Raw genomic sequence first — 72,089 nt, forward strand, 5'->3', positions numbered from 1 at the left:
CCGCGCGCTGTGTGCTCTCGCCAGCGGAGATGCACGCTGCTTGCTCATTTAGGTCGAATGCAGTGCTCGTCCAAGTGCACTCCTTCCTTGTTAACGCGTCCTCTTTGGCTGGTTTTCACCTTCAGCAGTGCTAGTGCGCTCTACTATCCCGTTTGCGTGATTAAAAATTGCGACAGCGCGCTTGTATCGAGTCAGCGGGGCCTTCAGTTCTCAGATTAAAAGCTGCAGCTATTTCAACCTCAAAATAAACGTGCTCCTTCGTCTTCCCAGTGTCTTCCGCCTCTAAAAAAGCGGAACGAGCAGCGCTGTGCAGCGCATAGTAAGCCTCTCAACACGTGGCTACGCCTGCCGTAATATGAATTTGGCGGTCGAAATATGCTGTGGACACAAAACGCATGTGCACAAATTTGCTTGCTTCGCTAGCGTTGGGGTGTAGGCGCCGGCCGCTGTCGTCTGCTGCAAAGTGTTATCTTCCTGAAGTCATTACAAAGCCTTGAGAGGCATTTTCATAATTCTTGCTCTTGTTTACACGCTCTCCTATGTTCCGTTCATGCAGCGCGCTAGTCGTATTTACGGGGCTTTTATTTGGAGACGACGACCGTTTCTTCACCATAACACTGCTTCTGAATACATATCCGCCCGCCCGCTGGGTATTAAGCACATTGCCTTACTTTTATTTCTTCGTATTTTGTCTTCTCCTTCACTGCGCGTGAAGCTGCTCGTAAATTTTGCAACGATCCTCTAAAATTCGCATCCATCGACGCACGCGCACTGTTGTAAGCTAGCTAGCTTCCGTGATATTACTACTCATTGTTTTGGCCTCTTACAAGATGACAGGGGCCGCCCAGTCGCATGAACCACTAAGCGACTGGCGACACAGCGGCGCGTTTTCACCGTTGCTCTGCTGCCGACGCCTCGTCGTTCGGTCTGGGGGAGTGCAGTGATGCTATTACAATTCTGGTAACGCATCGTATTTCTATAGACCGTTTTCGCCGCGAGGAGGAAAATAGCCTCGAAGCGGCGCGCGCGGAGCCGCTCCTCCTCTCCCCTTTCTCGCTGGTATGCGCGGGCGGCAAAGTGGCCATAGCATTTGCATTGAGAACTTGCCTTTCGTGCTGTTTTTTGCGCGATAAAACAGCTTTTGCTTGATTTTCACGCAAACTGTGACCATGAATCGTGAGCCGAGGTCATCAGGATACCATTGCGCTGTTGTTGGCTGCTCCAACAACTATCTTAAGCGAAAAAAACTAGGCGCAGAGCCATGTGCACAGCATCAACAGCTGCGGCATCAGTGCGGGTGCGATCTGTTTCAACTGCATCGTTTTCCGTCCGATGAAGACGAGCGACGGCGTTGGCTGGCTAGCGTCAACAGAAAGGATTTCGTGCCATCGACCGCCTCTCGTGTGTGCTCGAAACACTTTGTTGGTGGACAACGTACTGCCATGAACTCCATACCTATGCTCAAGCTGGACTATGAACGGAAGGTTTATAACGTCACCACTTCTTGTGCAACACACCCATGCTTCGTGAAGAACTTTGACTGACTGTGAGGCTTGCACTGGGCATTTCAGCAATGTCAATTGCTCATCTACTGTATGCATGAGCACCGTCCCAACCCAACCACTCTGCAAATACGAGTACGGCTGCATGCTCCTGAATGATTTCACCTCCTTGAGGTCGCACGCTTTCTTCTCAAGGAGGTAAAAAATAATGTGTGGCATCTGCACGCGTGGCCACTTCTTTATGTCGTCACTCCAGTCAGTGACAACAGTTGGATGGCTGTACAGCTTGTCACCTGCAGACAAATATCAAGGGCACATAATCAGAGCAATGGATGGAAGTAGCGAAGAGAAATAGAAAAAAAAATACACTTCAAAATTCTCGTTGCATGCTATATCACCTAACTACATGCCGAGGAAGTAATGTAACAGCAAGGTTATTACCGCAAACAATGGGCCTTGGCAAAACAAGAGTGTGCTAACTGCCCCAGTGAAGATACCAAAGCCTAGAAAACTCGTGTGAAAAAGCGTAACTTGGAGAGGACTGCAAGCGCTCTAAGTGCTCGCCAAAACACAATAGAAGAAAGGGAGGCGCGGCGAATTTCTACTGCCGCGTAGCTAGTAGCCGCGCAACCTGTGATCTAACTTCACTTGTTCAGCGTGAGTTATTTACTGCCGAAACACTCCTCTTTCATCAAGTGAAAAGAGAACGCTACGTACGAGAAAAAAAAAAAAAAACGAGGCAGAGAGAACGGTCATTGATCGTTCAGTGGCCAAATCCCCAAACTAGCGACGGTGACATACGCGACGCCAACAAGTGTAGACGTTGCTTTCGCTCGGTGTCTACACGCTCTAGCTGAGTAAACAATCTCGTACCGATCACTAGATCTGCTCGTTCGTATTTATCTCATTGATAACCCGCTGAAACACAGAGCGCACAGATGATCGAGCGCTTTATTTTAGCACGACACGTATCTCGCCGAGAAGTGCACTGTAGCACGTGTTCGAAATCGTGAATTGTATACCGGTCAGCTTTCACGAAACGAGTTCAGTATCGGTACTGATCAAACAATAAAAATCGCATGTACACACCAAGCGTACTCAAGCAAAGTGAAGTCCCGCTAACGTAAACATTCATGAAATAGCTGCGTTATCCTGGCTGGCAATCGTAGTCTATCGAACTCAATTAAATAGCATAAAAGAAGCTTGGCGCTGTCTGTGTCACTTCCTCGACAGCCGTTGTAGATAGTGCGACAATTGTAGTGCATTAGTTCACAAACTCAACAAAATCCGCTTACCTATGTCAATCATCGGAACGCCGGTAAGAGTGCCACTGCCTCCGGCCCCGTCATCTGCCGAAGTTCCGACCATCGCTCCACGAAACGGCGGCAGTACTGCTAGAAAATGCTTTGCCGTAATCCAGGAGCTTTTCTAACGCAAACACACACATAACCAGAACAGAAACGTCTATATGCGGCACCGCCGTCCTGCACTGTGGGTATATAACAAATGTGTGCGCGCATACCAGCATGGCGCTAGGGACAAAAACAGAACATAGACGGCGCTAGATTTTCAAAATGGCGACCTCCTAAATAAAATGGTCTATAGGACACGGCATAGTTGTGCGCCAAACTTCATAGCAATGTAGACTTGCAAAAAGGGACTTTCTCGATTCCCCTTCTTGCGATAATTAACAGAATATCGCCACACTCGCTTTCCTTGACCTTTTGGAATGAATGGATGGACGGACGGGTCGTCCCCTTTGAAACGGGGTGGTTATAGTCATCACCATCATCATTTCTTTTTTGTCCTCAGATAACGATTCAACTTTAACGACTTTATTTTAGACACGGGTTACCTTGCGTCCCCTTCCTGCTATTTAGCCACCAATCTTCCAGAGGTCTCTTGCTAACCTCTTCCGCCCATTCATTCAGGCTACCTTTGTTACATCTAAACCTCTGGGATTCAGCTAGAGTGACCATGACAGTGCCCCTGAGTTAAAAACAGACAAAAGTATAAACTGGGTATGTTGCTGGGCGAGTTGGTTATTCGTTGTCAGAGAAAGAACACTATAGCAGACGACTGACCAGGAAGAGGACACACACGCATGCATGCCCAAACACAGAGGCCAGACAGTCAAGCATGAGTCGGGCCTGCCTATCGCCCTTTCTCCACGAACGTGCGATGCGCACAATAGCCGCGCCTCCAGCTGGAGCCACTGTTCACAAATATGTGTAGTGGTTACTGTAAGCTGTTCATATACAAGGTGGCACAATAGAAGACTCTGGAAGGCACACACAGAGATCATCCAGCCAAGCCTGAGTTCCACAAGGGTCAACCATTCTTGACAAAAGATGAAGAGCCCAAAAAAAGCAATATGGTAAGGTCCGCCCCTATGGTATGCAGTGCCTAGGCCAAGTAATCCTACCCCTTAGAAAAGAACCACTGCAGGACAAGGCCAACAGGCAGACACCAGAAAATAGGAAAGTGAGTGCTCTTTGTTCCCCAACTTGGGCTGCATACATTAGACAAGGCCTCAAGGATGGGTCACTGTTCACAAGTATGTGAAGTATTCACAGTGAGCTGTACAGAGGGCCACAAAATAAGACCTGGGAATGCACACAAGCATAGAGACCAACCAGTCAATCAGAGTTGCACTGGGGTAAAAAAAAAAAAAAAAAAGTTTGCATTCCGGATACCAAATTCCAAAGAGAAAAGAGCAGTAATGCTGAGAAGTGATACCAAAGAACACAACCTTAATTAAGAATTAGGAATGAATTAAAAAAAGAAAACATTCTGGTGATGTGCGGGTGCGATTTCATTTCAAATAGGAATCTTATACTCTAGGTAGATATGTGAGTTTTCCAGGGCTCTCATTAGGTTCCGAGGAAGCTGACTTCAACTTCCCTGTCATGGTGTGTGTAGAAGTTTGATTCCAGGATTGTTACCTTCAAGTTATTAAATTCGTGACCGGGAATATAATAACATGCCCCGATAAGCGGAGATTAGGGAGTAACTTGACGTGTGCGCGATGCTTATTCTTATTCTGAAGCGTGTCCCTGTTTGCCCCATATACTGCAGCTGACATGCTGAACACTCAAGGAGATATAGCACATTTGAGCTGTCGATATTAAGAAGTTCGCAGGGGTCAAGTGGATGCAGCTAGCACAGAACCGGGTTAAGTGGAGAAATATGGGAGAGGCCTTCTCCCTGCAGTGGGTATAGTCAGGCTGATGATGATGATGATGATGATGAGCGTTCGCAATTGACGTTGCCCTTTATTTTTATGGAAAAGTCTGAGGGTGTGCGGTGGTTGATGTGCTCATTTGGGCGCAGACCTGACAAAGAGGCTTATTGCAAGGCGAACAGCCCGCGGCCTTAGGAATGCTGATTTTTCACTTTGCTCGCGTACATTGCAGCATTCACTCTGCTCGAGTACATTGTAGCGTTTGGCTAGTATGTGCGAGACATTGGGAACAGAGACAGAATGTGTTAGGACAAGGTTCGTGCGGTTAGATTTCTGGGTAGCTCCATTAGAGCCACGAAGAATCTCTTCGCGGTTGCGTTTCACTGCTCTATCTATACCATCGTCAATTGTTCGTGTAGGGTATTTTTGACGCAACAGTGCGCCTTTGAGTTTTGCACAGTTGGACCTTAAGTCATCTTTTCTTGAACAGATGCGCCTAAAACTGTGTGCCTGGCTGTAGGGGACCGCATTCTTACAGTGTCTTGTGTGGCTGCTCCCAGAGTGTAAATACTGCTGGGAATCCGTGGGCTTCCGGTAGAGCTTGATAACGGGCCTATTTTGAGAGACCCGGACCGTAACAACAAGGAAATTCACCGCCGAGCGCGAATAATGGTGCGAAAATTTGATTGAAGGAATGAGCATCGTTGAAGGCTTGAATGAATTTTAGGAGAGATGTTTCATCGTAGGGCCAAATTAAGAAAATATCGTCGATGAAACGTTTATAGTAGATCGGTTTGTTAGTAGTTTTAGCAAGAAAATCCTCCTCTAAGATACTCATGAAAATATTAGCATAATTAGGCACAATTCCTGTACCCATGGATGTGCCACTAATTTGTATGTAGTGAGCGCCGTTGAATTCGAAATTGTTCAGTTGAAGAGTCAGTGTTCAGTTAATTTGCCCTGTTGGTTGAAGCGTCAGTGTGCGGTATATTTGTGTAGAGTGACACAACATCCAGGGTTACAAAGAAGGAATTATTGGGTATAAGCAGATGTGAAATGTCAGAGAGGAAGTGGGTAGTGTTCTCAATTTAAGACTGAAATGTATGCGGAATTTTGCTTATGATGCTATCGACATACTGGTAGAGGTTTACCGTGGCGGTGCCTATGCCGAAAACAATTGGGCGTCCTGGGTTTCGTTTTTTTATGAATTTTTTGGTAGCAAAAAAAAAAAAAAAAAAAAAAGAGACCTTCCTGCGACAGGATTAAGCGGGAGAAGGGAGCGGGCGGTGCGCTCGTCGATGTTTTTTGTCTTTCTGAAGTCCGTCGAGGGTTTTCTTGATAGTTTCTTTGAAATATTCAGTCGGGTCGTAGAACGTGCTGTCCGACAGTTGCCTCTCGGCTTCCGCTTCATAATCGGCCCGATTCATGATGACAGTGGCACCACCTTTATCAGCTGATTTAATTATGTCATGGCGCCTAGACAGACTCTCTATAGCTTTCCTTTCGCTGAGGGAGAGGTTATGGCGGATTGTTTTTTGACGTTTATACTCCTGCAGTACGTCATGTTGTACTTCTTTAATGTACATGTCAAGGTGCTTGTCACGTAGGGGGGATGGGGTCCAACCTGTGTTGCTAGGCAAGGTGGGGGCATTTTCGCCCCTTGAAAGGGGGGGGGGGGGGGGTCATGGAAATACTCCCGTAATCTCGTGTTGCTCGCAAAGTTATCTAAATCTTTAAACAATTGAAAATCGTTGTATCCTCCTGTTGTTGGGCAGAAACTAAGGCCCCTAGAGAGGGCACTCACCTCTGTGTTGCTAAGTGCGGCACTAGAAATATTTACTATCTGATTATTGGAGCATTGATACTGTGTTGCAGAGAGAGGTAAGGGAAGTGCGAGAGATGTGAATTCCGAAAGGGTAGAGACTGCGACCCCATCACGTAAAAACTTTTGTTTTTAGTTCAAATAGAGCAGTTTTCTTCTCTAATTGATATCTGGTCAGAGAATCGGACTCATCTGGGCTAAGTTTGGGGATGAAATTATTTTCTGCGTTAAGTAGGGTCTTAGCGCTGCACTGGTAATTGTCAATAGTTATGCGAATAAATTTTAAAGATGCGCTATGAAGTATCGCGTGCAATTCACTCCGGTGTTCAGGTGACAATTCCGGTATGGCGGGTTTCAGATCTATTGTTGGGCCCATAGGTATCACAGAAGAATTCAAATAGTGGCGTAAGAAGGCACACGCATTTCATGACGGATGCGCTTGCCGGACAATTTTCTAGCATGCAGAAAGTCTCTAGATAAAAAAGAATTACTTTTATCGGAATAAGTATCAATAATGCCGGCGAGTCAATCCTGGATGCGTTTGGAACACTATTGTGCATCCCTATTTCTGAGGTGGTAACGACGAGGAGTGGGCTTTGGTTGCTGCGAAGCTGGAGGTCCCAGTGGTGGGAACTCCTTGTTGGAAAGCAGGGGCGGTGGAGGCGGTGTGGAGCCGTCTTATCTGTTGGCACGTCTGCATTTGGCGGGATGGGTGTGGACTGGAGTCGGCAGTGGGCTTTTCCACCAGCCTGGTCTGATGATGCGCACTCGTTCCGCGATGTGGGGGAGCCACTCTTCACAGCTTGCTTAGAGGAAGTATTCAGAGAGTTGGAATGGGATCAGTTAGGAATTAGGGTAGATGGAGAATACCTCAGTAATCTGCGATTTGCTGATGACATTGCCTCGCTAAGTAACTCAGGAGATGAACTGCAAAGAATGATTGGTGACCTAGACAGGAAAAGTAGAAAGGTAGGCTTGGAAATCAATGTGCAGAAGACTAAGGTAATGTTCAACAGCCTCTGGAAGGAACAGCAGTTTACGTTGGGTAGGGAAGCAGTGCAAGTAGTAGGCGAATATGTCAACTTAGGACAAGTAGTAACCGCAGATCCGGACCATGAAAAGGAAATAAGAAGAAGAATAAGATTGGGATGGAGCGCATTTGGAAAGCACTCGCAGATTATGACTAGCAGCTTACCGGTATCGCTCAACAGGAAAGTGCACAGCAATTGCATCTTACCTGTACTCATCTATGGGGCTGAAACATGGAGGCTTACTAAAAGGGTTCTGCTTAAGTTGAGGACAACACAGAGGGCTATGGAACGAAAAATGGTAGGGGTAACATTAAGAGATAGGAAGCGTGCAGAGAGCGTCAGAGAAATAACTCAAGTTACCGACATTCTAGTGGAAATTAAGAAGAAGAAATGGGCATGGGCAGGACACATAGTGTGACGAGAGGATAACCGATGGTCGCTTAGGGTAACAAACTGGATTCCAAGGGAAGGAAGCGTCAGAAAGTTAGGTGGGCGGATGAGGTTAAGAAGTTCGCAGGGGTCAAGTGGATGCAGCTAGCATGAACCGGGTTAAGTGGAGAAATATGGGAGAGGCCTTCGCCCTGCAGTGGGTATAGTCAGCCTGATGATGATGATATCTGCATGCACTTGACCCCTGCGAACTTCTTAACCTCATCCGCCCACCTAATTCTCTGCCGCCCCCTGTTACGCTTATATATATATATATATATATATATATATATATATATATATATATATATATATATATAATATGTGTGTGTGTGTGTGGTTTGGTTTGTGGGGATTATCGTCCCAAAGCAACTCGCCGAGGCCGGGATTCGATCCCGCGTCCTTGGGAACAGTAGTCGAGCGCCGTATCCACTGCGCCACCCTGGCGGGGTGTGTATGTATGTATATATATATATATATGTGTGTGTATATATATATATATATATATATATATATATATATATATATATATATATATATATATATATATATATAGTATGCGCACCAAACTAAGACGCCATTGTAAGATGTCATGCATTACTTTGGCCGCATTTTTTAATTGAACAAAGCATTTAAGGTTCGGCTTGAAGGATCTGGCTGCTTTCGGAGGCACTAAGCAGCGCAGTAAGCGTTGGCACGCATTTTCGTATTCTTTGCTTTCATCCATGCTATTGGTATCTAGTGACCCTTGAGGCTGTGACCTTTTCGTCTTTCATTCAAGGCCGATTCACGCTAGGGACCGTTGGTCCGGGGATCGTGTCTTGCGTGTTCACACGATCACTGCTATGTGAGACACGCTGTTGGCCGGGTCCTGCCTCGTTCAGAATCAGGCGCACTGTAATTGCGCGCTTGCCTGCTGCTTTGTCCAGCGCACTACAATAGATTATTGTACTCCTACTGCGGCCCCCACCAGTATCAGGGTGTGTGAGGCACCTAGGAACACAACTGCCTGTTATTGTGCCATCATCCTGCCTGGGTCCAGGCTCCCCTGGTGGTGGTGGTAGTGGTTGATTTTTTTTTAAATAATCAAAAAAGAAGGAAAAGAGTATTGCCGGCCGCGGCAACTGCTATCTAAAAAACTGAAGCACTTGAGCTGCGCCCGGCGGGAAGGAAAAAGGGATAGGGAGAGGATAGCGAGGGGAAGTAGAGAGGGGAGCGATAGGAAGAAAGGACAGGGGGAGCTTTGTACATTATTTACAAAGTAAAGACGGTCAACGAGTTCGCATCGCTCGCGCGCAAGTGTCCGAGCACTGTCCACAAATGCCTGCGCGCAAGCGGCCCCTGCAATTGTTTACAAAATATATACACATATATATGTAATACCATTGATGTATATACATAGTCGCGCGCACGTAGCGTCTTGTCGCAGACAGATCGCGCGCGCGACACAATGCACCAGCTGCCGGGGTGGGGCGCCCGGCAGCATACGTCCAAGGTAGCACACACGGAGCGTTCAGGTCACGCACGCACTATCTGGCGAAGAGCAAACGAGGCTTCAAGCCCGCCCGCTCGATGAACGCACAGAGGCTCACCATTGCCCTGTCACGGGTGCGCGCACTGCCTCGCGGCCACAGGAGCGTCTCGATGCTGTCCGGGATGATTCCGAGCGCCCTATAAGCCGCGAGGATCACGCGACGTGGCTCTGCGGATGCGGTACAGCGAAGCAGCATGTGCTCCAATGTCTCCACTGCACTGCAATCACCACACACGTCGCTCGACGATAGTCCGTGGCGCACCCGTCTTACCCCGGACCACACGCAGCCGACGCGCACTCGGATGAGCATTGCACGCTGTAGGCGCGACAATGAGCGCGCGCCGACAGCAGGGATGCGCTCTCCTCGCGCGATGCGTGGGTCCGGGTGTTGCTGACGGAGGTGGTCATAGATTACCGCGCGCACGTCCTCCAAAGCGAGAAATTCGTGGCTGGGAGGGAGTTGATGTGCGGCGGTGGCGAGTTCATCGGCTTGCTCATTGCCGTGTATGCCGCAGTGGCCGGGCACCCACTGCGCGCGAATGCTGCACTTTCGCTCTGCGAGGTGCTCGAGGCGCTCGCGCATAGCGCACAGCAGCGGTGTGCCACGGCCGGGAGTCTGCAGGCGGCTGAGGGAGGCGCGGGAGTCACGCAGCAGTGCACACCTGGGAGGTGGCGGAGCAATGGTGAGCAATAGGTCAAGGCCCAGGCGAAGGCCCAGTAGTTCCGCCGTGGTCGAAGAGCCCAGGTGTGTCACTCTTTGCTGGCGGTGCAACTGCAGGGCAGGGATAGTGGCCGCTGCGGCGAGCGAGCAGCTTTCTCTCGCCACGGAGCCGTCATTGAAAACAAGCAGGTGGTCGCTTAGTTGCTCGTGTATGACGGCTCTAGCTAGCTGTTGCACCGCACAGAGTGGTGTGCTGCGTTTTCCCGCGATGCCGATGATCTGGCGTTTTAACCATAGTCGTGTTTCATATTGGTGTATATTTTCTTGTTAGTGTTGAACATGTCTTATCGTAATTTGCTTCTCACTTGTGTTTAGTATGTTACTTTTGATGAATTCATATTTTATTGCATTGCATTGTATTCTTTTCGCCCCTCCTGCTAGGGCCCAGTTAGGGCCTGCAGTATTTGATAAATAAAATAAAAATAAATAATCTCGCGCTGTACCTCCGTCGTGAGGGGCCAGGGGGAGCAGAGGCCGTAGGGGGGCGTGGCACGCGTCAGCTGGTCATACTCCTGCAGCGCCGCACCCATTCTAGAGCGTGGGAAATTCCGAAGGCGCCGCAGGAGTTCGCCGCCGTCTGGTGCGCGGTGAAGGCGGTCGATGTGGTGCAGCGCTCGCTGTGTGGCCTGTAGCTGCAGTGGCCACGCGCCTGCCTCGGCGAGTGTCGCTTCGCATTGAGAGTTACCCGGCAGGCCAAGGCAGGTTCGCAGCGCTTTGCGATGCTGCACCTCCAGTGCTCTCCACAATGGTTTGCGCACCGTCACGAGTGGCAGTGCGTAGAGAATCGCCGCCACGGCTGCTGCGTTGTAGAGGCGCAGCGCAGCCTTCTGGGAAATCCCCTGGCCCCGGGCGGTGAGCTTGTGCACGGCGGCGGTGGTCCTCTTCATCTGCTGGCATGCCCTGGTCGCCGCTGGACGGAAGGAAAGGCGCTGGTCGATATCTAGGCCCAGGTACCGCACGGAGCTTTTCCACGGCAGCGGCATCCCAGCCAACGTTAGCGGTGAAAGGCGGGCGTCCCTGCGAGCGCCGCAGGCCATGGCCGCGGACTTGCCAGGGCAGAGCGCCAGACCGAGATCCCGCAACCGGGCGTCTATCGCGCAAAGGGCCCCCTGAAGGCACTCTCTGACGCGGGGAGCCTTGCCCAGGCTCCCCTGCCTTTTGTAGTAATGTAGACAGCTTGTGAGACTGAGTATAGTTGATTGTTCCGGATAGGGATGGGAAGGGGGGAAGTTGTCAGAAGGAATAAGAAAAGCCTGAGGTGCACACTGACAAAATTAGTTTTCCTTATTGTCCGCGCGCATTTCGGGCTTTATTTATCCCTTCTGGTGAACTTTCACTTCCGCCACCCCTATCCGGAACAATCAATTATACTCTCACAAGCTGGCTGTACCACTGGGAGAGGCAGGCGCGCCTGGGCTTAGTAATGGGCCTTTTGCCAGTAGGGCACCCCTCTTGTGGCCGCCAGGCAAAGTACGATTGACGGCACGGGTTACCGAGAATTTGCGCAAAAAATCGTTCCACGTTTTTCTAAACAGTTGTTGAGAGCAGGACTGGTCTCGTCTCCCCTACGCAAGGACGTGTGAGTCTTCTGTGAACATACCTTGACACACTAACAACCCCTCCCTCCCCCCTCCTCCCTGCGCCCTGTTAAACGGTTCAACCAGATGAACCATGACAAGGACAACAGGAAACTGGAGACCCTGGCCGATTCTCTGTTGAGGCAAGCTGGGGGAGGCGTGGATAATACGTCTTTTACAAAGGCCTATGAGATGCTAGCACTGCACGCAATTATTGTGCAGCATTTCGTTGTGAGAATAAAGCGAGGGACATCGTTTCCTAGAAGAGCACGAGCAGCGAAGCCCTCCCCCTACTTTCTCATTGCATCCTGGCGAAAATGGCGGCCGAGGAGGCTTCCGGCATGTGACTTGAAAAAGGTCCATTGTGTTCCTAGTAGGGGTAGAGTTATCTATTGTATTGCGCCGGGGCAAACCAGCACACAAGAGCACAATTATAGTGCGCCTGATCCGGAACGGGGCAGGACCGGGCCGACAGCGTGTCTCGCATAGCAGTGACGTGTGAACACGTAATACGCGGTTCGCAGACCGACGGTCCTTCGTGTAGATCGGCCTTAACACTCATTCTGCATATATAACTATGTGCAGCCACCCACTGTGTGTTAAGTAATAACGAGCAGATTGCTTTACTTTTATTTCTGCATGGTTGTCCTGCGTTACTGAGCGTGATGCTGTCCAGGCCCCGTCGGCAAGTTTAGTCAGCGGTGCACTCACGTCGCATTTAAATTCGATCACATCGAGAGTAGCACAGAAAGGGAAAAAGTTGCAGGCGTTATTCGCTCTAAGCCGGCCGATCTGTCGCCCTGCACAGAACTTTTCTCGCTGAACAGCCGCTGCCCAACACTTTGGACACTCTCTGACCGCAGTAAACTTGCCGTGTGCCGCTTCCTTGCGCACCACATCGCGAAGCTTCAGTGGTTTGAGCGATAAGAATTACCGGAGCACTACTGCATTCATCATAGCCTGAACTATAACTGAAGGTTCTGATGCATCTTCGTAACGTCACGGCGTCCACCTGGTATTGCGTAAGGTGCACTAGAAGCCTTGCGTTTCGGGTCCATCGAATCGCGTCAGTCGAGATCGAACCCGCGGGTTCCTTGCGTTTCGCGACTGAGCCACCACGCACGGCGGAACTATCAGTGAGCATAATTAGCACCAGAAAATGCACAATGATCTTCCAAGCATTTATGAGGCGGCAGACATGACCCACAGAGAGAGAAACAAAAATAAGCGTACACACGGGCGTCGAACGTGCGCCGTCCAGCCGAAGCCATGCGGCTGCCGTGCCGCTCCGTGCGCATATATAGCGCATCCGGCATTTCTCCGCGATCTTTGTTTCCATAGGTTTTCTCACCTCTAAAATAAGATATTTTTGCCGCACAAAGCCGCATGCTCCGGATCAGATCGAAAGCTAAAGTCTGAGCAAATGTTATTACAAAATTCGCGGAGTGTTTTATAAATATTTGAATATTTTATTATTTCTGAACGTTATCTGATTCCTCGCCTTTTAGAAATGTTCAAACTTCGCACAGCTCGGAAGTAAATTTTTCCAGAAAAATATTTTAGGCTTTAAAAACGCACAATCGGATAGGTTTTCATTTTTTTTTTTTATGTAATGGGAGGTGGTGGAGCGCAACGGCGTGGTGCATTTTGCTTGGACTGACCGATATATAAGATCGCCTGTGCGTTTTGAAACAGTTATATTCCGAGCGAGAGACTACATCTTTATTGCAACTTTTGCAAGAGAGAGCGAAAGAGAGAAACGCGAGCGAACTTGTGCCTCTGGCGCCTTTGTCGCGCACACGGTTTCCCAGGGATGGTCGTCTTCCATGAAACCGTACGGCTCGGGTTTCGTTCGGCCGCGCATTGCGGGCCCGGGGGAACCGAGTGCCAGTATCTCGGAAGCGGTCGGCTCGCAAGTGCGAGGGATACACTGCTGCTGGAGCGGCCATGCGTCGGTCAACGTACACATCCCCCTTCGTCATTCGACTGGGTCGCCGTATCGGTTGGGTGGACGACGTTCACGTTAGGGTCTTGGCGGAGCTTTATTTTGACTTGCCCTGCCTGGTTATTCGTCTTGCTGGGCCGCAGCTGTTCGGAGTGGGGTGTAGCGGCCGTGCATCGGTTACCGTACAAAACGCGAAGTCGGCGTGGACTGTGTGCGATGTCGCGTGCTTCCGATCGGGTGCTTTAGGCGACGTTTTTGATGCCGTGCGACAGCCTCTTGTTCTGGCGCAGTGACTTGGTGAATTCCGTCCACGCGGATGTCCGGCGCCGAGAACCAGTCATCTCCGAGCAAATTTCAGCCATTTCCTTTCATTACCAAGAGATGTAGCACGTAGTCATTTGACTTGAATCGCACATCAACTTATGCCGATTTGAGAGTCCGAAATTCCCGACCAAGTGCGCAAGGCAAGGGGTTAGTTCTTTCGTGAGTTTTGCGGCGTCCATTGGTAATTCTTGAAGGTGTGTATATAGCCTCGCTGATTTGAGAACATGCGGCAACTTCGAATTTCAGAGGCCTTCCCTCGACTTTCACGTCGACAAGGAATATTAGACGGGGTTTTCTCTTCTCACTGCTTGCAGCTCGTAGTCGCTACTCATCGATTGAGCGTGTGGGTTCCTTGCATGGTATGCTAGGCGTGACTTTCCTGGTTTTCTTTTTCCGGAATATGCTCGCGTTCTCGATGTGACCCTCCTTGGAACAAAAGCGGCATTTCGCCGTGCTAATTAAACTTCCAGGTTTGTCAGCCGTCACAGCGAAACCAGAGTCGTTGCTGCGGTGAATTATTGCATTCTTTTTCGATTCGAGATGTCTTTTGCGGAGCTCGTCGCTCCCTTGAGTCCCCGCTACTCCTTCGACTCATTTCCCGCGCTGACAGAGCCAGGTCGAAAGTACATTGCTAAGTCTCTGTCCGCAAACAGCCTCTGCTGGAGGTGTTCGTCGCGGATGTCGCAGACCAATGTTGCGAAGTATGACTTCTTGCGTGGGACAGCTGGTGGGATTGGTTAGAACGGATGTGTATCCTTCTGAGTCGATGATGTTGCAGGTGTTGTTGCCAGCACTCTGAGGTGGGAGTCGGCTGTCAAACTTTTTTAACACAAAAAAGAAGTACAGAAAGACGTCACATCGTCAAAGCAGTATAGCGGAATGACAGTAAAAATGGGGCCGGGTGCTCTTACAAGTCCAGTCCTTCACATCCTGCCCTCTTCGACCATGCAATAAGCGTAGCCTTTTCTTTTTTTTTAGCGCTGGCATCGGGAAGAGTCGAAGAGGCGGATAGGTCCAACCTTGTTGCGGGGGGGGGGGGGGGGGGGGGATTCTTTTGTGTTTATCTTTCCCACGCGAACCCAGATCGGAGTGCACAGCAGTCTTAGCTCTCCAGGACTGCCCGTCCGGTGGCAACAACTCGTTCAGGTGACGGCGCCGGGCCCAGACGAGTGAAGGGGGGAATGGGATCTACCGCTTCCACCGCGGCGGCACGCATCGTCCGACCTTGGATATCCGTCTCGGATGGCGTTGGGGTTGTGTTGACGGAGAACGCAACCCCGACGAATGGTGTGGCCGCCGCGGCCACACGTGCAGGCCGCTGGCGCCACGACGTCGCCTCGCTGCGGCGGCATGGACGGCACCGCTTGCTGGGCACGGTCGGGTTACTAGGTGGGACTCCCGCGGCAAACAACGGGATACACGATCTCTACAGGGCGTATATACCGGCTGCAAAGCTCAAATGATCTTGGGCCCCGACCATGTGACCGCACTTCTCTCCCCAGCATTCTCCGCCTGCCCGCAGCGGCGGCAGTTGCACACCCGAGGAGAGGCCAACGCTCCGTGTAGAACCGCTTGCTTTCTATGCCTTTGTTCTCACAGCGCGGCGATCTACTTCCTTTGGCCCCTTCGACGCCAGCAGCGACTCTCAAACATGCATACAGCACCTGAGCGATGTTTGCAGCCGACATTTTGATGCCTCGTTTACACTTGAGCATTCGGCGGAGCGACCGAGCGAAATCCGCTGCCGCAGACACGCTCCTTCGTTCGCACTTCTGAGCCAACAATCGCCGCCTTTAACGCTTTGACTGCGAGCTCCCGTTAACCCTAACCAGACCGCTCGACTGCGCTGGTCGCCCGGCAAAAAAAGGGCCTCGGATAAAAAGGAAAAACTAAAAGGTAACAACGCACCTCAAATACATTAAAAGCTAAAGAAAAGTAATCAATTTGTAGAAGAAAAAAGCGATACTCCTAACGTGGTTCGAACTGACTACCTCGGCCACATTTATAATGAAAGTTCACGTTTTAAGTTGTACAGGCCATAGCTGAAGCCCTAAAAATTACTTCTTGACCATCGGGGCATGCTGCCTGCTCTCAGGATTTGCAACTAATGCTCTGGATGCCTATGCTCACTATATTGTGCACTGGTATAATTTTAACATGTGGAGTTTCACAGCGCTGGCAAATTTAGGAGCGCCGGCTCTTCGGTCATGCTCTGCTACAACACGGAGCTGTAGCACAAACCTTCAAGGAAAAAAGGGCGACGAAGTTTCACAGCCGTCAAACGCAGCAGCGACGACACTATTTTGCTGGCCGCTTCATGGTATGACAATACTGCACTAATGGTTCCGGTTTCTCGGCATTCCTTGCAGATTCTCGTTTGTGCGCATGCGCTTTGCTACCCGCTAAATTACTATCACGTGATTTGTGTCTCTATTATCCCAAACACACTTTGATTTGCATATAGTCGTAAACCACAACATCCACATAATGGGAAAGACTCCCCCGCTTTAACCAAGCGTATTGGCTAGATTTACATCTCATCCTGCACGTCTAATATCGAAGCCCGAGTTACAGCGCCTTCCAGTTCGACCATGTCATGTGGTATCATGACGTCGCACAACCCGACAACCAGTCACCCGCGCGATGTCAGTGTTATGCCCTTGAGTTTCCGCTCGCAGCGCCAACGCTGGATTTTCTGGAGAACGGGGCCGTTATTGTTGATGGTAAGAAAATATATCTCCTGGACAGTGTATACCGAGGGGCCCCGAAGCATTCCTTCCCTCTTCGTTATTTTATAAATATGTTAACGTGCGAATATATTGCCAGTGGGCGCTCGGAGCGAAAGACTAAGCGAATCGGCTCCGCATTTGTAGGAGATAGCTAGAATTCGGACCGTGGAATTTCGCCAGTACCGGTTCAGTTAAGCTAGCCCCAGTCACCAACATCGTGACAATATGCATTTGCTGCCCGCCCGAGAAAGTCGAAATAGGGCTTAACGACCCTTATAGCTGCGACAATGTGATATCAGTTTCTGGTTTTTCTTTCCTGTGAATATTATTCCATCACGCTCAGAATGGCGACAAAGTCCTAAATTGAGCTTCCCCATGCTGGGATTACTATTCTTGTTTTTATTTACTTCTTACAAAAACAGAAGTGCTTACAGGGAGGGGGTTAGCGAGGATGGGCACTTTACAAAGTATTTACATGCGGAAAAGCGCATGCAGTCATGGTATTCAATACAAACTATGCAGGGCTTCGGGCATGCAACGTGGGATAGTTCTATCTTTTTTGAACGTCGACCTGTCGGAGGGAGGCATGCAACCTTGTATAGTTCATATCGCTGATGCGGGTAAAAATGACATAGGGTCCATCATTATGGGCCAAGTTTCTGGTGAAGGCCACGCTGTCGTAGCCGTTACGAAAGCCAGACAGCGTTGCCCGGAGCATAAATTACACGCTAACAGCATTTACCGCAACATTCCTTGAATGGCTGTTGTGAAGCAATGGTTCGCAGGTGTGCCAGTTGTCGAGCTTCTGCGAGGGTATCGACGATACAGGGTTCTTCACTTCGGAAAAACAGCTATATGATGTCGAGGGGGTTGCGTGGTGGCCAGGCCCACAGAAAAAAGGGGTCTAGCCCGTCGCCGATCACTTATCACCTGCGGTGGTTCTTTGCGTGAGATCACTGAGTGGAGCAGAAAGAGCGAGACTTAATGCGCTGTAGCTGCAACTACAGCCGAAATGTAATCACCAAAGTGGTCGGTGTCACAATTAGTGGTGGTTAGGGGAAGACGTGGCAGTGCGTCGGCCGCTCTTATACACCACCTTGAAGGTATATACTCCTGGAAGCGAAGGGGCCATCGTACCCAGCAAGCCTGCACCAAGTTGTTACGCCGAAGGCCTTCGGGCAAAACGGGACATATGGGACGTCAGGGGCACCCTGTCAGCTGTCAGTCGTCCCTCTTTCTGCGCGCGCCACACCACTTTGTCTTGTTTCCTATCACATAGCTCTTCTTTGCAACCCGTTACAATATGTCTTTTGTTCAATGCTCCCCCGAGTGTTTACACCCCCAGTGGCTTACTTGAAGGTCTTCAGCATATCGTTTATCTAAGGGAAACTCGTCAAGCTAATTTACGTGTTATTCCACCAATTTATGCGCTAGGTAGTCTGTCTGTGGCATGAATCGCGTGTGTGTTGATACTAGGAAGCAAATAGCGAACATTGAAAACATGAAATATTCTTCAAAACTTCAAAGTTTATTCAGAAATAAATAAGCCACTTGATTATTCAGAAGGTTACAGAAAGAGGTCCCAATGTTTGGAACTGTACTGCGAGCTCTATGTACAGACGAAAAAAAAAGAACAAATAACATCAAGCAGCATTACATGGTTTAAAACTTGTTAGCGAATTTTAAATAGCACTGCAAATTCCGGAGCATAATAATGATGCAGAATATCGGTGACACCTCCTAAAGGCAAGTAAATATGTTCAGGACGGTTATGGGAGTGAATCGCTTAATTGCGATACCGATTTCAACGCTTGAGAAAAATACCTTTAAAAATTGCATTTAGTCTGCAAGGGTAATAAACCAAGGAAGAGTTGAACGCGATTAAACCCAAGTAGATAAAGCGAAAGCGCGCGACACTTGATTGGATGTCGGCGGTCTTGAAGGACACCACAGCCGGTTCTAGACGACACGATGGTGTCGGGAACATTTTGAAGCGGGAAGTTATGCATAGTTAATAATCCTCATAGCCACGATAGAAGTGAACTTAGTTTGCATGTGTCATTGAGTGTCAGGAAAACGACATGTGATATGAAGGTGATACTGTAAAGTTATTGGACGGTGTTTAAGTGCTGATAGAAAATTGTAACAAAATAATGAGGTTGTGACAGGGAGGTTATAGGGGAGTTGTGTACGGTTAACTGCGTTAAAGGAGAGGGTGAGTTCAGTGTGGGTGCTTTTGGAATGCAAGGGTTCTGCGAAACTTAATTTGAGAACTCACGCTCTAGACAAACAGTTATAACCTCTTAACCTTGAGTTTTGTGGTCTGTGACCAAATTTCAAACATTTTGAGAGAAGCAGACGGAAGGGCCACGAACGAATTGACTTGTGGGGTGCGTTGCCAGCCAGGAAGGTGTAGAAGACACGAAAGGCCACACTGTTGAGAGAGTGCAGAAGCAAGGTGCGCTCCAAATTATTGCGCCGGTCTGCCTTTGGGTTGAAATAAATGTTGCGCAGCAGTTCGGCCACTTTCAACGACAACTGCAGCTTGTCGTCAGGCATTAGTGGCAGCAGCTCTTTAGGCTCTACCACATCCCAAAGCTTAAATTCATAGTGCTCACTATTACAATTTGGCCGAAATTTGTCACGAGACCACGCTCTCTGAAAATCATTTTCTGCCAGCTTTGTCTTACAAAAGTTGGAAATACAAAAGTTGGAAAATGCGATGAAAGCCGCAGTGGCAGCTCACGGGGTAATTCATTTTGGATGCTTTAAATGTTGCGAGAAGTTTATGGGGAAAGGAAAAGTAACCTCTGTGGAAACCAGCATTGCTTAGAGAAGGATCTCGGCAGTAGTAGAAAGGCTCGTGCAATCCTCTTAGTATCATGCAGCATTCACTAATAGGACATCTATTTTACAAACGAACACTACAGCAAATTTGAACTAAGGCTGTGCATTGCAGAATGAGCTGTGGAAGAGGTTCAACCTTAATCACTTAATAGAATTCAGAAACAGAAAAAAATTTAATTCTCCAGTAATTTCATCAGCTATAGAACATGACATGGTCACGCTGGAATAACTGCTTGCTGATGCTGGTAACTAAGGCAACAGAAACTAGACATGGTAAGGGCTGCTTTTGCATAGATATGATACTTGATTGCAGGCTTTTAATGAGTCACGGATGACGCTTGTCACTTTGAGCACACATAAACAAGTGGCACTGAACTTGATCTGGAGTCTCCAAAGCTTGGCTTCAGGATAGAGATTGACGCAGCATCTTTTCATAAATGCCAACATAGACTTATTGTCAGCGTCCCTTTAAAAAAGAGCACTCAAAGTGATTTTTCCGCACCAATATTGGTGCCTGCCAACATGTGTTTACAGGCATGCATTGTAGTCAAACAACTAATTATTCAACAAAACCATCGTACCTTGAATCCGGGCACTCTCCGTGATTCTAGCAGAAGAGAGACATAGGAGAGATGGACAAGATCAACATCATCTAGGCTCTCCTTGTTTTTGGCAATGAAGGTTTTAAGCAGTGTGTGTGCCTTTGGGTGTCTGTTCATGAATGAGTGTCCCTGTAGGAAAGTATTGACAGACTCCAGAGTGTATGATTGTGCAAAGAAAGAAGAAGCTCTGCTGAAGGGCAATATAGTCAGTACAACAACATCGATGGCCTGAATTTTCAGGAAAACGCAATAATCATACGAAATGCAGGAAGGAGAAGAGTACAACGACGGACGTTTGATCGGTTCGGCATTCGTCCATGATCACAATGGCTATGGCTACAGGTGATGTAAAACAGGAGTAACTGGAGGTTAGATGTCTTTATCTGCGGCGCGCTTTGAAGCAGACAACCAAATTTATAGATCATTAGTGTGGTGGCGCCGCATCGTCGGTACTTAAGAGAGAAATGACGATAAGATTCCTGTGTGGCGCGGGCCACCAAATGACACCCGTTTATTCCGATGACGATGCTTATATATAGATGAAAGTAGGTTGTGCTCGCGATAGATAAAATAGCGCCCTCTATACTCAACAATTAGCTAATATGATGCTGCTTGTAGTCCTGATCTTTGTTGCATTTCCTCCGTCAGATTGCAATCGTGCACTAACAGCCTACTTATGTGCAAGGATAACCGCATCTGTAGCCCTGCAGCCAGGTTGCAATTCATCTACTATACAGATGTGTTCTTAGTGCAAAAGAACTAACCGTTCAGCGACATCGTTCAGAATTGGCACTCCTGACGGTAATGGCGGACACGTATATCCATTGCTAATGTTGCATAGCGGAACTTTAGCCTTGAGTAAACAGCCCTTACATTTCTAGATGACACTAAGATATCGTACGCATTTTGAAAGGGGAGGTCCCATGAGGCGAGCCTGATGGGCAGCGGTCGCGGTGGAGGGATAGGGTAGGCAGGTGAATGGAAGGCTGTGTGGCGTGGTGTCAGGTGATGTTGCTTATTTGTGGGGCGATATGTACCGGTATGAATTAAGTTTGCGACGTGTGTGAAGAAGCAGGTGTGCGATGTAGAAGAAACCAAGGAGCGGCAGAAGAAACGAGTGCCGCCCACGCTTATTGCCATTCCCCAAAAACCGCAGCAACAGAAGTTCCGCGGTTCCATCTCTAAAAAATCACAACATAAAGAAGTCAATAAAGCTATTTTTTGTTCAGTGTACAATGCAGTACATAAACTAAAATACACGCGCAATAAAATAGTTTGCTGGCATAAAATTGCTTGCTGTAATCCTTTGAACAGCAACCCATGGACCGAGGTCATTGGTAGGGGTGAAGGTGGTCGCATGGAATGAGCCCCGTTTGGTGCTGGTTTTCATTCCTTCTGGGCCAGCGTCCTTTGGTTGCTGTCGCCACCTTGCGTAATAGATGGACGCTGCAGTCTGCACATTATCATGGAACACACGCGAGGTTGTCATTCGCGAGACTGGTGGTTAGAGATGAGTTGTCACAACTCCCATTGTGAGTTGAGCTATCGCAGAGCTTGGCCACTGATCTGTGTTGCGCATTAATAATAGCATATTTGTTCTCGTGTGTTGCGACGCAGCAGTGCCGAGTTCCCCAAAAGCTTTCCTTCAGTTCCCAGTGGCGCCGCGGCAGGCATGGTCAGTGTATGGACTTCTACAATAGCATTGCGGAGGAGGTTCTTGACCAGCTTTCGTCGAGGTGCACTCCCGCCCACGCTGTTGCTGCGAGGTGAAGCCACTGGTAGCTTGGCACCCACACTCATGGGTCCAGAGAAGCATTCACTGCAATCGGGCAGTGGTGCGCAGGAGCTAGATCATTCAGTTCTCGTTCGCACCTTTGCTGAGGACAGATGTGCCATTTTGCGCTCCTGCGAAAGGGCACTTCTGCACTAGGCTTGTAGAGCTGAAATGATAGAGCGTAGCAGGTAAAACAGGTATACAGATGTACATATTGTTAATTTACCCTAGAGCCCGTATAATACGGACCCGCATATAATAGGTGTAATTTTGGAATAACAGATATGACAAAAAAAAAAAAAGAAAGTGTTCAGCCGCGTATAATGCAATCGGGCAATGATCAGCAGAAGTGCACTCGCGTAATGGACCCCGTTTTTTTTTTTTTTTTTTTTTTTTTTCAAGAAACTTCGACGTCAGTTTAATGTTAGGGTTCAGTACACGGGAGCAAGTAGTCTTTTTTTTTTTTTCCCCATCAGTCGCCAAAGAAAGCACGCGGTCAGCCGCGATCATGACGCGGCCTTGTAGCATTGTTTGCTTCAAAAGGCGTTGGCTGCTACACACGGTCCAATCAATTTGTAGCTGTGGATGCGCCCACCCCAATTGCTGCCTGATAAAACGAGCGCACAACGGGCGAGCCAAGCGAGCCGCCGCCGGCCGGCAGTCAAGGCCACCGGCACTCTGCCAATTCCTCCCCCCCCCCCCCCCCCCCCCCCCCCCTCCCACACGCACACACACACCCCGGGTGGCGACGGCGCGAAAAAGCGAAAAGGATGGACGCGCTATCGGCTGGCGTCTTTTCTTTTTTTTTTTCAAGTTCTCAGCGGCAAAAGTGAGAGGCGGGTTCGTTTGGGGGGTGGGCTCATTACTCGAGCAAATACGGTATTTATGCGCGCTACATTTCACGGTTGTCACGCATATCGTACTCGCTTCCGTACCTTCGCATCCAACGCTATCCCACACCCAGCGACAATAGTTCCACGAACGGACTATGTGCCGCTGCTATCGCTTAAACTATCGCTCCCCTTCTCGCGCCGACACGCGGAGAATTTGCCGCACCGCGATGGGACGAGCACTTCGTGTCGGTCGTCCGGCTGTTCTAAAATGTTCTAAAACCAGTACGTCGCTTGCAGCTTGGACGCGAGATGGCAGCGCACGAGGAGCCGGTCTAGGGTGCCTCGATGCGCGCCCCTCTCTGCTTAGGGTGAGGACAACCGCGTCGTCTGCTATACTCGGGGACAACTTTTCTTGGCAATGGGCGCAAAGGTAGGGAGGCGGGGCGTCTTTAAATGTATCACTCCGCCATGTAGTTCGACCGCGTGGCCTGCGCGGCTTTCGGTTTGGATTTCAGTTTCGGTTGTACATGCGCAATGTTTTGTGGGAATAAATAAAGCGCCAATAAAAAAGACACCTTTAATTTTTATACGCGAACAAAATACAGTAAAACGATTTTACAAAACCATGTGATAGCACTGCGGGACGGAAAAGAGGATTTTTTTTTATTTAAATAATGTCTTGTTTATTTGCTGGCACTCAACTAACTGCAGGCACTTATTTTCACCGAAGAAAAATATAGTCTGCGCAAATTATGCAGCACGCGCGTGGAGTCAGTTGCTTTGGCGTTCGGCTGCTGGTCGCAAGGTCGTGGATTCGATCCTGGGCTTGGCGGCAGTATTTATATCAATGGTAACACGAAAACGTCCGTGTGCTGTGCGATGTCGGTACACGTTAGTCCCAAGTGGTTGAAATACATCAGGTGCCCTTCACTGTGGCGTCCCTCATAGCCTAGGTTACTTCGGGAAGTTAAAACGTCGCGCAGCTGTGAACGACCAACAATTTTCAGCAGTACTGATGCCCTCATTCCAATTCCTCGACGCCACTTATGTCGCTGTCTTCGCTAGATGAGCTGGAATCTGAGTGCAGAGCAATTATTAGGCTGTCCAGTTGGCTGTCGATGGCACCATCCAGTTCCCATGCCTCCTCCTCCAGCTTTATCACATGCGCACAGGCCCGCGACCAATTTTCCCGGGATATACGGGACACACCATCGTGTGCCAATTCCTCCACAGCGGCCAAAGTGAACGCGGTGTTACTTGAAGCGACGTAGCCTTTCACCTGGCTCCACACCAGTTCGATTGGATTTAGCTCACAGTGATACGGGGGCAACCGTACTACTTCGTGGCCAGCGCACTTGGCCAGAAGATCAATGCGGCTTCCCGAAAACCTGTGCTTGTGTTGCTTAACTAAATCCAAGAGTTCCACCTTCAACTGGTCATTCGAAAACGGTATGTTTTTTTCCGTAAGCCAAGACTGAATATCCGCTTTTCGGCTACTTGTCGACGGCACTTTTTCCAGTTGGACGCTGTGATAAGAAGCGTTGTCCATCACGATTACGCTGTTTGGTAGAATATTGGGCAGAAATTGCTGAGTAAACCACTTCTCAAATCGGGTACCATCCATTTCTGAGTGGTAATCAGCAGCTCCTTTGGTTGCCCGAAAAATGAGGAGCGCTCCCTCGACAAATCCTCCTTCGCTTCCAGCGTGCACAATGATGACCCGGCCACCTTTGCCGCTTGGTGCGCGAAGACCAGTGGTCAAGCCCTGCCGGAATGCTTCATCTCGTGAATTCACGGTCGTGTCCGTCCAAACCTTATCTTTCGTATGGCCAGCATTCACCCACGTCTCATCAATGTAGTAGATGGTACTGCAAAACAAAATTATCTCGCATAAGCTGTAGCCAAGAAGTACGTACATATTACCATGATGACGAGTAATGTATTCATGCACCTCTCGAATTTCGACGCAGGAAATTCTTAGCTATCAGTTGCATGCACAGCTCTCATGTCGGCGACTGAGGGATGGAGGAGGCGCCGCCGCTGGGAAAAGGGGGTCAACGTGATACTGTATGTGCACAGCAAGCAAATTTAACACGATTAAAAGGTGAGCTGATCCAAACAGTCACATTTTTTTTTATATATATATACACGAAAGAATTCGTACGTACCGGTGCTGTTTCCGCATCTCCCGAATGGTTCGTATATACTTTCGCCGCCACGTGATGATATCATCTCTTTCAAGTAGCGCTGAGTTCCGCTTGCGCTTTTGAAAAGCAAATCCAATGTCATTTAGAATCCTCCGCATTGTACGCACACACACGTTCGGCATGCCCATGTCCGGGTCATTTATGACGTCGTTCTGGATCTTTGCAGCAGTCGGCAGTTCGTTCCGTAAAAAATACTTATGAACTTTTCGCCGCAAAGCACCGACACTAAATGAGTCATATCGCTGCAGCCGAGTCTTCCCAGTTTTCTTGGAAACGCTTCCGGGCGTCCACCTCAGCCGCTTTCGTTTTGGCGATTGCAGAACGTTGTACAAAGCCTCTTTTTTTATGCGGGCGATGGTACGCTCACTCACTCCGGTCAGATCGCTTACTTTACGGTACGCGCAAGCGGTCGTTAGTCCAGGGTCACTACTCCTCACGCCTGCATAGACATTGCATATCATTTCCTTCGTTTGCTTCGAAAGCCAGCGTCTTTCGAACTTCACTCGAATTTTGTCTGGTGAAAACACTTGCGGAGTGGACGAACCAGAACGACCCGAACAGGCGGCTGTCGCCATCTTGTCTGCAAAGTCGAGGCATCTCGAAAACCCGCGATAGACATCAGACGAGAAAACCTGGTGGAACCAAGAAAACTGTTTTAGGCATAACAAATGCATTTCAGAAAATCGGTTTCATGATAAAAATATAACGTAAATAACTGGCGCTATGATTTCAATTTGTTTTTGCAAAAACTGCTCGTGTAACTAGGGGCTATATTCAGCTGCGTAGGAAGATGGTGCGTTCAAGAAAAAGTGTCCCCGAGTATAGCGCCATTCTCTTGCATCCGCTGTTCGCGAGGCGCGCGTTTGCTGCGTGGCGATTTACTGAGGGGGCCCGGCTAGCAGTGGGAGCTTGAATTGGACTTTATCTTTGATAATAATTAATTTTTCAGTTTAGATGAAAAGTAAGATTAAAATTTCGGTGATGCATTCGTATTTCGAGACAGCGAAAGTATAGCGAATATCTTCCTTTGTTTCGCAATGACACCAGCACAAGTTTTGCTTCCGTGACCACCAGCACGCATGGCTGGATGCTGACGCAGATGGAGGCGTAGTAGCTATCAGCATCTTGCCTATTGCGCCCTTGTGATCTGCGCATGTGTTGAGGCTTGGCCGGTCTACCTTCGCAAAGTATTCTGTGAGTGATTTCAGCGGCGACTTCATCGTGCGTATATTGTTGGTGCACCACGCGACAACTCCTGTGAAGTACTCCTCATAGTTCTTGAGAGTGCGGATCACTTCACTGCTTGGATAAATCAAGTCCCGTCCGTCACTCACAGTCTCCTTGAGAGTTGTCAACGAGGCATATTCGTTACTTGCTGTTCCGATGAGAGCATCTTTGCACTGGGAGCAAGATACTGACTTTAAGATGGTTTTCAGGATGAAGCCTGCAAGGTAGTAAAGAATGGAACATTCCGGTGACGTCAGTTCTGCAATGAATAAAATCTGAGTCATCTATGTCTTCAGGCAGATTTTCTTGGCACTGCTTGTTTGGTTGAGAAAGAAGATCGACGAGGCACTCTCGATCATCACGCTCATAGCTTGTCGTTCGCGGTGTATGTAGAAACTGGCTCACACTCACAAGCCTTAGAGCACATTTTAAATCATGTGCCGTCGGCACTGGCTTCATTAGACGTTTTACCGAAAAAAGATTTTCGAGGCAGTCTTGAAGTAGCCTGCTCGTTAGAAAAAACTCGTAGCGTTCCATTGCCCAGGAACACTTCTTGAAGGCGAAGGACAACTGTTGTGGAAATGAGCAGCCCAGCTTGGGATGGTTTCCATTGAGATGTGGCGCCCATATTCATCCCTTGTATTGATTCTGCTGCAAGGCGCAGGGTTTTCAGAGCAGCATAATATTTGTCCATGCCTCGGTGGCTTAAAGCAAAAGTGGGATGGCGTGATGACATCAGCGCTGACACCAGATCCAAGAACCATGCTGTCGTTTCGGCAGACGGGTCAAGCGGCTTTTCTTTCACCAAAAATCGGATAGCCGGTGCAGCTTCTCTGAAGAATTGAAGAGCTACTCCAGCCTTCATTTTTGTAAAGTGGCCGCAGCTGACAGGAACCTCCGACAGGGCAGGGCCAACTTTGAGTTCCCTCTCTGCGTCATAGTCTACCACTGCCTGTACGTGCTCCAGTTTCACGTTTGGTAGGTTGTTGTCGAGCATGGTGGCATCGCTCAGTGTAAAAACGTTGGAGCAACCCCTCGTAGGTTTCTCAACATATGTGCTGCATCAGCACTGAAGAAAAGCTCTTTACCGTTGAAACATGGATGCGGTATTGAGCACACTGTGGTAGAATTTCTGTGACTCGAAAATCCTAATTCGCGCCACATCGCTCGATTTGCAGATCCCATGTCGCATGTGACTGCACGGATTCGAAGGGAGATCTGGCTACAGCGCCGGACGATGTCGAGCACATAGCCTTTATGCAGGGCACCTTCTAAGTGTTTCCCGGTGAATTCATACCCGATAACCTGCTTCCAACGCTAATTAATTCCTCCCAACATGAATACCAAAGCATGATTGGCGGGCTCCTCTGGTGTCGAAGGAAGTGTTGTACCTGCAAGGAGAATGTCTTCACCTCGATCGAGTAAAACGCTGTAATTTCCATCTCGTGTAGAAACAGCACGCAGTCCTTATCCACATTTTCCATAGTTTCAGACTTGCTCTTCATGATGCCAAAAACTTCTTGAAGGATTCCTGGAAGGAACCCTGGATCCTCCTTTGCCAAAGTCCTGCTAGACGGAAGAGGGTAACCCAACTTCCTCAATGTCTCATATCCGTTCGTGCCGCACGCAAACTTAATTTGCAACCCTTGCTTAACTGTCTCTGCAGACCACGTGTGACCCTGCATGCTATTTTTCGAAAGTGCGGAAATTTGGTCTGCATTCAAGAACCGTGTACTTTTTGCAAAATTATCAGCCTTGCTTTCATGTTTCTGAATTTGCTTTTTGAGCTTTCGGATTGTCTTCTTAGCAAATGCGTGGTGTTCTTGAAGCGTGGCGAATTTTTTTTTTTTCCATGCCTGCGAACTGCTTTTTCAACTCGGCAAACTCCCTTTGTGTCTCACTAGCTATGGGTGTTCCATCTGTCCAGCTTGGACGTCTGACGTTCAAAGATAAATCTGAGCGGTTGACTTGGAGGTTGTCCGATGACATATCTTGTGATTCTGTGTGAGTTACTCGGGGAGCAAATCTGTCTCTGATGCGGTATGAAGACCTTCAGCGGCGTTGTTCACCTCTTCATTGGTGGATGTGGGCACATACTGCATTCTGTCTCTAGGTGGCTTTCGCTTCCTTGCAGCAACTAGATCAAAAAGATGTACAAACCAATGATCAAATTGACCACTAAGTAAAAAGAATATGCGGGGAATCACAGAATATGGAAAATCAAGGCAGAAAGCAAAGCGAAAATAAGGCATAACAAGTGCATTGAATTTTTTTTTTTAATTTCGCAAAAAAATCTAAGCGCAGGGGCAAAAAGATGCATATAAATACTTGACTTTTTCCCCGCTCCCTGTGTTACTTACAATGTCGCTTTGATTATATACATCTGCGTTAATTAAAGGAGGAGACCAATTTTGCCTTTCAAGTGGAAATGGGTTAAGTCTTTGTTTGAGATGAAGGCTGTTGCGTGAGCCGTTCGACAATAGATTTTAACAAGTGGAAGCTGGGCTTCTGATGAGCCACGCCAAAATCCGTGATCTTGACTGGGCAGCGGAGACGGAATACAATCTTGTACTTCCCAGCTGGCAGCCGTGGTATAGGGCCCTTCCTCGTCTTGGGCGGCGGTCGGGGCTTTGCTGGCGTTGTTGGATGTCGCATCCTTTTCATTAGTTGGGTCAGCCTCTGCATTTGAGGCTGGCGCTGGCAGAGAGGAACGCGGCGGCAATGGCGTCCCTCCTGAGGCAACGTCATCAACAATCTTCGGCTTGCGTCCGAATTTCTTCTGCAGAGAAAGCATTTTCCAGCTCCCGTCGAGGAGTTCAGCTTCGGCTATGGTGGTTCCTTCGACTACATGGCCTGCTCCAGGGCCGGAGAGATCCATGTTGGTCGGCATGGTGTCGCAGTTAGCCCTAGCCATGGGCGGAGGGGCCGGCTGCGCCGTGCCCGCGTCGGCGCGGTCGAGAAAGGGCTGAAATTGCCCAACTTTCGCTCGCCAAATCCGAAAGTGGTATCCGCAGGTGCCGCTTGACTTCACGAAACGAGAAATATACCTTTAAAATTGCATTTAGGGTGCAAGGGTAATAAACCAAGGAAGAGTTTAACGCGGTTAAACCCAAGTAGATAAAGCGAAAGTGCGCGACACTTCATGGGATGTGTGCCGTCCTCAAGGACACCACAGCCGGGTCTAGACGACACGAAGGTGTCGGGGACATTTTGAAGGGGGTAGTTATGCGTAGTTACTAATCTTCATAGCCACAAGCATAGAAGTGAACCTAGTTTGCATGTGTCATTGAGTGTCAGGACGACGACATGTAATATGAAGGTGATAATATCAAGTTAATGGCCGGGTTTTCAAGTGCTGATAGAAAATTGTAACAAAATAATGAGGTAGTGACAAGGAGGTGATAGGGGAGTTGTGTACGGTTACCTGTGTAAAAGGAGAGGGTGAGTTCAATGTGGGTGCTTTTGGAATCCAAGGGTTCTGCGAAACTTAGTTTGAGAACTCACGCTCTAAGACAAACAGTTATAACCTCTTAACCTTGCGTTTTGTGGTCTGTGACCAAATTTCAAACATTTTGAGAGAAGCAGACGGAAGGGCCACGTACGAATTGACTTGTGGGGTGCGTTGCCAGCCAGGAAGGTGTAGAAGACACGAAAGGCCACACTGTTGAGAGAGTGCAGAAGCAAGCTGCGCTCCAAATTATTGCGCCAGTCTGCCTTTGGGTTGAAATAAATGTTGCACAGCAGTTCGGCCACTTTCAACGACAACTGCGGCTTGTCGTCAGGCATTAGTGGCAGCAGCTCTTTAGGCTCTACCACATCCCAAAGCTTAAATTCATAGTGCTCAATATTACAATTTGGCCGAAATTTGTCACGAGACCACGCTCTCTGAAAATAAATTTCTGCCAGCTTTGTCTTACAAAAGTTGGAAAATGCGATGAAAGCCGCAGTGGCAGCACACAGGGTAATTCAGTTTTGATGCTTTCAATGTTGCGAGAAGTTTATTCAACCTTAATTACTTCATAGAATACAGAAACAGACAAAAAACTCAATAATTCTCCAGTAATTTCATCAGCTAATCAGCGTGACATAGTCATACGGGAATAACTGCTGGCTGATGCTGTTAAAGGGCCCCTGAAACGCCATTTACGGCCGTATTTTGATGCTACATGTGTTTAGAGGTGGTCTTAGTGAGCATCGAGATCACATTCAAAAAGCTCTGCGTGTTAGCTGTAATTTACAAATAATTTTGGAAAATTGCCGCTCGCAGCCGATTTGGGCGACTCACCACCGTGCGTTTTCAGCCGCCCAGCCCATGCGACGTCATTGGGGTTAGCGTTATCATTGGCCATGGCCATATGACGTCACGTGTAATTTTTGCAATTATAGATTTTAAAATTAGCACTATTCTTCCTGAAAGTAGTATTTTATTCGTTAGTTATTATTGTACATTAAAGAAAGGTAACAATTCTGCGCGCATCTTGATAGAAGCGGAACACTTCCGGCCGAGAGAGATCCGTCTGCTCGCAAAAGCACGTGTTGCCCGGTTGTCAGTCTTGAAATCTCGCGATCCCAACTGCTGCTGCTTTTTTTCTGGTTTGCAATGGACCATCATTGCTGTGTAGTTGGCTGTAAAGCCGAAGACAGGAAAGATGTTATAATACGACATCGTGTCCCTACAAAGCAAGGTGTCACGCGGGAAAGCTGGCTCCAACGCGTCGGGCTGTCATCGTCGGACAAGCGCCAGGAGCTCAGAGTTTGTGGCCGCCACTTTTCTCGTGACGCATACCAGTATAATCTCAGTTTCGCGCAGCAAACTGGCTTCAACGTGAGACGTCAACGCCTCAAGTTCGACGCTTTGCCGAAGCAGTTTCTCCCTGGAATGGTAAGTTTTCTGGGTTGCGAGTTATTATGGAAACACGCGTAGCATGGCTCGGAATCTCGCATGGAAGTGCATGAAGCCTAGCGCAAGTTTTGCAGGCGCAGATTCCTTGCGCGCAAACCGCTCTTGCTAGAGGACCACAACAAGTTAAGGCGCTGAAAATGTATGAAAGGGAGCTCTCGCCCAGCGGCGCGCGGATAAGGAAAAAAAAAAAAAAAAAAGATAAGGCGACCTGCGCACATGAAACCATGAATTAACATACACTAACGTGTACGCGATCACAACAATCGCAGTATAATTTGCCTGGGTGGTGCAGTGGGTTAGGGTGGTCGACTGCTGTGCCCAAGGCACAGCGGCCGCTTTTCAAAGGAAGCGCAAGCAAGGTGCCCGCGTACCGGTGCGGACAAAAGTAAACGTAGCACGCTTTTTCTTCATTTTTCACTCGGTGCATATTTGAAACTGGTAGTCGTGGTATGCGTGGATCGGTAGTAGACGCAAGTGCCCTTTCACGGACAAATATTTCCTGATCTCCAGTGACGAAGGCGTTATTTTAATTTGACTGAAAAAGCCTAGCTGCTCCGTTTACTTACGTCCGCACCTGTACATGTGCTGTGCGATGTCACTCAGTGCTGTGCGGCGCCTCGTTTGAGTCGAATTTGGGGCGTTGAACCCCATAAACGAAGCCTGACTTGTAATAAAAAAATACCAGCCCACTAATAACAATAACAGAAGATCAAATCAGTCGATATTGTCGACCATAAACCCTGACTGCTCATTGGAGGGTCAAATTTTAAAGTTAAAGCTCAGCTACTTTGGTCATCTGATGAGAAGAGAGGAGTCGCTGGAAAAAGATTTGATGTTGGGAAAGGTTGAGGGTCGCCGGAGAAGGGGTAGGCAGCGAATGCGTTGGTTAGATGGCATCCTCGAGGCACTGCAGATGAAGTTATGTGATGTTAGGAAGATAGTGAGAGACCGGAAAGCGTGGCGTGACATGGTCCATAGGGTCACGAAGAGTCGGACACGACTAAACTGAACTGAAATGAATAACAATACAGACCAACTGCATCCCCCCCGCCCCCCCATCCACCAAAAGATATGCTTATTTTACAGTGCGTTTAGTCTACTCTTGATCTTTGCCTTTTAACACCTGTATATGCATGTCTTTCTCATTCATGAAGCGGAAAATTGAAGGGGAAATTGGCTCGTTATGATACAATTAATGAAAGGAGCCAACAGTCAAGTCCAAGGTAAATGTAGGTTTTTTTAAAATACTTTTGTGGTTGATATTGATCTGAGTCATGTAACGATTTTAGGCAGAAAGATCATTAAATACCAAGTGGAAGGAAAAATAATGTGGTATATAGATAAAAAAAAAAAGAAGGTAGCCCCTATGACCTTGCACTTGCAGACTGTTGTCTCCTTTCATTCTCATTCATGTGCAGAATAATAAAACTGCCATTAACACAATGTTAATTACGCACAAATTTCCTTTCTTTTCCTAGCATGGCAAACCATCATCGCCAGGAAGCCCGAAAGACCTCAGCACTACACAGGTTTCCTCTGGACAGGTTAGTACTGTTATCATGGTATTAATAACAATGTATATATACTTTTATATTTATATTTATGTATATTTAGGCCACATATATAACTTTGGAATATGTTGCACACATATATGATGGCTCTATTGCTTTGCTAGAAGCTATATAAACTAGCACAACTGTTGCTATGTCATTATGCTTTCATGCAGTTAGTTACGTGTTCAACCATTGCTTCAGGCACCTACCGGAGGTGATCCAAATACCACAGCTCTTCCTGTAGAGGTGAGAATATTTTGGATAGTTCATTTTGTCCAGTGGATGATGCAAGTCTTTTGACATACGTACATGCTTAATTTTCAACTGTACTGAACAGCTTTGTATTATATTGCATATGATCGCTCTATTGCCCGAGTAAGTAAGCTATGCAAATTAGTGCAAATGTTATGTCTGTTTCCATGCACAAGCTCGATCATCGCTTGAGGCACCCTCTGGAAGCAATTAAAATGTAGCTCTTCCTGTATAGATGAGATTTTGGAGTTCAAATAGTTAATTTTGTTTAATGGATGATGCAAGGCTTTGGTGTGCACTGGCGCACCAAAAAAAGAAACTTGGAGCACATATATTAACTGGATTAACATGGGAGACCAGACGTTCAAAAATAATGAGCTGCTGGATTGGTTCATGGAACAGTGTATTAGTCGACTGTCCTGCACTGTGTCTTTTGTTTGTGCTGCTAACATGCCTCCAAATTTTTCAGGGCTCTTGAAACTCCACAAACTACAGCTTGTCTGTGCAAATTTTTTAGTCATATCAGTTCTCCACTTTCAGAATATTTGTGTATGTGTAGCAAGTTGACAATGTTTGCATTTTGTTATGGGCAGTTCACTCTATACAGCACCTGAAAATGAAAGCATGAAAAATTTCAAATTTGCAACCATCATTATAATTATGAATATCTGTCTGCAGGAAGCATCACCAGCGGGGCCTTCAACTACTCGCACGCATACTGCGGCAACATAATGTGGGAGTGCCATTCTGTTGGTAAGTCATTGATAAAGATGTTGTAGTGTTGTGAAAATGTATTAAAGAGCTATATGATTGATTACATTAAACGTAGATGGGGTGCTTGCGAATAATTTTAAATATATGACATTTTTCCAGGCACACAGGTGTCTATTGGATTTAAATCTCTAGTCAGCACCAAGGTTCAAACAGAGAAGCCTGCCACCAGAGAAGTCGGTGGCAGGCTGCTATCACTGGCCAGTTACTGCTATCACTGGCCGCTCGTTAGAACAGAACTTCTTTCATCCACTTTTGTGCATTTGCTGGCTATGGCAGGCAAGAAAATTTGTCATTTAAGCACTGTTCATTAGGCAAAAAAAAAAAAAAAGAAATCTTGACGAAATACGTCACCTATGTGTCACATATTCACTCATTCAAACCTGCAAATATACCCTCCCTGTGACACAGTCCATTCGAATGATAGCGTTCATAACTCTCATGCATGGCTTGACATGATTAAGGATGTGGTAATACTCACAATGGGTCAACAAATATTGCCTTGATGAGTCTATAGAGACCATGCCTCATACATACCTTGCACACCACTAATCTCGGACGTGGTGTTAGGATATTCACAGTTGCGTCAGGTAGCAAAAGGGCAATTTTTCCTTACATAATATGGTCATGCTGTGTCTGCCTAGTGTACATTAGTGCTGTCTTTAGAGCTACTAAGGAGCCATCACATGCACTTTGAAGTTTAATTTTGCACAAATATTTGAACAAGTCATTAAGATGCACAAGGATATTTGATTCTGTTGTGAAAAAAATATAAGTTGCGTAGCCCTAAAGTGTACCTAATTTTCCATGGCATTTTTCTGTTCCCTGTTGATAGAATGAAAAAAAAAATGCATACCTACTATAAACTTTGACAGCAGCTTTATTTAGCACATTTTACAGCCAAGACATTCCGAGATGACCATCCACGGCTGCTACGTATTAGTTCATAATATTAACAATCACATGGCACCAATCGCTGACATCACTGGACTTCTTTTTCAGCGACCATCAGGATGAAACGGCCCAGTCAGCGATTGAGGAACCCCTCTACAAAGAGCGAAAATTCCTTGTGTTCGAGGGTTGCCTGCGGCAGCTTCTTGAGACCTGAACAATGTGCGGGCAAACAAGAACCCTTTACTTTAGCATAGCGGGAAGCCTTGTGACTGTGAAGGGGACATGCTCACTGCAGCATTCTTTCCTCTGGAAAAGCCAACCACTGGTTGAAGGAAAGGCAGCAAGAAATGTCCTTCTGGCTGCAGGCATCTTGTTCTCTGGCTGCGGTATAGCTTCAGTTCTTCGGTTCCTGCAATCCATTGGGGTGCAAGGCATCACAGAGAGGACCTACTACAACTACCAACGGGCATACTTGCTACCTGCCAGAAATGAGGTTTGACAATAAGGATATCTCTCATACAACATTCAAGTCAAAGTATATGTCATTAACTCGATAACTAGATGTCGCATCCTTTCATGACAACAACTTGAAGCTACAATGCAACATATAAAACATATAAAATGCAGCATATATGCAACAGCGGAGGCATTGCAGTGCAATGCACCTGCTACTGCACATCTCTGTTGCCTTTGGCTACATGTTTAACAGACCAGCTGCATGCTCTAGTACTGAAGGCATAATTTTTGCAATATTTTTTTTAGTAAATGTGCTGTGAGAAAAGTGAAAAGCAATGCAGCATTTGAAACCTGCCCCCCTCATCCTAATATGCATTAAGGCACCACATGACTGCAAGTTTGTAGCCTCTAAATTGAACATCTCCTTCTTTGCAGCTTTTTCAGCAAAGGCAAGCAGAACTTGCTAGTAAGCTTGTAGGGACAACAACAGACCTGGCAGGGGATGATCGCTAAGTACATGACTTGCAGTGTACTAGCTGTGCAGAATGGAGCCATTTTGCACACTGCACAAGTTCAAGTCGGTGAGGTAATGCGACTCATCCTTTCCGACAACTGAGGTTCCTCCTAACATCACATCCTATCTTACGGCATTTCAACCCTTCTGCTCCAACTTCAGTGCACACGGACGCAAGTGGCATAGGCCTCAGTGCTGTCCTCGTTTAGCGCTATGATGACTGAACATGTGATTGCTTACGCCAGTCGGACTCTAAGCAAGACTGAGCACAACTACACCATCACCGAGCAGGAATGTCTCGCGGTTGTTTTCGCCATGCAGCGGTTTCACTGCTACCTGTACGGAGAGCCTTTCGTAGTAGTAACCGATCACCATTCCCTATGCTGGCTACTCAATCTCTGTGATCCGTCTAGTCGCCTAGCCCGCTGGGCACTTCGCTTGCAAGAATACGACCACAGCATTTCATACAAAAGTGGCCGACGGCACGCAGATGGAGACTGCCTCTCCTGGTTGCCACCTGCCACGACAGAATGCGACGCGGACAACTTTGATCATTACGTCACTGCTTTATCTCAGAGATTTCCAAATACTCATACCTTTTGAACTGAGGAACACACCGATCAGCATCTGGAGTCGTTCTTAGCTGCTGCTCAAGACCCAACCTCGAACAGCCAGTTTTGCCTATGCCTATGTGATGGCCTGCTATACAAAAAAGTTTACTCTCGTGGCTGCTTGCTCCAGGAAAGTGTCTTGTTTTTTTCACCGAGCCCACGACCAACTTGTCGTCCCCACTCCCTGTACGGCCGCCGCTACCGACCAACTCTGCGATTATGATACCTCATTAGATAAGAAGGCTGTGGGAATTCGTTTTGCTACAGACTGTTGGTCAATTGAATATTCTTTTTGCCTTTGTTTAAACCTTGACCTGGCTTAGTATTTTACGCTGTGTTTTTGTGTAACTCTCGCCCTTACTATCTCTGGAATACTTGCTTTGTTATTTTATAGTCTTCTTTATCGCAGCGTTTGTTCATTGTCGGTTTTTTCTCTTGTCATTTATTGAGTCGTTTTTTATTACTATCATGTCCTGGTGTTTTATTCTTTTTTATGCAGTGTAATTTGGACTACTACCTATATATGTTCCCATTGTGTGTTGAAAAAGTGACGCATAAATTTATTCCTTGATCACACACCAACACACGCACTTCACTGGTTGACCGGCCTAACTTTTAACTGTGTTCTCAAACCTCATAGAGGGACGACGGGTAACCGTAAAGGGGATGCCGCGCCTCTGTTAATCGTTAAGGCAGGGTTTGTGACAATATAGAACAGACCAAAACTGCAGGAAAGGTATTACATATGCTAAAAAATTACAAAAAGGTCAATGAGTTGCAAGGATTCATGGGATTTGCCAACTTTGAGAAAAATTTGTGGCACAACCTGCATACTCTAGTGCAGTGAAAAGAACTGCTCCCTCCCCCCCCCCCCCCTCCAAAAGAAATTGCACGAGTGCACTCAATTCTGCTTAGATGCAGTAATGTGAAAGCACTGCGAATTATGTCACACTGCTTAAATTGGTCCGACATTACGCTAGCAAACCTCGGCCACACTCGTCCAGATGGCGTACGTGTATGCCATATTTACCCAGGTTAAATGAAGGAGTGGTGCAGATGGTACTTCATGAAGATCACAATGTTTGCCGCACAGCTGAACAGTATGTTGTAGTTTGAACTTGATGAAGAGAATGATGCTTACTGCACAGCATGAGAGTGTGTTGCAAAGTGCATTGCTCGTACCGTAGACGGGGAATGCCTCAGCCCACATAACCAAAGCAGAAGCCAGTGGAGGCCGCTTGGAACCGTCAAAGCCAACAGCCCACCATCACACACCCGCGTAACTGGTCGGAATGCTCTGCCCCAAGGCAGGTGACCTCTTCCCCTTGGATAAGTGCTCCCTTCTTTTCTCCTTGCAAATTTCATCGTGGTCTTTTTCTGCAAAGCTGTAAATTCTTCAGTTCTGTTCCTTCTTCTGTTCCTTTCGTTTTCCTTTGACTATCCTGCACAGATGAATAAAATGTAAACACCAACACTGGAAAAAGCGACCATGAAAAGAAGCCACAGAAGAGGAGATATGCGGATAGAAAAGCGACAGTAAAAACTAGAAATATATTCACAGATCTCAAGGAAGCAAGATAACAAGCCAAGGCCCCAGAAATTGCAAGAGAACAAGTTAAAGACATCCTTATCAACAGTGCCAAATGAATGAGTTTGAAAGAAGCTCCTCGCTCTATAAAATGCCAGAGGAATAAATATTAGAACATGCAATGACAAGGTCTCCCAGCCCAACTAAGTGATTCCTGCGGTACAGGCCATAAAATGAGAAGCAGTGGCTCCCTTAGCTGGCAGAATTTGTGTACATATATTCACTGTGAAAGGAGAGCGATGTAATGCACAGTTAGATACAGCTGATAATCAAGAAATAGGGGATTATGTCCAGGCATGACAGCTGGTGATAGCCGAGACAGCTAAAACAAGGCTTTTAGAGCATTCGCTCGACTTCTCCCGTGCACAAACCTCAAAGTGAATGCAATGTTGACTTTGAACTCTCACGCTGTGCAGCAAACAATGTCATCTTTATAGCTTAGACATGAGAGCACTATGCTATTGCCACAACCTATCTCACCTCGTAGTAAAACTAACAACACACTCTCGCACTGTACAGTAAACATCGCCTCCATCAATTTCTAATTGCAAGACATTTTCGTGCGCTACAATGATCATCGTCTTAATGTTTCATCTACTCCTTCTCCTTCATTAAACTTACGGAAATACACCATGGACATACGCCACCTCACTATAGACGGAGGTTGCAACCGTGCCAGACAGCCTGCCGAGACCATTGAACAAAGAGAAGCCAGACTAGCCGATTGCCAAAAAGCTGAGCAAGAGTGCAAGCGAGCCAAGATCGAAGTGGCAGCAGCAACTGTGACTGCGGCCAATGGCTGACGCTCATGAAATTTGGTTCAAGGACGGTTGAACCTGCACAACGTTTTGAAAATATGAAGTGCTGCCCCTACACTTTGGCAAACACACCTGAAAGGGACCAGCTATTACTGCAGCTTGGAGATAAAAAATGTAACACTCTGCAAGCGTATTAGACTGTAAATAAATTCAAATTAATAATTCAGATCAGCAAATGCAGGAACAAGAGTTGTGGTTTGATCTGTGCTTCACCGGTATTACTCCACTGCTGGAATGGATGTATTCTGCGATCTGTTGTCATGTATTCACGGCTAGGAGTATCAATAAACAAACCTTCAAGCACTCATTTCATTGTGTCAGTATTGAGCACTCACACACTCGGTATCAATCAAAACACAGAATGCTTGCGCTGCCTCGGCACAAGCATTCTGTATTTCGATTTTAATTTTTTTTTCTATAAAATTCCATTCCAAATAAATGAATGTTTATGGTAGATGCTTGGAAGCATGTGCTCAAGCAGACTTGGCGATGCTCAGCATTGTCCTCCATTCTGGATTGTTTTTGGATGTGTATCTTTTTTTTTTTTTTTTACTAGGATTTGAATTTTCTTCCCAGGCATTATTTTTCACTAACTAACAGTTCTACACCTTTCTTGCTTAGATATCTACAAGTTCTGGCACTTTAGAGGAATGAGATGTCTGTTCTTAAACAGTGCCACAAAACAGACACTTGACGCAGTGCATAACTTGGCGTTCATAAAATAGCATTCTCTATTTTTCCACCTTTAAAATAAACGCACTTCCATGCACCACTCGAAGCAGTGCGCCTGGCACACGTGATAAAGTTTAGAATACAGCATGCAGTGAAGCGACAATCACCTGAGATTAAAGGGGAGGGTGCCTGAATCCCACGTAGCTCGCCGACGGAAATTCACGCCGAACCCGGCAAACGACGCAGGCTGGCAGGACCATCCTGTTGCCTTCGCCCAGCCTGCCCCAAATCCACATGGTAAACAAGCGGTAGGCTATGAAGCGATGCTGCCTGAAAATACCACGCTTTACAGCAAACGGATCATACACACACACACAAAAATAATAATGCGAATCTGTCACCTGACGCTTCCGCACTACCTACTTGTTTACATCTCCGTCTCCATCGATGTTCGCTCCCTCCTCCTCTAGTGCAATGTGCACAGCCCGAAGGTCTTCGGGCGTTAGGCACACGCTTTGGAACGCTGGGTGGATCGTAATGCAGCCGCCGTCCTGCTGGCACACCACCAGCACCTCCGGCATGCTGCGGCAGCACACATCTTCTTCAGGTGTGGGCATGCTTTCGCAGCGGCCGCAGCGGCACCTGCGCATAAGTAAAATGTGAAAAGGCCGCGAAGAAAACACGAAACGGCATTTCGTGAAATAAGAAAGTTGTAATAACTTATGTGCAGTGGCGCGTGCGCCACGGAACGCATCATGGTAGGCCGTCGTCTCCGTTGCCAGCGGGTGGTTCAGAAGGGCCAGTCGATGGCGTGCTGCTGTCGTCGCTGTCTAGCGGATCACGAAACGGAGTATGATCATACGGATCAAAGTCCAGCTCGGCAGCGGCTTCACGCAGCCTCGCTTCGAGCTCGGGATCCATGCGATCCATGGCGACCGACACGCGAACCGCCGCAAACCCGCAAACACGAAGGGGAAGAAATCGGAGCACTACCGGAAGTAAACAAACCGAAGTCGGTGGCGTCACTTCGTGACGCATTATGGGCGGGGCGTCGGCCCGGACATTTTCTTTTTTTTTTTGGCCGGCGCTTCGGCGTGTATGAGTTGAGGGCTACAGTGACGGGAGAGGAGGAGCGTCATTTTTAATATGGAATATCTGCGCTATTAAAGATGTTAGCCTAAAATTTTTTTGCGCTTTGCTGACTAGTGAAGGCACGCCGACCGCTCGCGCGCCTTTCTTAAGCACGACTTCAAGCTTTTCATGGGCCCTTTAACTACGGCAACAAGAACAAGACATGCTAAGGGCTGCTTTTGCATAGATATCTGTTACTTGATTGCAGGTTTTAATGAGTCACGGATGATGTCTGTCACTTTGAGCACACATAAACAAATGGCATTGAACATGATCTGGAGTCTCCAAAGTTTGGCTTCAGGATAAAGATGAACGCAGCATCTTTTCATAAAGGCCAACATAGACTTATTGTCAGCGTCCTTTTAAAAAAGAGCACTCAAAGTGATTTGTCCGCACCAATATTGGTGCCTGCCAACATATGTTTACCGGCATGCATTGTAGTCAAACAACTAATTATTCAACAAAACCATCGTACCTTGAATCCAGGCACTCTCCGTGATTCTAGCAGAAGAGAGACATAGGACAGCTGAACGAGATCAACATCATCTAAGCTCTCCTTGTTTTTGGTAATGAGGGTTTTAAGCAGTTTGTGTGCCTTTGGGTTCCTGTTCATGAAGGAGAGTCCCTGTAGGAAAGTATTGACAGATTCCCGAGTGTATGATCGTGCAAAGAAAGAAGATGCTCTGCTGAAGGGCAATATAGTCAGTATAACAACACCGATGGCCTGAATTTGCATGAAAACTCAATAATCATAAGAAATGCAGGAAGGAGAACAGTACGATGACGGACGTTTGATCGGGTCGACATTCGTCCATGATCATAATGGCTATGGCTACAGGTGGTGTAAAACAGGAATAAGTGGAGGTCAGAGGTCTTTATTTGCGGTGCGCTTTGAAGCAGACAACTAAAGACAACCAAATATATAGATCATTATTGTGGTGGCGCCGCCGCGTCGGTGCCCAAGAGAGAAATGACGATAAGATTGCGGGGTGGTGCGTGCCACCAAATGACACCCGTTTATTCCGATGACGATGTTTATATCCCCTTTAGGTTGCATAATGCGATGCTTTTTTTATTAGCAGCGAAACGAGCTGCGAACACATTGTGAAATTTGCAAAGTTCGTTTCCGAGTGCTCGTTCTCTCTGGGCATGGAAATTTCAGTTGCGAAGTGCGTAATGTGAAATATTCAGAAACGAAACTGGCCACCTGTGGCTCCGCCAAGCACATGTTTTCTTTGCCATCCAACATTTAGGATCCCTTTGAGTTATATTCACGATAAAAGGACGTACGCGATTTCTAAACAAATCTACCTCCCACTGCAGGAATGTGATCGCAGTGCACATTTTTCATCCTCCGGAATTTCATACGCGTCATGACGCTTGAAATTTCTCGAATGGGCTTCGGCGGCGATGCCTGCATTTCTGTTCTTGCTCTTTTCTCGCTTATCAACGCTTTTCTTCAATAACGGCAACATTCTTGTCATTGAAATGTCGCTGGTAGTTTTCCTCTCCACTGTCGCTTCATGGTATGACAATACTGCACCAGTGGTTCCGGTTTCTCGGCATTCCTCGCAGATTCTCGTTTGTGCGCATGCGCTTTGCTACCCGCTTAATTAATATCACGTGATTTGTGCCTTTATTATTCCAAACACACTGTGAGTTGCATGTAGTCGAAAACCACAACATCCACATAATGGGAAAGACTCCCCCGGTATAGATATAAATACCCGCTTTAACCAAGCCTGCTGGCTAGATTTACATCTCATCCTGCACATCTGATATCGAAGCCCGAGTTGCAGCGCCTTCCAGTTCGACCATGTCATGTGGTATCATGACGTCGCACAACCCGACAACCAGTCGCTGCGCAGCCGCCTCACCCGCGCGATGTCAGTGTTATGCCCTTGAGTTTCCGCTCGCAGCGCCAACGCTGGATTTTCTGGAGAACGGGGCCGTTATTGTTGATGGTAAGAAAATATATCTCCTGGACAGTGTATACCGAGGGGCCCCGAAGCATTCCTTCCCTCTTCGTTATTTTATAAATATGTTAACGCGCGAATATATTGCCAGTGGGCGCTCGGAGCGAAAGACTAAGCGAATCGGCTCCGCATTTGTAGGAGATAGCTAGAATTCGGACCGTGGAATTTCGCCAGTACCGGTTCAGTTAAGCTAGCCCGTCACCAACATCGTGACAATATGCATTTGCTGCCCGCCCGAGAAAGTCGAAATAGGGCTTAACGACCCTTATAGCTGCGAAAATGTGATATCAGTTTCTGGTTTTTCTTTCCCGTGAATATTATTCCATCACGCTCAGAATGGCGACAAAGTCCTAAATTGAGCTTCCCCATGCTGGGATTACTATTCTTGTTTTTATTTACTTCTTACAAAAACAGAAGTGCTTACAGGGAGGGGGTTAGCGAGGATGGGCACTTTACAAAGTATTTACATGCGGAAAAGCGCATGCAGTCATGGTATTCAATACAAACTATGCAGGGCTTCGGGCATGCAACGTGGGATAGTTGTTTTTTTTTTGAACGTCGACCTGTCGGAGGGAGGCATGCAACCTTGTATAGTTCATATCGCTGATGCGGGTAAAAACGACATAGGGTCCATCATTATGGGCCAAGTCTCTGGTGAAGGCCACGCTGTCGTAGCCGTTACGAAAGCCAGACAGCGTTGCCCGGAGCATAAATTACATGCTAACAGCATTTACTGCAACATTCCTTGAATGGCTCTTGTGAAGCAACGGTTCGCAGGTGTGGCAGCTGTCGAGCTTCTGCGAGGGTACCGGCGACACAGGGTTCTTCACTTAGGGAAAACAGCGATATGATGTCCAGGGGGTGGCGTTTTGGCGAGGCCCACAGAAGAAAGGGCTCTAGCCCGTCGCCGATCACTTATTATGACCTGCGGTGGTTCTTTGCGTGAGATCACTGAGTGGTGCAGAAAGAGCGAGACTTAAGGAGCTGTTGCTGCAACTACAGCCGAAATGTAATAACCAAAGTGGTCGGTGTCACAATCAGTGGGGGTTAGGGGAAGACGTGGCAGTGCGTCGGCCGCTCTTATACTCCTGGAAACGAAGGGCCCATCGTACCCAGCAAGCCTTCACAAAGTTGTTACGCCAAAGGCCTTCGGGCAAAACGGGACATATGGGACGTCAGGGGCACCCTGTCAGCTGTCAGTCGTCCCTCTCTCTGCGCGCGCCACACCACTTTGTCTTGTTTCCTATCACATAGCTCTTCTTTGCAACCCGTTACAATATGTCTTTTGTTCAATGCTTCCCCGAGTGTTTACACCCCCAGTGGCTTACTTGAAGGTCTTCAGCATATCGTTTATCTAAGGGAAACTCGTCAAGCTAATTTACGTGTTATTCCACTAATTTATGCGCTAGGTAGTCTGTCTGTGGCATGAATCGCGTGTGAATCGCTACACAAGGAAGGAAATAGCGAACATTGAAAACATGAAATATTCTTCAAAACTTCAAAGTTTATTCAGAAATAAATAAATCATTTGATTATACAGAAGGTTACAGAAAGAGGTCACAATGTTTGGAACTGTACTGCGACCTCTATGTACAAACGAAGGAAAGAGCTAATAACAACATGAAGCAACATTACATAGTTTAAAACTTGTTAGCGAAATTTAAATAGCTCTGCAAAGTCCGGAGCATAATAATGATGCATAATATCGGTGACACCTCCTAAAGGCAAGTAAATATGTTCTGCACGGTTAGCGGAGTGAATCGCTTAATTACGATACCGATTTCAACGCTTGAGAAAAATACCTTTAAAAATTGCATTTAGGCAGCAAGGCTAATAAACCAAGGAAGAGCTGAACGCGATTAAACCGAAGTGGATAAAGCGAAAGCGCGCGACTCTTGATTGGATGTCTGCGGTCCTGAAGGACACCACAGCCGGGTCTAGACGACACGAAGGTGTCGGGGACAGTTTGAAGCGGGAAGTTATGCGTAGTTAATAATCCTCATAGCCACGATAGAAGTGAACCTAGTTTGCATGTGTCATTGAGTGTCAGGAAAACGACATGTGATATGAAGGTGATACTGTAAAGTTATTGGACGGTGTTTAAGTGCTGATAGAAAATTGTAACAAAATAATGAGGTTGTGACAAGGAGGTTATAGGGGAGTTGTGTACGGTTAACTGCGTTAAAGGAGAGGGTGAGTTCAATGTGGGTGCTTTTGGAATGCAAGGGTTCTGCGAAACTTAGTTTGAGAACTCACGCTCTAGACAAACAGTTATAACCTCTTAACCTTGAGTTTTGTGGTCTGTGACTAAATTTCAAACATTTTGAGAGAAGCAGAAGGAAGGGCCACATACGAATTGACTTGTGGGGTGCGTTGCCAGCCAAGAAGGTGTAGGAGACACGAAAGGCCACACTTTTGAGAGAGTGCAGAAGCAAGCTGCGTTCCAAATTTTTGCGCCGGTCTGCCTTTGGGTTGAAATAAATGTTGCGCAGCAGTTCGGCCACTTTCAACGACAACTGCGGCTTGTCGTCAGCCATTAGCGGTAGCAGCTCTTTAAGCTCTACCACATCCCAAAGCTTAAATTCATAGTGCTCAATATTACAATTTGGCCGAAATTTGTCACGAGACCACGCTCTCTGAAAATCATTTTCTGCCAGCTTTGTCTTACAAAAGTTGGAAATACAAAAGTTGGAAAATGCGATGATAGCCGCAGTGGCAGCTCACGGGGTAATTCATTTTGGATGCTTTAAATGTTGCGAGAAGTTTATGGGGAAAGGAAAAGTGACCTCTGTGGAAACCAGCATTGCTTAGAGAAGGATCTCGGCAGTAGTAGAAAGGCTCGTGCAATCCTCTTAGTATCATGCAGCATTCACTAATAGGACGTCTTTTTTATAAACGAACACTACAACAAATTTGAACTATGGCTGTGCATTACAGAACGAGCTGTGAAAGTGGTCCAACCTTAATTAATTCATAGAATTCAGAAACAGAAAAAAAAAAATAATTCTCCAGTAGTTTCATCAGCTAATGAACATGATATGGTCATGCTGGAATAACTACTGGCTGATGTTGTTAACTAAGGCAACAAAATGAAGACATGCTAAGAGCTGCTTTTGCATAGTTATCTGATACTTTTGTAGGCTTCTAATGAATCACGGATGATGTCGGTCACTTTGAGCACACATAAACAAGTGGCATTGAACATGATCTGGAGTCTCCAAAGCTTGGCTTCAGGATAGAGATGAACTCAGTGTCTTTTCATAAAGGGCAACAGAGACGTATTGTCAGCGTTCCTTTAAAAAGAGCACTCACAGTGATTTGTCCGCACAAATATTGGTGCCTGCCAACATGTTTACAGGCATGCATTGTAGTCAAACATCTAATGATTCAACAAAACCATCGTACCTTGAATCCAGGCACTCTCCGTTATTCTAGCAGAAGAGAGACATAGGACAGCTGAACGAGATCAACATCATCTAGGCTCTCCTTGTTTTTGGCAATGAGGGTTTTAAGCAGTGTTTGAGGCTTCGGATTCCTGTTCATGAAGGAGAGTCCCTGTAGGAAAGTATTGAGAGATTCCCGAGCGTATGATCGTGCAAAGAAAGACTATGCTCTGCTGAAGGGCAATATAGTCAGTATAACAACACCGATGGCCTGAATTTGCATGAAAACTCAATAATCATAAGAAATGCAGGAAGGAGAACAGTACGACGACGGACGTTTGATCGGGTCGACATTCGTCCGTGATCACAACGGCTATAGGCAACCTGCAGTGGCCAGGCGGCGCTAGTGGAGCGCAGCGTTCAGCGCCGCCAACGGCGGCGCCGAGTAATCTGAGTAGGCTGGCGCGGTCGGGTTGCGTTCGCGTTGTACGGCTAGAAGCATCTCGGCTCTCATTTTCTGCAGTTTTAAGGCAATCGAATGCCTTGAGAGCTACTTCCGAAAACCAATACTGACGAAAGGACACCGCCTGTTCGAGAATGCTCATGTTTAAAACGTGAACGGTGTCGACGTCACCGCGAAGTGCGCGCCGCTCGCGACGGAACACCCGCGCGCACAGCTTTGAATGTCGCGTGAGTAGACGGAATTTTTTTTAACGAAATTTATTCTCTCAGGGCATTAGTCGGATATGTGATGATGAATTAAGAAATCATTAAATGAATGAAAAATGTTGTAAACGTAGCTTTTCATTCACCTATTGCGTTCACACCTCATACCCAAACATTGAAAGTGCAGAGAGAACCTGAGAAGAGATTGATCGCCGTTTCTTCTTTTTTTGTTCTTGCTGTTTGATTACAGCAGCATAATAATTTCCTCGCGGTTTTGCTTTAAAGTTTAATACCATGACGAACACTTTTGTTCGTGGTGCACCTTTCGACAGTGCCGCGGAAGTTACAGGAGGCATGGTGCGGTACCCGCTACGGATGTCGTGGCGATTGCAAGCACTGTGCGGTTGTAGCGTGCGTCATCAACGAAAACTGTGCGGGCCGGGGGCGGGGAGTAGGGAGCCTCCTACACCGTTGGAAAAATAAAGCCCTTAACAACAACAATAACTGGCATGCATTTTGTATCTTCGTACCTCAAGCTTGGGGAAAGCCGGCGGGAAATGCTGGCACTCAACGGCAAAGCTTCGTAACGGAGGTCGTTAAGAGTTAAAATTTTTTACTGTTGTTACTAATGATGAAATATTCTATCGTCTAAGACAAGAGACTCTTGAGTAGCTTGAGCAGTCGGTGAAAGAAATATTTGGCGCGGAACAATAGAACGAAGTTCCATTCTCAGCGTACACAGTATCACGGGCCTCTACACTCCGCCACTTCAACTTTTTCAGCACCTTAAGAACTAATTTACAGATAAATATGCTTATTGAAATCTGTAATTGGAAGTTTTGAAGATATTTTGGCTTTGTGGTTCCGAATAGACACCGCATTAGAAATCCGGTTCACAGATCCACGAACATTTTTTTTTTTATTTCGCCTCCGTTGAAATGCGGCTGGAATACGATGCTGCGGCTGCACGGCTTTGTTGATTTTCTGGACGTATGCCACTCGATCTTGCACAACATATACCAGTACACGCCAAATTTTACAGCGCGTACTGAGTAGTGTGCCCCAACCAGCGTGCGACTCCCCGAGTCAGAAGTTTATACCGTTTCCTCCGCTCACGGGCAATCGTCTTATTTTAGCTTCTTGGCGTCTGTACGCCAATGGCCCCATAACAAAACAAATTTCAGTTACATTACTCTCTCGCAGCCAATATCTCCTTCTCTCATCATTCTCCCAGCAAGCGGTACGCTTAGGTCTCCTTCGTGATTGTGGTAGTCTTTCTCGCCGCCCTTGCGCTTATTTTTATTCTTGTTCACATTCGTAGTAGTCGAAGCATCGCACGAGACCACTGAAGTCACTAAATGAGTAAATCACACTCACTGGGATAACAAAACGCGAACGCAGAAGGAACACAGCGGCCGCAACATATACGGCGTCAGCTTCTGCGCCGACTCAGTATTAGCTCCCGTCGGCCGCCAGGTGGCGCCACATGTCTCAGCAAACTCCATTGCAGGTTGCCTATGGCTACAGGTGGTGTAAAACAGGAGTAAGTGGAGGTCAGAGGTCTTTATCTGCGGCGCGCTGTGAAGCAGATAACTAAAGACAACCAAATTTATAGATCATTAGTTTGGTGACGCCGCATCGTCGGTACTTAAGAGAGAAATGACGATAAGATTCCGGGGTGGCGCGGGCCACCAAATGACACCCGTTTATTCCGATGACGATGCTTATATATAGATGAAAGTAGGTTGTGCTCGCAATCCATAAAATAGCGCCCTCTATACTCAACAATTAGCTAATATGATGCTGCTTGTAGTCCTGTTCATTGTAGCATTTCCTCCGTCAGATTGCAATCGTGCACTAACAGCCTACTTATGTGCAAGGATAATCGCATATGTAGCCCTGCAGCCAGGTTGCAGTGCATCTACATTACAGATGTGTTCTCAGTGGAAAAGAACTAACCGTTCAGCGACATCGTTCAGAATTGGCACTCCTGACGGTAACGGCGGATACTAATAGCCATAGCTAATGTTGCATAGCGGAACTTTAGCTTTGAGTAAACAGCCCTTACATTTCTAGATAACACGAAGATATCGTGCGCATTTTGAAAGGGGATGTCCCATATGAGGCAATCCGGATGGGCAGCGGTCGCGGTGGAGGGAAAGGGTAGGGAGGTAAGGCTGTGTGGCATGGTGTCTGTGTGGCATGGATTCTGCGAAATTTATTTTGAGAGCTCACGTTCTAAGACAAACAGTTATAACCTCTTAACCTTGCGTTTTGTGGTCTGTGACCAAATTTCAAACATTTTGAGAGAAGCAGACGGAAGGGCCACGTACGAATTGACTTGTGGGGTGCGTTGCCAGCCAGGAAGGTGTAGAAGACACGAAAGGCCACACTGTTGAGAGAGTGCAGAAGCAAGCTGCGCTCCAAATTATTGCGCCGGTCTGCCTTTGGGTTGAAATAAATGTTGCGCAGCAGTTCGGCCACTTTCAACGACAACTGCGGCTTGTCGTCAGGCATTAGTGGCAGCAGCTCTTTAGGCTCTACCACATCCCAAAGCTTAAATTCATTGTGCTCAATATTACAATTTGGCCGAAATTTGTCACGAGACCACGCTCTCTGAAAATAAATTTCTGCCAGCTTTGTCTTACAAAAGTTGGAAAATGCGATGAAACCGCAGTGGCAGCACACGGGGTAATTCAGTTTTGATGCTTTCAATGTTGCGAGAAGTTTATTCAACCTTAATTACTTCATAGAATACAGAAACTGACAAAAAGCTCAATAATTCTCCAGTAATTTCATCAGCTAATCAGCGTGACATAGTCATACGGGAATAACTGCTGGCTGATGCTGTTAACTACGGCAACAAGAACAAGACATGCTAAGGGCTGCTTTTGCATAGATATCTGTTACTTGATTGCAGGTTTTAATGAGTCACGGATGATGTCTATCACTTTGAGCACACATAAACAAATGGCATTGAACATGATCTGGAGTCTCCAAAGTTTGGCTTCAGGATAAAGATGAACGCAGCATCTTTTCATAAAGGCCAACATAGACTTATTGTCAGCGTCCTTTTAAAAAAGAGCACTCAAAGTGATTTGTCCGCACCAATATTGGTGCCTGCCAACATATGTTTACCGGCATGCATTGTAGTCAAACAACTAATTATTCAACAAAACCATCGTACCTTGAATCCAGGCACTCTCCGTGATTCTAGCAGAAGAGAGACATAGGACAGCTGAACGAGATCAACATCATCTAAGCTCCCCTTGTTTTTGGCAATGAGGGTTTTAAGCAGTTTGTGTGCCTTTGGGTTCCTGTTCATGAAGGAGAGTCCCTGTAGGAAAGTATTGACAGATTCCCGAGTGTATGATCGTGCAAAGAAAGAAGATGCTCTGCTGAAGGGCAATATAGTCAGTATAACAACACCGATGGCCTGAATTTGCATGAAAAATCAATAATCATAAGAAATGCAGGAAGGAGAACAGTACGATGACGGAGGTTTGATCGGGTCGACATTCGTCCATGATCATAATGGCTATGGCTACAGGTGGTGTAAAACAGGAATAAGTGGAGGTCAGAGGTCTTTATTTGCGGTGCGCTTTGAAGCAGACAACTAAAGACAACCAAATATATAGATCATTATTGTGGTGGCGCCGCCGCGGCGGTGCCCAAGAGAGAAATGACGATAAGATTGCGGGGTGGTGCGTGCCACCAAATGACACCCGTTTATTCCGATGACGATGTTTATATCCCCTTTAGGTTGCATAATGCGATGCTTTTTTTATTAGCAGCGAAACGAGCTGCGAACACATTGTGAAATTTGCAAAGTTCGTTTCCGAGTGCTCGTTCTCTCTGGGCATGGAAATCTCAGTTGCGAAGTGCCTAATGTGAAACATTCAGAAACGAAACTGGCCGCCTGTGGCTCCGCCAAGCACATGTTTTCTTTGCCATCCAACATTTAGGATCCCTTTGAGTTCTATTCGCGATAAAAGGACGTACGCGATTTCTAAACAAATCTACCTCCCACTGCAGGAATGTGATCGCAGTGCACATTTTTCATCCTCCGGAATTTCATACGCGTCATAATGCTTGAAATTTCTCGAATGGGCTTCGGCGGCGATGCCTGCATTTCTGTTCTTGCTCTTTTCTCGCTTATCAACGCTTTTCTTCAATAACGGCAACATTCTTGTCATTGAAATGTCGCTGGTAGTTTTCCTCTCCACTGTCGCTTCATGGTATGACAATACTGCACCAGTGGTTCCGGTTTCTCGGCATTCCTCGCAGATTCTCGTTTGTGCGCATGCGCTTTGCTACCCGCTTAATTAATATCACGTGATTTGTGCCTTTATTATTCCAAACACACTGTGAGTTGCATGTAGTCGAAAACCACAACATCCACATAATGGGAAAGACTCCCCCGGCATAGATATAAATACCCGCTTTAACCAAGCCTGCTGGCTAGATTTACATCTCATCCTGCACATCTGATATCGAAGCCCGAGTTGCAGCGCCTTCCAGTTCGACCATGTCATGTGGTATCATGACGTCGCACAACCCGACAACCAGTCGCTGCGCAGCCGCCTCACCCGCGCGATGTCAGTGTTATGCCCTTGAGTTTCCGCTCGCAGCGCCAACGCTGGATTTTCTGGAGAACGGGGCCGTTATTGTTGATGGTAAGAAAATATATCTCCTGGACAGTGTATACCGAGGGGCCCCGAAGCATTCCTTCCCTCTTCGTTATTTTATAAATATGTTAACGCGCGAATATATTGCCAGTGGGCGCTCGGAGCGAAAGACTAAGCGAATCGGCTCCGCATTTGTAGGAGATAGCTAGAATTCGGACCGTGGAATTTCGCCAGTACCGCTTCAGTTATGCTAGCCCCAGTCACCAACATCGTGACAATATGCATTTGCTGCCCGCCCGAGAAAGTCGAAATAGGGCTTAACGACCCTTATAGCTGCGAAAATGTGATATCAGTTTCTGGTTTTTCTTTCCCGTGAATATTATTCCATCACGCTCAGAATGGCGACAAAGTCCTAAATTGAGCTTCCCCATGCTGGGATTACTATTCTTGTTTTTATTTACTTCTTACAAAAACAGAAGTGCTTACAGGGAGGGGGTTAGCGAGGATGGGCACTTTACAAAGTATTTACATGCGGAAAAGCGCATGCAGTCATGGTATTCAATACAAACTATGCAGGGCTTCGGGCATGCAACGTGGGATAGTTCTATCTTTTTTGAACGTCGACCTGTCGGACGGAGGCATGCAACCTTGTATAGTTCATATCGCTGATGCGGGTAAAAATGACATAGGGTCCATCATTATGGGCCAAGTCTCTGGTGAAGGCCACGCTGTCGTAGCCGTTACGAAAGCCAGACAGCGTTGCCCGGAGCATAAATTACATGCTAACAGCATTTACTGCAACATTCCTTGAATGGCTCTTGTGAAGCAACGGTTCGCAGGTGTGCCAGCTGTCGAGCTTCTGCGAGGGTATCGGCGACACAGGGTTCTTCACTTGGGGAAAACAGCGATATGATGTCCAGGGGGTGGCGTTTTGGCGAGGCCCACAGAAGAAAGGGCTCTAGCCCGTCGCCGATCACTTATTATGACCTGCGGTGGTTCTTTGCGTGAGATCACTGAGTGGTGCAGAAAGAGCGAGACTTAAGGAGCTGTTGCTGCAACTACAGCCGAAATGTAATAACCAAAGTGGTCGGTGTCACAATCAGTGGGGGTTAGGGGAAGACGTGGCAGTGCGTCGGCCGCTCTTATACTCCTGGAAACGAAGGGCCCATCGTACCCAGCAAGCCTTCACAAAGTTGTTATGCCAAAGGCCTTCGGGCAAAACGGGACATATGGGACGTCAGGGGCACCCTGTCAGCTGTCAGTCGTCCCTCTCTCTGCGCGCGCCACACCACTTTGTCTTGTTTCCTATCACATAGCTCTTCTTTGCAACCCGTTACAATATGTCTTTTGTTCAATGCTCCCCCGAGTGTTTACACCCCCAGTGGCTTACTTGAAGGTCTTCAGCATATCGTTTATCTAAGGGAAACTCGTCAAGCTAATTTACGTGTTATTCCACTAATTTATGCGCTAGGTAGTCTGTCTGTGGCATGAATCGCGTGTGTGTTGATACAAGGAAGGAAATAGCGAACATTGAAAACATGAAATATTCTTCAAAACTTCAGTTTATTCAGAAATAAATAAATCATTTGATTATACAGAAGGTTACAGAAAGAGGTCACAATGTTTGGAACTGTACTGCGACCTCTATGTACAAACGAAGGAAAGAGCTAATAACAACATGAAGCAACATTACATAGTTTAAAACTTGTTAGCGAAATTTAATTAGCTCTGCAAAGTCCGGAGCATAATAATGATGCATAATATCGGTGACACCTCCTAAAGGCAAGTAAATATGTTCTGCACGGTTAGCGGAGTGAATCGCTTAATTACGATACCGATTTCAACGCTTGAGAAAAATACCTTTAAAAATTGCATTTAGGCAGCAAGGCTAATAAACCAAGGAAGAGCTGAACGCGATTAAACCCAAGTGGATAAAGCGAAAGCGCGCGACTCTTGATTGGATGTCTGCGGTCCTGAAGGACACCACAGCCGGGTCTAGACGACACGAAGGTGTCGCGGACAGTTTGAAGCGGGAAGTTATGCGTAGTTAATAATCCTCATAGCCACGATAGAAGTGAACCTAGTTTGCATGTGTCATTGTGTGTCAGGAAAACGACATGTGATATGAAGGTGATACTGTAAAGTTATTGGACGGTGTTTAAGTGCTGATAGAAAATTGTAACAAAATAATGAGGTTGTGACAAGGAGGTTATAGGGGAGTTGTGTATGGTTAACTGCGTTAAAGGAGAGGGTGAGTTCAATGTGGGTGCTTTTGGAATGCAAGGGTTCTGCGAAACTTAGTTTGAGAACTCACGCTCTAGACAAACAGTTATAACCTCTTAACCTTGAGTTTTGTGGTCTGTGACTAAATTTCAAACATTTTGAGAGAAGCAGAAGGAAGGGCCACGTGCGAATTGACTTGTGGGGTGCGTTGCCAGCCAAGAAGGTGTAGGAGACACGAAAGGCCACACTTTTGAGAGAGTGCAGAAGCAAGCTGCGTTCCAAATTTTTGCGCCGGTCTGCCTTTGGGTTGAAATAAATGTTGCGCAGCAGTTCGGCCACTTTCAACGACAACTGCGGCTTGTCGTCAGGCATTAGTGGCAGCAGCTCTTTAGGCTCTACCACATCCCAAAGCTTAAATTCATAGTGCTCAATATTACAATTTGGCCGAAATTTGTCACGAGACCACGCTCTCTGAAAATCATTTTCTGCCAGCTTTGTCTTACAAAAGTTGGAAATACAAAAGTTGGAAAATGCGATGAAAGCCGCAGTGGCAGCTCACGGGGTAATTCATTTTGGATGCTTTAAATGTTGCGAGAAGTTTATGGGGAAAGGAAAAGTGACCTCTGTGGAAACCAGCATTGCTTAGAGAAGGATCTCGGCAGTAGTAGAAAGGCTCGTGCAATCCTCTTAGTATCATGCAGCATTCACTAATAGGACGTCTTTTTTATAAACGAACACTACAACAAATTTGAACTATGGCTGTGCATTACAGAACGAGCTGTGAAAGTGGTCCAACCTTAATTACTTCATAGAATTCAGAAACAGAAAAAAAAAATAATTCTCCAGTAGTTTCATCAGCTAATGAACATGATATGGTCATGCTGGAATAACTACTGGCTGATGTTAACTCAGGCAACAAAATGAAGACATGCTAAGAGCTGCTTTTGCATAGGTATCTGATACTTGATTGTAGGCTTTTAATGAATCACGGATGATGTCTGTCACTTTGAGCACACATAAACAAGTGGCATTGAACATGATCTGGAGTCTCCAAAGCTTGGCTTCAGGATAGAGATGAACTCAGTGTCTTTTCATAAAGGGCAACAGAGACGTATTGTCAGTGTTCCTTTAAAAAGAGCACTCACAGTGATTTGTCCGCACAAATATTGGTGCCTGCCAACATGTTTACAGGCATGCATTGTAGTCAAACATCTAATGGTTCAACAAAACCATCGTACCTTGAATCCAGGCACTCTCCGTTATTCTAGCAGAAGAGAGACATAGGACAGCTGAACGAGATCAACATCATCTAGGCTCTCCTTGTTTTTGGCAATGAGGGTTTTAAGCAGTGTTTGAGGCTTCGGATTCCTGTTCATGAAGGAGAGTCCCTGTAGGAAAGTATTGAGAGATTCCCGAGCGTATGATCGTGCAAAGAAAGACGATACTCTGCTGAAGGGCAATATAGTCAGTATAACAACACCGATGGCCTGAATTTGCATGAAAAATCAATAATCATAAGAAATGCAGGAAGGAGAACAGTACGACGACGGACGTTTGATCGGGTCGACATTCGTCCATGATCACAACGGCTATGGCTACAGGTGGTGTAAAACAGGAGTAAGTGGAGGTCAGAGGTCTTTATCTGCGGCGCGCTTTGAAGCAGATAACTAAAGACAACCAAATTTATAGATCATTAGTTTGGTGACGCCGCATCGTCGGTACTTAAGAGAGAAATGACGATAAGATTCCGGGGTGGCGCGGGCCACCAAATGACACCCGTTTATTCCGATGACGATGCTTATATATAGATGAAAGTAGGTTGTGCTCGCAATCGATAAAATAGCGCCCTCTATACTCAACAATTAGCTAATATGATGCTGCTTGTAGTCCTGTTCATTGTAGCATTTCCTCCGTCAGATTGCAATCGTGCACTAACAGCCTACTTATGTGCAAGGATAATCGCATATGTAGCCCTGCAGCCAGGTTGCAGTGCATCTACTTTACAGATGTGTTCTCAGTGGAAAAGAACTAACCGTTCAGCGACATCGTTCAGAATTGGCACTCCTGACGGTAACGGCGGATACTAATAGCCATAGCTAATGTTGCATAGCGGAACTTTAGCTTTGAGTAAACAGCCCTTACATTTCTAGATAACACGAAGATATCGTACGCATTTTGAAAGGGGATGTCCCATATGAGGCAATCCGGATGGGCAGCGGTCGCGGTGGAGGGAAAGGGTAGGGAGGTAAGGCTGTGTGGCATGGTGTCTGTGTGGCATGGGTTCTGCGAAATTTAGTTTGAGAACTCACGCTCTAAGACAAACAGTTATAACCTCTTAACCTTGCGTTTTGTGGTTTGTGACCAAATTTCAAACATTTTGAGAGAAGCAGACGGAAGGGCCACGTACGAATTGACTTGTGGGGTGCGTTGCCAGCCAGGAAGGTGTAGAAGACACGAAAGGCCACACTGTTGAGAGAGTGCAGAAGCAAGCTGCGCTCCAAATTATTGCGCCGGTCTGCCTTTGGGTTGAAATAAATGTTGCGCAGCAGTTCGGCCACTTTCAACGACAACTGCGGCTTGTCGTCAGGCATTAGTGGCAGCAGCTCTTTAGGCTCTACCACATCCCAAAGCTTAAATTCATAGTGCTCAATATTACAATTTGGCCGAAATTTGTCACGAGACCACGCTCTCTGAAAATAAATTTCTGCCAGCTTTGTCTTACAAAAGTTGGAAAATGCGATGAAACCGCAGTGGCAGCACACGGGGGATATTCAGTTTTGATGCTTTCAATGTTGCGAGAAGTTTATTCAACCTTAATTACTTCATAGAATACAGAAACAGACAAAAAACTCAATAATTCTCCAGTAATTTCATCAGCTAATCAGCGTGACATAGTCATACGGGAATAACTGCTGGCTGATGCTGTTAACTACGGCAACAAGAACAAGACATGCTAAGGGCTGCTTTTGCATAGATATCTGTTACTTGATTGCAGGTTTTAATGAGTCACGGATGATGTCTGTCACTTTGAGCACACATAAACAAATGGCACTGAACATGATCTGGAGTCTCCAAAGTTTGGCTTCAGGATAAAGATGAACGCAGCATCTTTTCCTAAAGGCCAACATAGACTTATTGTCAGCGTCCTTTTAAAAAAGAGCACTCAAAGTGATTTGTCCGCACCAGTATTGGTGCCTGCCAACATATGTTTACCGGCATGCATTGTAGTCAAACAACTAATTATTCAACAAAACCATCGTACCTTGAATCCAGGCACTCTCCGTGATTCTAGCAGAAGAGAGACATGTCAGCGTCCTTTTAAAAAAGAGCACTCAAAGTGATTTGTCCGCACCAGTATTGGTGCCTGCCAACATATGTTTACCGGCATGCATTGTAGTCAAACAACTAATTATTCAAGAAAACCATCGTACCTTGAATCCAGGCACTCTCCGTGATTCTAGCAGAAGAGAGACATAGGACAGCTGAACGAGATCAACATCATCTAAGCTCTCCTTGTTTTTGGCAATGAGGGTTTTAAGCAGTTTGTGTGCCTTTGGGTTCCTGTTCATGAAGGAGAGTCCCTGTAGGAAAGTATTGACAGATTCCCGAGTGTATGATCGTGCAAAGAAAGAAGATGCTCTGCTGAAGGGCAATATAGTCAGTATAACAACACCGATGGCCTGAATTTGCATGAAAACTCAATAATCATAAGAAATGCAGGAAGGAGAACAGTACGATGACGGACGTTTGATCGGGTCGACATTCGTCCATGATCATAATGGCTATGGCTACAGGTGGTGTAAAACAGGAATAAGTGGAGGTCAGAGGTCTTTATTTGCGGTGCGCTTTGAAGCAGACAACTAAAGACAACCAAATATATAGATCATTATTGTGGTGGCGCCGCCGCGTCGGTGCCCAAGAGAGAAATGACGATAAGATTGCGGGGTGGTGCGTGCCACCAAATGACACCCGTTTATTCCGATGACGATGTTTATATCCCCTTTAGGTTGCATAATGCGATGCTTTCTTTATTAGCAGCGAAACGAGCTGCGAACACATTGTGAAATTTGCAAAGTTCGTTTCCGAGTGCTCGTTCTCTCTGGGCATGGAAATCTCAGTTGCGAAGTGCCTAATGTGAAACATTCAGAAACGAAACTGGCCGCCTGTGGCTCCGCCAAGCACATGTTTTCTTTGCCATCCAACATTTAGGATCCCTTTGAGTTCTATTCGCGATAAAAGGACTTACGCGATTTCTAAACAAATCTACCTCCCACTGCAGGAATGTGATCGCAGTGCACATTTTTCATCCTCCGTAATTTCATACGCGTCATGACGCTTGAAATTTCTCGAATGGGCTTCGGCGGCGATGCCTGCATTTCTGTTCTTGCTCTTTTCTCGCTTATCAACGCTTTTCTTCAATAACGGCAACATTCTTGTCATTGAAATGTCGCTGGTAGTTTTCCTCTCCACTGTCGCTTCATGGTATGACAATACTGCACCAGTGGTTCCGGTTTCTCGGCATTCCTCGCAGATTCTCGTTTGTGCGCATGCGCTTTGCTACCCGCTTAATTAATATCACGTGATTTGTGCCTTTATTATTCCAAACACACTGTGAGTTGCATGTAGTCGAAAACCACAACATCCACATAATGGGAAAGACTCCCCCGGCATAGATATAAATACCCGCTTTAACCAAGCCTGCTGGCTAGATTTACATCTCATCCTGCACATCTGATATCGAAGCCCGAGTTGCAGCGCCTTCCAGTTCGACCATGTCATGTGGTATCATGACGTCGCACAACCCGACAACCAGTCGCTGCGCTGCCGCCTCACCCGCGCGATGTCAGTGTTATGCCCTTGAGTTTCCGCTCGCAGCGCCAACGCTGGATTTTCTGGAGAACGGGGCCGTTATTGTTGATGGTAAGAAAATATATCTCCTGGACAGTGTATACCGAGGGGCCCCGAAGCATTCCTTCCTTCTTCGTTATTTTATAAATATGTTAACGCGCGAATATATTGCCAGTGGGCGCTCGGAGCGAAAGACTAAGCGAATCGGCTCCGCATTTGTAGGAGATAGCTAGAATTCGGACCGTGGAATTTCGCCAGTACCGGTTCAGTTAAGCTAGCCCCAGTCACCAACATCGTGACAATATGCATTTGCTGCCCACCCGAGAAAGTCGAAATAGGGCTTAACGACCCTTATAGCTGCGACAATGTGATATCAGTTTCTGGTTTTTCTTTCCTGTGAATATTATTCCATCACGCTCAGAATGGCGACAGTCCTAAATTGAGCTTCCCCATGCTGGGATTACTATTCTTGTTTTTATTTACTTCTTACAAAAACAGAAGTGCTTACAGGGAGGGGGTTAGCGAGGATGGGCACTTTACAAAGTATTTACATGCGGAAAAGCGCATGCAGTCATGGTATTCAATACAAACTATGCAGGGCTTCGGGCATGCAACGTGGGATAGTTCTATCTTTTTTGAACGTCGACCTGTCGGAGGGAGGCATGCAACCTTGTATAGTTCATATCGCTGATGCGGGTAAAAATGACATAGGGTCCATCATTATGGGCCAAGTCTCTGGTGAAGGCCACGCTGTCGTAGCCGTTACGAAAGCCAGACAGCGTTGCCCGGAGCATAAATTACATGCTAACAGCATTTACTGCAACATTCCTTGAATGGCTCTTGTGAAGCAACGGTTCGCAGGTGTGCCAGCTGTCGAGCTTCTGCGAGGGTATCGGCGACACAGGGTTCTTCACTTAGGGAAAACAGCGATATGATGTCCAGGGGGTGGCGTTTTGGCGAGGCCCACAGAAGAAAGGGCTCTAGCCCGTCGCCGATCACTTATTATGACCTGCGGTGGTTCTTTGCGTGAGATCACTGAGTGGTGCAGAAAGAGCGAGACTTAAGGAGCTGTTGCTGCAACTACAGCCGAAATGTAATAACCAAAGTGGTCGGTGTCACAATCAGTGGGGGTTAGGGGAAGACGTGGCAGTGCGTCGGCCGCTCTTATACTCCTGGAAACGAAGGGCCCATCGTACCCAGCAAGCCTTCACAAAGTTGTTACGCCAAAGGCCTTCGGGCAAAACGGGACATATGGGACGTCAGGGGCACCCTGTCAGCTGTCAGTCGTCCCTCTCTCTGCGCGCGCCACACCACTTTGTCTTGTTTCCTATCACATAGCTCTTCTTTGCAACCCGTTACAATATGTCTTTTGTTCAATGCTCCCCCGAGTGTTTACACCCCCAGTGGCTTACTTGAAGGTCTTCAGCATATCGTTTATCTAAGGGAAACTCGTCAAGTTAATTTACGTGTTATTCCACTAATTTATGCGCTAGGTAGTCTGTCTGTGGCATGAATCGCGTGTGTGTTGATACAAGGAAGGAAATAGCGAACATTGAAAACATGAAATATTCTTCAAAACTTCAAAGTTTATTCAGAAATAAATAAATCATTTGATTATACAGAAGGTTACAGAAAGAGGTCACAATGTTTGGAACTGTACTGCGACCTCTATGTGCAAACGAAGGAAAGAGCTAATAACAACATGAAGCAACATTACATAGTTTAAAACTTGTTAGCGAAATTTAAATAGCTCTGCAAAGTCCGGAGCATAATAATGATGCATAATATCGGTGACACCTCCTAAAGGCAAGTAAATATGTTCTGCACGGTTAGCGGAGTGAATCGCTTAATTACGATACCGATTTCAACGCTTGAGAAAAATACCTTTAAAAATTGCATTTAGGCAGCAAGGTTAATAAACCAAGGAAGAGCTGAACGCGATTAAACCCAAGTGGATAAAGCGAAAGCGCGCGACTCTTGATTGGATGTCTGCGGTCCTGAAGGACACCACAGCCGGGTCTAGACGACACGAAGGTGTCGGGGACAGTTTGAAGCGGGAAGTTATGCGTAGTTAATAATCCTCATAGCCTCGATAGAAGTGAACCTAGTTTGCATGTGTCATTGAGTGTCAGGAAAACGACATGTGATATGAAGGTGATACTGTAAAGTTATTGGACGGTGTTTAAGTGCTGATAGAAAATTGTAACAAAATAATGAGGTTGTGACAAGGAGGTTATAGGGGAGTTGTGTACGGTTAACTGCGTTAAAGGAGAGGGTGACTTCAATGTGGGTGCTTTTGGAATGCAAGGGTTCTGCGAAACTTAGTTTGAGAACTCACGCTCTAGACAAACAGTTATAACCTCTTAACCTTGAGTTTTGTGGTCTGTGACTAAATTTCAAACATTTTGAGAGAAGCAGAAGGAAGGGCCACGTGCGAATTGACTTGTGGGGTGCGTTGCCAGCCAAGAAGGTGTAGGAGACACGAAAGGCCACACTTTTGAGAGAGTGCAGAAGCAAGCTGCGTTCCAAATTTTTTCCCCGGTCTGCCTTTGGGTTGAAATAAATGTTGCGCAGCAGTTCGGCCACTTTCAACGACAACTGCGGCTTGTCGTCAGGCATTAGTGGCAGCAGCTCTTTAGGCTCTACCACATCCCAAAGCTTAAATTCATAGTGCTCAATATTACAATTTGGCCGAAATTTGTCACGAGGCCACGCTCTCTGAAAATCATTTTCTGCCAGCTTTGTCTTACAAAAGTTGGAAATACAAAAGTTGGAAAATGCGATGAAAGCCGCAGTGGCAGCTCACGGGGTAATTCATTTTGGATGCTTTAAATGTTGCGAGAAGTTTATGGGGAAAGGAAAAGTGACCTCTGTGGAAACCAGCATTGCTTAGAGAAGGATCTCGGCAGTAGTAGAAAGGCTCGTGCAATCCTCTTAGTATCATGCAGCATTCACTAATAGGACGTCTTTTTTATAAACGAACACTACAACAAATTTGAACTATGGCTGTGCATTACAGAACGAGCTGTGAAAGTGGTCCAACCTTAATTACTTCATAGAATTCAGAAACAGAAAAAAAAAATAATTCTCCAGTAGTTTCATCAGCTAATGAACATGATACGGTCATGCTGGAATAACTACTGGCTGATGTTGTTAACTAAGGCAACAAAATGAAGACATGCTAAGAGCTGCTTTTGCATAGTTATCTGATACTTTTGTAGGCTTCTAATGAATCACGGATGATGTCGGTCACTTTGAGCACACATAAACAAGTGGCATTGAACATGATCTGGAGTCTCCAAAGCTTGGCTTCAGGATAGAGATGAACTCAGTGTCTTTTCATAAAGGGCAACAGAGACGTATTGTCAGCGTTCCTTTAAAAAGAGCACTCACAGTGATTTGTCCGCACAAATATTGGTGCCTGCCAACATGTTTACAGGCATGCATTGTAGTCAAACATCTAATGATTCAACAAAACCATCGTACCTTGAATCCAGGCACTCTCCGTTATTCTAGCAGAAGAGAGACATAGGACAGCTGAACGAGATCAACATCATCTAGGCTCTCCTTGTTTTTGGCAATGAGGGTTTTAAGCAGTGTTTGAGGCTTCGGATTCCTGTTCATGAAGGAGAGTCCCTGTAGGAAAGTATTGACAGATTCCCGAGCGTATGATCGTGCAAAGAAAGACGATGCTCTGCTGAAGGGCAATATAGTCAGTATAACAACACCGATGGCCTGAATTTGCATGAAAACTCAATAATCATAAGAAATGCAGGAAGGAGAACAGTACGACGACGGACGTTTGATCGGGTCGACATTCGTCCGTGATCACAACGGCTATAGGCAACCTGCAGTGGCCAGGCGGCGCTAGTGGAGCGCAGCGTTCAGCGCCGCCAACGGCGGCGCCGAGTAATCTGAGTAGGCTGGCGCGGTCGGGTTGCGTTCGCGTTGTACGGCTAGAAGCATCTCGGCTCTCATTTTCTGCAGTTTTAAGGCAATCGAATGCCTTGAGAGCTACTTCCGAAAACCAATACTGACGAAAGGACACCGCCTGTTCGAGAATGCTCATGTTTAAAACGTGAACGGTGTCGACGTCACCGCGAAGTGCGCGCCGCTCGCGACGGAACACCCGCGCGCACAGCTTTGAATGTCGCGTGAGTAGACGGAATTTTTTTTAACGAAATTTATTCTCTCAGGGCATTAGTCGGATATGTGATGATGAATTAAGAAATCATTAAATGAATGAAAAATGTTGTAAACGTAGCTTTTCATTCACCTATTGCGTTCACACCTCATACCCAAACATTGAAAGTGCAGAGAGAACCTGAGAAGAGATTGATCGCCGTTTCTTCTTTTTTTGTTCTTGCTGTTTGATTACAGCAGCATAATAATTTCCTCGCGGTTTTGCTTTAAAGTTTAATACTATAACGAACACTTTTGTTCGTGGTGCACCTTTCGACAGTGCCGCGGAAGTTACAGGAGGCATGGTGCGGTACCCGCTACGGATGTCGTGGCGATTGCAAGCACTGTGCGGTTGTAGCGTGCGTCATCAACGAAAACTGTGCGTGCCGGGGGCGGGGAGTAGGGAGCCTCCTACACCGTTGGAAAAATAAAGCCCTTAACAACAACAATAACTGGCATGCATTTTGTATCTTCGTACCTCAAGCTTGGGGAAAGCCGGCGGGAAATGCTGGCACTCAACGGCAAAGCTTCGTAACGGAGGTCGTTAAGAGTTAAAATTTTTTACTGTTGTTACTAATGATGAAATATTCTATCGTCTAAGACAAGAGACTCTTGAGTAGCTTGAGCAGTCGGTGAAAGAAATATTTGGCGCGGAACAATAGAACGAAGTTCCATTCTCAGCGTACACAGTATCACGGGCCTCTACACTCCGCCACTTCAACTTTTTCAGCACCTTAAGAACTAATTTACAGATAAATATGCTTATTGAAATCTGTAATTGGAAGTTTTGAAGATATTTTGGCTTTGTGGTTCCGAATAGACACCGCATTAGAAATCCGGTTCACAGATCCACGAACATTTTTTTTTTTATTTCGCCTCCGTTGAAATGCGGCTGGAATACGATGCTGCGGCTGCACGGCTTTGTTGATTTTCTGGACGTATGCCACTCGATCTTGCACAACATATACCAGTACACGCCAAATTTTACAGCGCGTACTGAGTAGTGTGCCCCAACCAGCGTGCGACTCCCCGAGTCAGAAGTTTATACCGTTTCCTCCGCTCACGGGCAATCGTCTTATTTTAGCTTCTTGGCGTCTGTACGCCAATGGCCCCATAACAAAACAAATTTCAGTTACATTACTCTCTCGCAGCCAATATCTCCTTCTCTCATCATTCTCCCAGCAAGCGGTACGCTTAGGTCTCCTTCGTGATTGTGGTAGTCTTTCTCGCCGCCCTTGCGCTTATTTTTATTCTTGTTCACATTCGTAGTAGTCGAAGCATCGCACGAGACCACTGAAGTCACTAAATGAGTAAATCACACTCACTGGGATAACAAAACGCGAACGCAGAAGGAACACAGCGGCCGCAACATATACGGCGTCAGCTTCTGCGCCGACTCAGTATTAGCTCCCGTCGGCCGCCAGGTGGCGCCACATGTCTCAGCAAACTCCATTGCAGGTTGCCTATGGCTACAGGTGGTGTAAAACAGGAGTAAGTGGAGGTCAGAGGTCTTTATCTGCGGCGCGCTTTGAAGCAGATAACTAAAGACAACCAAATTTATAGATCATTAGTTTGGTGACGCCGCATCGTCGGTACTTAAGAGAGAAATGACGATAAGATTCCGGGGTGGCGCGGGCCACCAAATGACACCCGTTTATTCCGATGACGATGCTTATATATAGATGAAAGTAGGTTGTGCTCGCAATCCATAAAATAGCGCCCTCTATACTCAACAATTAGCTAATATGATGCTGCTTGTAGTCCTGTTCATTGTAGCATTTCCTCCGTCAGATTGCAATCGTGCACTAACAGCCTACTTATGTGCAAGGATAATCGCATATGTAGCCCTGCAGCCAGGTTGCAGTGCATCTACTTTACAGATGTGTTCTCAGTGGAAAAGAACTAACCGTTCAGCGACATCGTTCAGAATTGGCACTCCTGACGGTAACGGCGGATACTAATAGCCATAGCTAATGTTGCATAGCGGAACTTTAGCTTTGAGTAAACAGCCCTTACATTTCTAGATAACACGAAGATATCGTGCGCATTTTGAAAGGGGATGTCCCATATGAGGCAATCCGGATGGGCAGCGGTCGCGGTGGAGGGAAAGGGTAGGGAGGTAAGGCTGTGTGGCATGGTGTCTGTGTGGCATGGGTTCTGCGAAATTTATTTTGAGAGCTCACGTTCTAAGACAAACAGTTATAACCTCTTAACCTTGCGTTTTGTGGTCTGTGACCAAATTTCAAACATTTTGAGAGAAGCAGACGGAAGGGCCACGTACGAATTGACTTGTGGGGTGCATTGCCAGCCAGGAAGGTGTAGAAGACACGAAAGGCCACACTGTTGAGAGAGTGCAGAAGCAAGCTGCGCTTCAAATTATTGCGCCGGTCTGCCTTTGGGTTGAAATAAATGTTGCGCAGCAGTTCGGCCACTTTCAACGACAACTGCGGCTTGTCGTCAGGCATTAGTGGCAGCAGCTCTTTAGGCTCTACCACATCCCAAAGCTTAAATTCATAGTGCTCAATATTACAATTTGGCCGAAATTTGTCACGAGACCACGCTCTCTGAAAATAAATTTCTGCCAGCTTTGTCTTACAAAAGTTGGAAAATGCGATGAAACCGCAGTGGCAGCACACGGGGTAATTCAGTTTTGATGCTTTCAATGTTGCGAGAAGTTTATTCAACCTTAATTACTTCATAGAATACAGAAACTGACAAAAAACTCAATAATTCTTCAGTAATTTCATCAGCTAATCAGCGTGACATAGTCATACGGGAATAACTGCTGGCTGATGCTGTTAACTACGGCAACAAGAACAAGACATGCTAAGGGCTGCTTTTGCATAGATATCTGTTACTTGATTGCAGGTTTTAATGAGTCACGGATGATGTCTGTCACTTTGAGCACACATAAACAAATGGCATTGAACATGATCTGGAGTCTCCAAAGTTTGGCTTCAGGATAAAGATGAACGCAGCATCTTTTCATAAAGGCCAACATAGACTTATTGTCAGCGTCCTTTTAAAAAAGAGCACTCAAAGTGATTTGTCCGCACCAATATTGGTGCCTGCCAACATATGTTTACCGGCATGCATTGTAGTCAAACAACTAATTATTCAACAAAACCATCGTACCTTGAATCCAGGCACTCTCCGTGATTCTAGCAGAAGAGAGACATAGGACAGCTGAACGAGATCAACATCATCTAAGCTCCCCTTGTTTTTGGCAATGAGGGTTTTAAGCAGTTTGTGTGCCTTTGGGTTCCTGTTCATGAAGGAGAGTCCCTGTAGGAAAGTATTGACAGATTCCCGAGTGTATGATCGTGCAAAGAAAGAAGATGCTCTGCTGAAGGGCAATATAGTCAGTATAACAACACCGATGGCCTGAATTTGCATGAAAAATCAATAATCATAAGAAATGCAGGAAGGAGAACAGTACGATGACGGAGGTTTGATCGGGTCGACATTCGTCCATGATCATAATGGCTATGGCTACAGGTGGTGTAAAACAGGAATAAGTGGAGGTCAGAGGTCTTTATTTGCGGTGCGCTTTGAAGCAGACAACTAAAGACAACCAAATATATAGATCATTATTGTGGTGGCGCCGCAGCGTCGGTGCCCAAGAGAGAAATGACGATAAGATTGCGGGGTGGTGCGTGCCACCAAATGACACCCGTTTATTCCGATGACAATGTTTATATCCCCTTTAGGTTGCATAATGCGATGCTTTTTTTACTAGCAGCGAAACGAGCTGCGAACACATTGTGAAATTTGCAAAGTTCGTTTCCGAGTGCTCGTTCTCTCTGGGCATGGAAATCTCAGTTGCGAAGTGCCTAATGTGAAACATTCAGAAACGAAACTGGCCGCCTGTGGCTCCGCCAAGCACATGTTTTCTTTGCCATCCAACATTTAGGATCCCTTTGAGTTCTATTCGCGATAAAAGGACGTACGCGATTTCTAAACAAATCTACCTCCCACTGCAGGAATGTGATCGCAGTGCACATTTTTCATCCTCCGGAATTTCATACGCGTCATGACGCTTGAAATTTCTCGAATGGGCTTCGGCGGCGATGCCTGCATTTCTGTTCTTGCTCTTTTCTCGCTTGTCAACGCTTTTCTTCAATAACGGCAACATTCTTGTCATTGAAATGTCGCTGGTAGTTTTCCTCTCCACTGTCGCTTCATGGTATGACAATACTGCACCAGTGGTTCCGGTTTCTCGGCATTCCTCGCAGATTCTCGTTTGTGCGCATGCGCTTTGCTACCCGCTTAATTAATATCACGTGATTTGTGCCTTTATTATTCCAAACACACTGTGAGTTGCATGTAGTCGAAAACCACAACATCCACATAATGGGAAAGACTCCCCCGGCATAGATATAAATACCCGCTTTAACCAAGCCTGCTGGCTAGATTTACATCTCATCCTGCACATCTGATATCGAAGCCCGAGTTGCAGCGCCTTCCAGTTCGACCATGTCATGTGGTATCATGACGTCGCACAACCCGACAACCAGTCGCTGCGCAGCCGCCTCACCCGCGCGATGTCAGTGTTATGCCCTTGAGTTTCCGCTCGCAGCGCCAACGCTGGATTTTCTGGAGAACGGGGCCGTTATTGTTGATGGTAAGAAAATATATCTCCTGGACAGTGTATACCGAGGGGCCCCGAAGCATTCCTTCCCTCTTCGTTATTTTATAAATATGTTAACGCGCGAATATATTGCCAGTGGGCGCTCGGAGCGAAAGACTAAGCGAATCGGCTCCGCATTTGTAGGAGATAGCTAGAATTCGGACCGTGGAATTTCGCCAGTACCGGTTCAGTTAAGCTAGCCCCAGTCACCAACATCGTGACAATATGCATTTGCTGCCCGCCCGAGAAAGTCGAAATAGGGCTTAACGACCCTTATAGCTGCGAAAATGTGATATCAGTTTCTGGTTTTTCTTTCCCGTGAATATTATTCCATCACGCTCAGAATGGCGACAAAGTCCTAAATTGAGCTTCCCCATGCTGCACCAGTGGTTCCGGTTCCCGTCTCGGCTGCGGGAGGTGGTTAGTTCGAAACCCACCGCCGGACACCCACCGGTAAAAATGGGTACAAGCGTCCCCCGGCCTGGCGCTCGGCTTTTCCAGGGGTGTGCGTTTGGGAGAAGCTCCGTAAACCCCGCTGCGCGCCCCTCCTCCGCAGTGGGCCCAAACCCAGTTTCGAACCTCGCAGCCTGCAAAGGTGGTTCTGTTTGTCTTTCAAAGGTACTTCCTTTGACCCCTCACCTGAAGTGCTCGGCTCACTCAGCAGTCATCACCTGAAGTGAAGGACTGCTGCAGCTGAGGCTCTAAGGGAGCACTTCAGGTGAGGGGTCAAAGGAAGTACCTTTGAAAGACAAATAGAACCACCTTTGCTCGGCTTTTCCAGGGGTGTGCGTTTGGGAGAAGCTCCGTAAACCCCGCTGCGCGCCCCTCCTCCGCAGTGGGCCCAAACCCAGTTTCGAACCTCGCAGCCTGCAAAGGTTCGATTTTTTTTTTTTTTTTTTTTTCACATCTACATTTTTAATGACAATTGAGATTACCCAGCCACCTTAGGAACCAAGGCCTTTACCACACGATTTGTCAGTTCTGATGAAACGTGATCCGCATCTCTGTAGGGATTTGCTGGAAAGAACTCTGATCGCCGTTCAGCCAGAAACAATAATAACCCATTAATGAAGGTTTCGAGTTGCTTGGCTCTTTTTTTTTTCAATGCCCATCTTCCGCAGCAGTTCACGCAGGTTTACAAAGAGCCTCAAGAAGTGGTGTGCTCCATATAGCAATGCTGGGGTTGCTGAATTCTCTACTAACAGTTCGCTCGACAGTATTGTACAGTCAAACTTGCTGTATGTCGTGCTCGGAGCAGCTTCAGATCTGTTTTCAGGTAGTGGGGGCGCAGGGGAACCAGCATCAGTGGTTCGCCGCCGCCTTCGGTCCGCCAACAGAGCGACAGGTGTTGCGTCAGAAAGCTCCCTCTGTGGAGAAGAATCATTGGGGTCATAAGTGCCCTGCAGGCCGTCAGCATTTGATGTTGATGCAACGTCTGATGCTGTTTCCAGTGGTTCCGGTTCATTTTGACTGGTGACTTTCCTTCCTTCATTGATTTCAGTAATGCGGGAACTCCTGATGGCGCGACCAAGAGACGTCAACAAACTGTGCTGAAGGTTCTCTTCCTTGTACAATAACAAATGAGGCAGGACGTGGGAAAACGTTATTCGTAGTTATTACTTCTTACAAAAACAGAAGTGCTTACAGGGAGGGGGTTAGCGAGGATGGGCACTTTACAAAGTATTTACATGCGGAAAAGCGCATGCAGTCATGGTATTCAATACAAACTATGCAGGGCTTCGGGCATGCAACGTGGGATAGTTCTATCTTTTTTGAACGTCGACCTGTCGGAGGGAGGCATGCAACCTTGTATAGTTCATATCGCTGATGCGGGTAAAAATGACATAGGGTCCATCATTATGGGCCAAGTCTCTGGTGAAGGCCACGCTGTCGTAGCCGTTACGAAAGCCAGACAGCGTTGCCCGGAGCATAAATTACATGCTAACAGCATTTACTGCAACATTCCTTGAATGGCTCTTGTGAAGCAACGGTTCGCAGGTGTGCCAGCTGTCGAGCTTCTGCGAGGGTATCGGCGACACAGGGTTCTTCACTTAGCGAAAACAGCGATATGATGTCCAGGGGGTGGCGTTTTGGCGAGGCCCACAGAAGAAAGGGCTCTAGCCCGTCGCCGATCACTTATTATGACCTGCGGTGGTTCTTTGCGTGAGATCACTGAGTGGTGCAGAAAGAGCGAGACTTAAGGAGCTGTTGCTGCAACTACAGCCGAAATGTAATAACCAAAGTGGTCGGTGTCACAATCAGTGGGGGTTAGGGGAAGACGTGGCAGTGCGTCGGCCGCTCTTATACTCCTGGAAACGAAGGGCCCATCGTACCCAGCAAGCCTTCACAAAGTTGTTACGCCAAAGGCCTTCGGGCAAAACGGGACATATGGGACGTCAGGGGCACCCTGTCAGCTGTCAGTCGTCCCTCTCTCTGCGCGCGCCACACCACTTTGTCTTGTTTCCTATCACATAGCTCTTCTTTACAACCCGTTACAATATGTCTTTTGTTCAATGCTCCCCCGAGTGTTTACACCCCCAGTGGCTTACTTGAAGGTCTTCAGCATATCGTTTATCTAAGGGAAACTCGTCAAGCTAATTTACGTGTTATTCCACTAATTTATGCGCTAGGTAGTCTGTCTGTGGCATGAATCGCGTGTGAATCGCTATACAAGGAAGGAAATAGCGAACATTGAAAACATGAAATATTCTTCAAAACTTCAAAGTTTATTTAGAAATAAATAAATCATTTGATTATACAGAAGGTTACAGAAAGAGGTCACAATGTTTGGAACTGTACTGCGACCTCTATGTACAAACGAAGGAAAGAGCTAATAACAACATGAAGCAACATTACATAGTTTAAAACTTGTTAGCGAAATTTAAATAGCTCTGCAAAGTCCGGAGCATAATAATGATGCATAATATCGGTGACACCTCCTAAAGGCAAGTAAATATGTTCTGCACGGTTAGCGGAGTGAATCGCTTAATTATAATACCGATTTCAACGCTTGAGATAAATACCTTTTAAAATTGCATTTAGGCAGCAAGGCTAATAAACCAAGGAAGAGCTGAACGCGATTAAACCCAAGTGGATAAAGCGAAAGCGCGCGACTCTTGATTGGATGTCTGCGGTCCTGAAAGACACCACAGCCGGGTCTAGACGACACGAAGGTGTCGGGGACAGTTTGAAGCGGGAAGTTATGCGTAGTTAATAATCCTCATAGCAACGATAGAAGTAAACCTAGTTTGCATGTGTCATTGAGTGTCAGGAAAACGACATGTGATATGAAGGTGATACTGCAAAGTTATTGGACGGTGTTTAAGTGCTGATAGAAAATTGTAACAAAATAATGAGGTTGTGACAAGGAGGTTATAGGGGAGTTTTGTACGGTTAACTGCGTTAAAGGAGAGGGTGAGTTCAATGTGGGTGCTTTTGGAATGCAAGGGTTCTGCGAATCTTAGTTTGAGAACTCACGCTCTAGACAAACAGTTATAACCTCTTAACCTTGAGTTTTGTGGTCTGTGACTAAATTTCAAACATTTTGAGAGAAGCAGAAGGAAGGGCCACGTGCGAATTGACTTGTGGGGTGCGTTGCCAGCCAAGAAGGTGTAGGAGACACGAAAGGCCACACTTTTGAGAGAGTGCAGAAGCAAGCTGCGTTCCAAATTTTTTCCCCGGTCTGCCTTTGGGTTGAAATAAATGTTGCGCAGCAGTTCGGCCACTTTCAACGACAACTGCGGCTTGTCGTCAGCCATTAGCGGTAGCAGCTCTTTAAGCTCTACCACATCCCAAAGCTTAAATTCATAGTGCTCAATATTACAATTTGGCCGAAATTTGTCACGAGACCACGCTCTCTGAAAATCATTTTCTGCCAGCTTTGTCTTACAAAAGTTGGAAATAGAAAAGTTGGAAAATGCGATGATAGCCGCAGTGGCAGCTCACGGGGTAATTCATTTTGGATGCTTTAAATGTTGCGAGAAGTTTATGAGGAAAGGAAAAGTGACCTCTGTGGAAACCAGCATTGCTTAGAGAAGGATCTCGGCAGTAGTAGAAAGGCTCGTGCAATCCTCTTAGTATCATGCAGCATTCACTAATAGGACGTCTTTTTTATAAACGAACACTACAACAAATTTGAACTATGGCTGTGCATTACAGAACGAGCTGTGAAAGTGGTCCAACCTTAATTACTTCATAGAATTCAGAAACAGAAAAAAAAAAATAATTCTCCAGTAGTTTCATCAGCTAATGAACATGATATGGTCATGCTGGAATAACTACTGGCTGATGTTGTTAACTAAGGCAACAAAATGAAGACATGCTAAGAGCTGCTTTTGCATAGGTATCTGATACTTGATTGTAGGCTTTTAATGAATCACGGATGATGTCGGTCACTTTGAGCACACATAAACAAGTGGCATTGAACATGATCTGGAGTCTCCAAAGCTTGGCTTCAGGATAGAGATGAACTCAGTGTCTTTTCATAAAGGGCAACATAGACGTATTGTCAGCGTTCCTTTAAAAAGAGCACTCAGTGATTTGTCCGCACAAATATTGGTGCCTGCCAACATGTTTACAGGCATGCATTGTAGTCAAACATCTAATGATTCAACAAAACCATCGTACCTTGAATCCAGGCACTCTCCGTTATTCTAGCAGAAGAGAGACATAGGACAGCTGAACGAGATCAACATCATCTAGGCTCTCCTTGTTTTTGGCAATGAGGGTTTTAAGCAGTGTTTGAGGCTTCGGATTCCTGTTCATGAAGGAGAGTCCCTGTAGGAAAGTATTGACAGATTCCCGAGCGTATGATCGTGCAAAGAAAGACGATGCTCTGCTGAAGGGCAATATAGTCAGTATAACAACACCGATGGCCTGAATTTGCATGAAAACTCAATAATCATAAGAAATGCAGGAAGGAGAACAGTACGACGACGGACGTTTGATCGGGTCGACATTCGTCCATGATCACAACGGCTATGGCTACAGGTGGTGTAAAACAGGAGTAAGTGGAGGTCAGAGGTCTTTATCTGCGGCGCGCTTTGAAGCAGATGTCTAAAGACAACCAAATTTATAGATCATTAGTGTGGTGACGCCGCATC

The 72,089-nt window shown here is 46.6% G+C and overlaps 2 protein-coding genes across 3 annotated transcripts; one reads left to right on the forward strand and one right to left on the reverse strand.

Annotated features, from left to right (window-relative positions):
- The first annotated feature begins 22,774 nt into the window (after positions 1-22,774).
- On the forward strand, positions 22,775-34,906 carry LOC146172279 (uncharacterized). Of its 2 annotated transcripts, XR_014702561.1 has the most exons (5): positions 22,775-31,170; positions 32,670-32,735; positions 32,918-32,990; positions 33,675-33,749; positions 34,770-34,906. XR_014702561.1 is itself a non-coding variant. In XM_084585951.1 (3 exons), exons 1-3 carry the CDS (start codon positions 30,889-30,891, stop codon positions 32,960-32,962), a joined length of 393 nt encoding a protein of 130 aa, XP_084442077.1. In that variant the 5' UTR covers positions 22,775-30,888; the 3' UTR covers positions 32,963-33,264. The 2 variants fall into 2 exon arrangements, 1 of the variants encoding a protein (XP_084442077.1); XM_084585951.1 differs by lacking the exons at positions 33,675-33,749; positions 34,770-34,906 and having other exon boundaries at positions 32,918-33,264.
- LOC146172280 (uncharacterized) lies at positions 23,876-25,295 on the reverse strand. The gene is made up of 2 exons (XM_084585755.1): positions 25,023-25,295; positions 23,876-24,722 (listed from the first exon to the last, which is right to left on the reverse strand). The coding sequence occupies exons 1-2, from the start codon at positions 25,187-25,189 to the stop codon at positions 23,876-23,878; spliced, it is 1,014 nt and encodes a 337-aa protein (XP_084441881.1). The 5' UTR covers positions 25,190-25,295.
- Positions 34,907-72,089: the final 37,183 nt, after the last annotated feature.

Source organism: Amblyomma maculatum, unplaced genomic scaffold (genome assembly GCF_055883805.1).
Source record: "Amblyomma maculatum isolate TAMU_Amacu unplaced genomic scaffold, ASM5588380v1 scaffold_13, whole genome shotgun sequence".
NCBI lineage: Eukaryota > Metazoa > Arthropoda > Arachnida > Ixodida > Ixodidae > Amblyomma > Amblyomma maculatum.

Coding starts and splice junctions, on each gene's coding strand:
- LOC146172280 (XM_084585755.1), bottom strand. CDS start 25,189: ATGGGCATGCCGAACGTGTGTGTGCGTACAATGCGGAGGATTCTAAAT. Junction 24,723..25,022: donor GAGATGCGGAAACAGCACCG/GTACGTACGAAT, acceptor TTTGTTTTGCAG/TACCATCTACTACATTGATG.
- LOC146172279 (XM_084585951.1), top strand. CDS start 30,889: ATGGACCATCATTGCTGTGTAGTTGGCTGTAAAGCCGAAGACAGGAAA. Junction 31,171..32,669: donor AGCAGTTTCTCCCTGGAATG/GTAAGTTTTCTG, acceptor TTCTTTTCCTAG/CATGGCAAACCATCATCGCC. Junction 32,736..32,917: donor CACAGGTTTCCTCTGGACAG/GTTAGTACTGTT, acceptor GCTTTCATGCAG/TTAGTTACGTGTTCAACCAT.